This window comes from Lichenostomus cassidix, chromosome Z (genome assembly GCF_008360975.1).
Source record: "Lichenostomus cassidix isolate B80296 chromosome Z, HeHo_3.0, whole genome shotgun sequence".
Classification (NCBI taxonomy): Eukaryota; Metazoa; Chordata; class Aves; order Passeriformes; family Meliphagidae; genus Lichenostomus; species Lichenostomus cassidix.
The window spans coordinates 66,247,765-66,316,371 of NC_139511.1; the positions used below are offsets into that span (position 1 = coordinate 66,247,765).

The window sequence follows — 68,607 nt, forward strand, 5'->3', positions numbered from 1 at the left end:
TCCCCAGCTTCTCCAGCACAGGGGCAGTGCTCCAGCTGTGCCAAGGGTGGGGATTCATCCAGGTGCTCAGCACCTCGGCACTGCTGTCTGGGTAGGTTGCACAAGGAAGGGCTGGATAAGCACTAAGTACCAGCATGACTCTCCTTTTTCTGCCCTGTCCTGATGCCACCAATGCTTTAGGATTGGAGCAATGAGTGACAACATACAGGAAGCCTCCAGGAAAATATTCCCCATGCTGCCAAGTACCCTGGGGAGATGCACCTGCAGACAACCTGCTACTGCCTATGTCACATGCCTGCTGTTTGCCCCAGGCTCTGCTGCCTGACTCCACTCTGCGTTGCACAAGTGTGTGGAGAGCTGCCTCCCCCTGTCTGGGTGCTGGGTACGTGGGGACCCCCCAGAATGGGATCTCCTTGCACAAGTGATGGAGAAAGCCCCAGGAGTTCAACCCTGGCACACTGCCCCAGCCAGTCCTGGAGGAATGCTGGTCTCCTAGCCCAAGAGATGGCTGCAGGGCAGTTGCTGGTGATTCATGACTCCAGCATTGCCTTCTCCCTGCTGAAGGAGGGACAAAACTCTGGCCACCTTACACAACTCTGCTTTCTACAGCAGCTGGGACTTTGGTCTTCACCTGGGTTACTCATTGTCCTTGGTGACTACTTATGAGGATCATTATCAGGAACTGGTGGAACATCCTGGGGTTAAAACCCAGCTCTGAGCCAGTGGGACCCTCGAAGGGGTTTGACCCCTAATATCATTGGATAGACCCCATGAGAGCTGCCCATCCCACTGGGGCTCCCAGGACACAGCTGGCATGAGCGATGGGACTGGAGCTAGCCAGGGAGCTGGAGGCCAGAGTGGGTGAAGAGGGGCTGTTAGCAGTGGGTGGTGAAGATGGGGTCAGGATGGCAAGGGGGATCTCTTGCTGGGGGGCTTTGCAGGATGGCTGGAGTGATGTTGGGACATCATCTCTTCTCAGAGGGGCTCTGGAGAAGGGTGAGAGGCAGTGACACCAGATGCATCACAGGAAATTCCAATTAAATAGTGTGGGAATTGTTTTCAACTTGGGAACATTTCAAGCACTGGAACAGATTGCCCAAAGCAGTTGTGAAACCTTTATTCTTGGTCTCTTCCAGACCATGCTCTGGTGATTACCTGAAAATGTAAAGGTGTCTGATTGTCCTTTCCCCAGAGCAGGACTGGTGTCACATTAGCTGCTCAGGGCTTGGTGCAGTCACACAGCCACCTCTTTGAATGGCTTTTGTCACCATGGAAGTTTCCTGTGGGATCCTGTTCATATATCTGGGCTCACTTCTACAAAGTCCACATCTGTCCAGCTATGCCAGCTGCGCAGGGTCATTCCGTCCCACCTGTGGAACTTCACATCCTCGTCAGCACTTTCCTTCAGCTGACCAAGATCCCCACTCATCCTCAGCTCCCCCACAGTTTGCTATCAGCACCAAAGTGTGGGGGGCTGTGCTGTTTCCCCCAGCCCCACTGCAGTCTAACCCTCACACATCCCAGCCATAGAGCTGTGTTCAGATCTCTGGGGAGGTCCCTGATGCAGCTGGACACAGATGGGGGCTCAGGGACAGGGGGTGTGGGGTCACTCTCAGCCACTTCTCATCTCTTTGTGTTGGTGGTTTGGCTTGGGAGCAAATCACGAAGTGGGGGAGCAAAACGGGTTGACTCTTTGGTTTCTTGAAGAGCTTGGCCACCTTCCAGGGTCCCTGTAATGGGAATAAACACCCGACCCTCCGAGAGCAGGTAGTGGCAGGTTGTGAGACGGGGCAGGAAACTGGAGCCCACAAACTCATCTAGCTGTGATGGGAGCTATAACTCCAGCATGTCCCCCACCTGGCACCCCACGCCCTGATGGGCAGCTGGGAACAAGACAGGACGTGTCTGCAAAGGGGGGCTCGCAGCTTACAGGAATCCCCCACCCTCTACTTTTTCATCACCCAGCGCTTGGCTGGCTGATGGGCTGGCTGATGGGCTGGCTGCCAGACTGTCCGAAAACGAAAGCAAGGAATCCAGAGATAAATAGGAGCAGCCTCGGCACGAGGCAGCAGAGCGCGTCCTGCTCCCAAGCCTCATCCTGCTCCCAAGCCTTGCCCTGCTCAGCGCCTGTGGCATCACCATGGCTCTCCGCCTCTTCCTGCCGCTGCTGCTGCTGCTGGCTGCCACTCTCCTCATCACCCAGGCTCAAGGTGAGGGGTGAGGAGCCCTCCTGCCTGCTCCTGGTGGGACGGGGCAGGGGATGTGGGTGCTCAGTGGGGTCTGTGCAGGGAGCTGGGTGATGAGGGGGTGTTTGTAGAGCATTGAGGTGTGGGGTTTGCAGTTGTGTGTAGGGCTCTGTGTGTGTGGGAGAGCCTGCGGCATTGGCTTGCAGCGCTTGCTCAGCTTCGCAGTGTCTGTGTGCATGTGGCTGGTGGGGCAGCAGCACCCCAAGCTCAAAAGAAGTCAGGAGAACAAGGTTCAGTTCCTTTTCAAGGAGCTCATCTCTGCCTCAGTTTCCCCTCTTTCTAATTTTCCCCTCCACCACCCTCTGATATTCTGGCTCATATTCCTGGGGTTGAGTATGACCCGCAACTGGGCACTGGAGTTGAGAGCTTCCACCCCGATGTGCCACCCAGCATCTCCCCCAGCAGTGACACCAAGCAAGCCTTGTGCTGTCAGCTGGCATTCTGTGCTGAAGGTGTCCTGACTCACTGATGTTCCCAAATCCCACATCCCCTCCTTGCTCACAGGCATTGGAAGCTCAGCCTCGGACTGCTGCCTGAAGTACAGCCGGAAAGCCATCCCCGGTAGCGTGGCGACATCCTACCGCCTCCAGGGACCTGAGTCGGGATGTTTGCTGCGTGCTGTTGTGTGAGTACCCTGTTGCACTCAGGACCACTTGGAAATGTTTGGCTTCAAGCAAACCCTCCCCCGTCCTCCTGCTGCTCTCCCCCAGCAAATCTTTCTGCTGCTCCCCCAGGTTCACCACCAAGAGGAACAAGAAAATCTGTGCCTCTCCCAACGATCCCGCTGTCCAGAGGTTGATGCAGCGCCTGGACAAGAAGGCCAAGAATGGCAAGGACAGGCAGAGGGGACAGCCCCAGCGTCCCAAGGGCAAACCCAAGAAGCAGAGGCAGCAGCGGGTCTAAGTCAGGCCTGAAGAGGTAGGTGAGGTGGGTCAGTAGGGTGAGGGTGCTGCACCCCATTCTAGATCCTTCTGTGTGGGAAGGTGGGTGTTCAGCTCCTAGTGCAAAGCCTGGGACAGCTGCTAGAGCTGTGACTGGAGCACGGAGGCACTTAGGGAATGGCTCTCTCCCTAGTTTGTGCTTGCCTTGAAATTAAACTTGTTTCTGGAGCTGCTGGGATAAGGCAAAGCTTGGGGACGGGCAAGGCATGTCACACCAGGAAATGTCCCCTGGCTGGGGTGGGTGCTCTTGGTGAGACCCCCTCCATCTCACCCCCTCCTCCTTGCCTTTGCTAGGACGGATGCCTTCCCACAAGTGACTGACCCACGGCCCGGCAATGACAATGGAAACCCAGAAACCACACACACCCACCCGCCGACCCAGGGCGGGGATGGGGCAGGCTGGGGAGCATCCCCTCTGCCCCAGAACCTCTTTGTTGCTGCTACGCCTGTCACAGAGATCCCCCAGCACCTGTAGTGCCTGGGAGCTCTCAGCAAAGCAGGCGCCCAGGTCTTCCCTTGTCCCATGGGCAAATAGGTGGGGATCTGAGCCTGGGAGCTGAGCCATAGCCTCTCGGGGGAAGTGGACAGGCTTCCCCAGAAGGGGAATTCTTTAGCCTAGCAGGATGGCTGCTTTTCCTATGACTTTTTTTTTGCGGGGATATTATACGTTTGTATTTATATTTGAAAACTGTGCTTTCATTTAGTCTTCCTCAAAGGTTTTAGTTTTGGTCTCCTTGTGCTTCACAAAATAGCCTATATGTTGCAGGTTGGATTTTCTGGAAGATTTCTCATATTTTTCTACCAAATAAATGAAGTCTGCATTTTATTTTCCTCTCATCTCTTTGCTCCTTTTTGGCTTGCAAGGCTGTGGGGTACCAGGCAGGTCCCAGGTCCCGTGGTCCTTCTTGAGCTGCTAGCTGGGTGCTTCTTAGCAGAGCAATTAATTGCAGCTGAGATGTAGAGTTTTGGGGTAGCAGTGTAGCTCTATATTTGGGCTCTTCCCGTCTTTCAGTTTTTATGGTGCACTGTTGCACTGTAGTTTGGATAAAGATAACCACAATTTGTCCCTTTGTTTTTTTTTATGTTTTCTTTTTTAGGTACATTTCCATGAAATCAGAACTAATTGTTCAATTTAGTGGAATTACACCCTTTTAGCTCCCCTGGCTACAAAATTGCAGTGAAATCAGAACAAATAGTTCCTTTCAGTGGAATTTTACCCTTTTATTTCCGCTGGCTTTGCTTGTGTCAGAGATTTAGACACTATTAAGACAAATTCTTAGTTTTCTGGGGAAAAAAAAAAAGCCAGAAACTCTTTTCTACTTACCAAATCTGAAAAGCCCACATGATGAAAAACGCATGTGAGGCTGTGAGGGTGGGGGAATAGCAGATTTTGCAAAATTCATCACAGGACATCCTGCAGCCATTTGAGAACAGCTCTATCCCAAGCCTTTAGTGAGAGAAGTCGCTTGGTAGAGGACACCTTTAGGTGAGACTGCAAAAGGAGGTTGGACAGATCCCTGGGACAGGGCTGAAGGAGAAATGGCATTTCCCTGTGATTGCAACCCACCCTCCCAAGCATGCTGAGAAGGAGCAAATTGAACAGCTGTTCTACAGCCGCACTGCTATCTGCTTGCAGAGATTTCTAACGTGGACTTTGGTCAGTAAAGGTCTATTAAGTCATATAAACGCAATAATAGGATTTGCAGAGCTTAACAGTATCAGCATGGGCTGTGTGTTTGTTGGAGTAAAGCTTGTAGCTGAGTGTTTCTACCAAGTATGTTTATCTGGCTTGACTGCTTTATTAAGAGGGCATTTAGGTGTATTATTTTAAGGCTGTGTAAAGTAACTGTGAAGTCCAAGATACCGGCCCTGAGCATGGGACAGGCACTGAGCTGTCTCCTTGCTGCTGCCTCCTCCACAGGGAGAGCACGGCCGTCTGCCAGACCAGCTTTTGGACAGGATGTGTAGCAATAAAATGTATTCTTTATAACCAAACTCACTCGTTCCAGCTGTTTTGATGGGCTTTGGTGGGGTGGGAAGGGATGCATGGCAGGGTGCTCTCCTGCCCCACACACCATCACACCCCAGGTCCAGGCTCTTGCAGAGCTTGCTGTGCTCATGCTAGGAGCTGCTGGCACAGAGGAGCAATACAAGTCCCCTCTCTTGTAGCTGTGTTTCTCAGCAAGGTGGAGACATCCTCATTGCTCATCTGTCCCCAGTGAGGGGTTCTGAGGTGCCAGCAAACATGGGCACAACTCTGGTTTGGATACAGCATCTTTGCTCGTGGCAGAGCCTGTCCCTTCAACTCTGACTCCTCCTGGACTGCTTGTTCAAAGCAGGGGCTATGTGCTCCTTGCTGCTTTGGGATAACAGCAATAAATCAGATTAATAATGAGGCTGTGCTCTGGACTGAGCTTTGCTGGGAGCCTGAGAACTGACACCTGCACACAAGGAGTCAGCTGTGGGTGCTGTGGAAGGGCTGGAGGCAGCCCTGTGTTAGCTGGGAACACACTGCATGCAGGCCTTAAGGTTGGCCCTGCCTCTGGTGAACTCCTTGCACTCATTGGGGTGTCAGGGTATTATGAAATGGTTGCAAAAATTCTCTAGAAATGAGGTCCAGCTGAATAAGTCTGCAACCACAAACAGCTAAGCATGAAAAGATGTCAGGAATGAGCCAGAGTGTGAAATGTGCCCTGGTGTCTCTGGGGCTGTGGAAGTGAACACCACGAAGGAGGTTTTTTCCCTTCAAATACTAGGTGGGCATTATGCTAAAAGGTTAAAAAGACACGCCTGTGGTGGTGTTCTAATTTACCCTGAAGTTTACCCTAAAAACAGGATCTGGAAGCGTACTGGAATCTGTCCCATGCTCAGGAAGGTGCACATGATCATGGACACATATGCACAAATGTAACCCCATGTGCACCTGTGTCTGCACACGCACAGGTGTTGGCACTCCCCTCCCAGCTTTACTGCAGACTGCTGCTTTCTGAGAAAACAAGGTGGTAGGGTTACTGGGAGCCTCTTGAGGCAGGTGTGAAGCAGGTGGCCACAGTGCTGCTACAGCGAGATGGCACCAGGGAAACACCTCCAGGAAATTCCCTGTGAGGGGCGATGAGCTGGGATCTGTAGCACTTAGCGGGCACCAAAATTCTTTCTTCACGAAGGAGCTGAATCCACAGATCCCAGCAGGGACAAGAGATGTGAAGAAGGTGGTCCAAGGCGGTGCTGCAGTGAAGCAGCAGAAAGGGATTCACACAGCTGCACCCCATGTGCAAAAATAAGGCAGTGTTGATGTGCTGGGGTAGAGGGTGGGCAAAGGCTGAAAAAGCCCACCTAGACGTCAAATCAGTCTGCAGGGAACAAAGTTGAAACAATGTCAAGCAGAACAAAAAGTTGGGAAAACTCATCCACCCTGGAGCAGAAGGGCTTCAGTGACAGCAGAGAGCAGCCAGGCGAGACAGAAACAGAGTGCAGCCAAGAAAGTCTTGAGCCCAAGCCAAATGATTAGCTCAAGTCATTAGCTGGTGTAGATGATGCTCCAGGGCTGTGCCAGCAGCGGAGTGCTCTGAGCTGCGATGCCAGGCTGAGCTCCAGCAAGGCTCACCTGGCCATGGGCACACCAGCTCTGTCCCTCTATCCCATATCCTTGCCCAGCAGCAGGAGCAGGCTGTGCTGCAGCAGCCTCACGGGGGCCAAGAGCTGCTTTTGGGGCTGCACCAGTGTTAGAGAGACTTTGGTTTCCAAGCAACGCTTCAAGGTGTTTTTTGGTGTTCTCTCCACCAACACTGCTCTCCTGAGGTCTGCCATGGTCTTGAGAGCAGAGAGGGTGTGTGAAAGTGGCTGGTGGGCAACAGGGGCTCTCACCCTTCCTGCCCCAAGGTATTTCCCAGTCCTGGCCATCCCCTGGGAGTCACACTGCCCTAGAGGGCACAGCCCAGAGCTTCCTCTCAACCCTTTCATGGCCTGTGTGTAACTCCCAAGTGCCCTCCTTCCCTGACCTTTGCTTTTGCTGTCAGAAGACCCTTGACTTTGAGGTGTTTCATGTTGCTACTCTTCCTTCCCATTCCCCAGAACCCAAAGTCCCTCTGCTTGCCTCCCATCCTGCTGTGCATTGCAGATCTGCTCCTGGGCTGTGGAAAAAATCTGCTGTCCTCTGAGGGTGTCCTGTGATGGGGCCAACTTGAGCCATGCCCCAGAGCAGCAACAAACCAAGAACTCCACAGTCTCCCCAGCCCATTGTTGAAGAGTCAACAGAGCAGTGGGAGCAGCCTCCAAGGGTTTGTTCTGTCCCATATGCTTGTAGGTCTGTCCACAGGTGAAATTGGTGTGCAGTCTCACTGGGCACCCTTACCTGCCAAGCTACACAGAAGATGTCAAGGAAATTGCTGATGGGCTGCTTTTTGTACAGGTCTTTGAGCTGTTCCCAGCCATTCCCTCTGAAATCCCTGGGGGGCTTGCAGAGGCGACAAGCAGAATGAAGGCAGGGAGTTAGGTCTGGGAGCATCCCACCTGGCCACTGCCATCTCGGTGCTATTTGTGGGAAGCATCTGGCTGGGAAGCTGCAGTCCAAAGGTGATGCTGAGGGACCCATGCCTTGCAGGGATGCTGGGAGATGCTTGCTTGCCTAGGAGCATAGAGCGAGTCACAGATGAAGGTTCTTGGATCTCTCATCACTCATGGTGACCTCAACATCAGTGACACTGAAGCCAGTGAGTATTAGGGACAGAGCAGGAATTGGCACCTTTTTAATCCTTCTGAGCCAGATCCTCAGATTCATCTTTGCTGCCTCTGGGCAAAGCTATGACTTGCTCTTTTTACCCCTTAAAAGGGCCTTTTTAATCTCCATTAAAATCAGATTGACTGTGTTCACTTAGCTAGAGAAATTCCAGTGGGGCCCTGAGTCCCATAGGTTGCTGTGACCTCAGTCCTTGTGCTACACCAGGACTGGGAATGTGATGAGAGCTGTGTGAAGCTGCCACAAGCTGGGTGTTGCAAGGGGAATTCAAGCAGCTGCCGTGCTTGCCCAGTATTTCCCAATGAAATGAATGCAGCCAGGCCAGATCCCACCCCAGGGACTGGCTGTAGCTGAAATTTGCTGAAATTCCCCCTTTGCCCTTTCCAGCTCCATAGCTCCGAGGTGGAAGGCAGATCATCACCAGACAGCCTGGGGAGCATCTGTCCTGGGGGCTCCTGTGGCTGTCAAATCTTCAGCAAAGTAGCAGCATGGTCAGTGCTCCCTGAGGAGAGCCCAGGGGTGAAGGTGATACTCACATGGTCTGTTTACATTTTGATGGGTTGGATTTCCCACAGGCATCATTTGTCCCTTCTGATTTCCACTTGAATTAACAACTGCATTATCGAGGTTTCTGCAGGGGTGAGTGCTCTCGGATGCTTCATACTGCATCCTGTGGTGTCCTCAGGGCTCAAGCTCCAGAGCTCCCTAATTGCTCAGGAAGAGGCTTAAATGAGTCAGTGCACACGATGCTCTTTCTCATCCCCACCAAATCCCCTGCCTGCTCGTGCCTCTGGGGACCCTTGAGCATCCCTGTCTTTCCCATCTGCACCACCTAGTCCCTGAGGCTCAGCCCTGCAAGGGAGATAGCTGATCTTCCTGCATGCCACAGGGATGCACTTCAGAGATGACTACACTTTTCTTAGAAATCCTACTGACCCCAGAAGAGGGGGGAAACCCGCCACGTTGCCCTTTCATAATACTAGTGGAAAACCCCTTTCCTCACTCTCTGGTGTGTTTCCTGGGGAGCAGAGGCGTGTGAAGCAGATGTGCTTTCACCCACTTGGCTCCCAGACAGCTCTCATGAGGAGGAATGACAGTTCCCTTTCCTGCCCATGCTGCTTTCAGGGGCTGTGGGCAGCTCAGAGAGTGGGTGTCCCCTGCAGCCAGGGGTGGCTAAGAGGTTTACTCCCAGAAGGATATATTCCCTACTCAGCATGTTTTTGGTGTAGAGCCAGTTGGGGGCCAGCAGCAGGCAGGAGACCCTTGTGTCAGGGAAGTGGCTGGGGATTGCCACATTCCCCAAAGCGCCATGGGGTGCAGGACCCAGCAGTGCCTGGAAGAGGGAACCACAGGCATGGGACTCCCCCCACTCCTTGCCAGCCTTTGGTTGTGTTCCAAAATCTGTCAAATGCCTTGAACATGCAAGGAGGTGAGGGTTTGCTGCTGGGCAGCACCTCCAGCAGCCCTTGCCAGTGGGTCAGGGCTCTGCTCTTGGGACCCACTCTTTGCAGAGGGTCAGACCAGCCCCCAGTGAGGAGCTGGCTCTGGGTTAGGAGCAGCTCTGGCCACCAGCAACCAGGAGCTGTCAGCCTCCCTGCTGTGACATCTCTTTGGCAGCGTCCTGAGGAGATTAAGTAAAGACCAGGTTGCAGAGTCAGCCCACATCCCAAACCTGCAGGGAGCCCGGGGTTTATGATGGATGCTAATCCTCCACCACCTAAACTCGCCTTCTGCTGGTTTGTGAGTGTCAGCAGGTGCTGACTGAATTTAAGCCGGCACATCCTGTTTGTGCTACTCCTCCTGCCCACCAGCTCCTGCCTGATCCCTTTGCCACAGCGCTGGTTTCCTGGGATGCCGGAGCAGCCAGAGGCAATGCTTTCCTGATGGAGGAGATCACCCCACACATGAGGCTGGGGCTGGTGCTGGTGCTGGTGCTGGTGCTGGTGCTGGTGCTGGTGCTGGTGCTGGTGCAGCGTTGCAGCACCATGTCTGGTGGCATGGCTGGAGTCTACTCTTGCTTCTTGCCATGGAGTGGGGAAGGGGCAGAGCCAGATATCTCCTGTTGTTGAGAGGAGCAGAGGGACTCATGGGGGTCCCTGGTCCCAGCTTTGTGTCTTGTACCAGTGTAAATATTTGTCCACATGGAAGGGGTCTGTACAGTGCTCTCCACTGAGGTGCAAGGAGTGTCCAAAGCTTGAGCATGGGAAAAGGTGCAGGCACAGAGACTGTTCCAGGATTTGTTCACTCATTGCAAAATGTTTTTTCTATTGCCAGGGGGAATTTATTTGATGCCTTTATGTTTTTCCTGCCCCATGGCTCCTCAAAGAAGACCCTGACTCTGCCATCTCCAGCCCCCTACAAGGCAGCTGCTGACAGCAGTGAGCCTTCCATCGTTCCTTTCCTGGGCTGCACAGACCCAGTGCTCTCTGCCTCCCACAAGGGACTGAAGCAGCCTGGATTAAGGGACATCCCTGCAGGTGACACTGACACTGGCACGGTGGTGAGTCACCATCCCAAGGAGAAACAACCCCCGTCCCTGTGCTCCTGTGAGGATTAAAAGCTCTGGTCCTTGCTCTCGGCAGTGCCCACGCAGTGGATAAGCTGCTGGCACCCTGTGCTGTGCACACAGCCTCTGTGGGGGATTTCTGCTCTTGCATGGAGAAAACTTGTTTACAGGAGGCTCTGTAGCAGCCTTTGGCCAAGAATCCATTTGGTGGGATACCTGGAAATCAGGTTGTCTTTTGGCCCGTGAGATCTTGGAGTGGAGCATGCTGACTGGGCTGTCCTCCCTCTGCCAGCTTCGGATGTGCCTCCACACAGGCACTGGGGAGGGCAGGGGGAGGCAGCCAGGATTCAGCAACCAGATGAGGAGACTCTGGGGGGAGACAGCCATCACCACAGTACCAACATATACCCCCAAAATGGGGTTGAGGCAAGTTCTATCCCCCCCCCCCCAGCATCAGATGGTTGAGCCTATGTGAAATTTAATGTGAATGTTCCAGAGATATCTCAGAGAAGAGACTGGGCAAGGTGTGGGGTGAAATCCCCCATGTGCCATCCCAGCACCCTGGGGTGTTTTGATAAGGTAAAGGGACCCTGGAGCTGCCTGGTCCTGACCAACATGGCCTGAGTGCTGGCAGAGAGGGTGAGAGAGTGTTTGGTTACAGGACCACAGAACAGCTGGCTGCAGGGAAAGCAGCTGCTGGGATCTTCGGGAAATGCTCAAAGATTAAAATCCAGCCTGTAGTAAGACTTGTTACAGCCTTCTCTTCAGCTGGGCTGTTCAAAGAAACTGAAAGCCATGGGCTGGAAGGATATATAAGCAGTGGGGAGCAGCAGCAGCAGCAGAGCGCAGGGAAGCTGTGCAGAGCTCACCTCTCCTGCCTGGAACTCCATTGCCTCCAGCCCATCCTCTGCCAGACTCAGCAGCAAAATGCAGCGGCTGCATCTTCTCTGCCTCAGTCTCCTGATGCTGGGATGTATCCTGGATGGTAAGAGGGGACCTCTCAGGCTGCCTTTTCTGCAGAAGGGAGAGAATTCAGTTCCTTCTCTCTTTTGCATTTCCAGAAGACTTTTAGAGGGACACATGGCTGGGGCTCTATTGCAGCCCTCCTGCACCTTCTGCTTGTAACCTTTCCCAGAGGGACTTTGTCCTGCCCAAAGTTCAGAAAGGAACCTGCAGGACTCTGGGGATGGGAAGGTGTGTTTGGGAACGGCCATGGAGCAATCCTGCCTCCCAGTGCCCTAGCCCAGCTTGCACACACTGGGCTGGGATTGCCTTGGTCCCACTTTCTGCAGTACACCAAGGGAGCATTTGTCACCCTGTGGCGTGGGGCAGCCTGGGGGCAAGTGTCAGGGCTGGGAGCCGGAGGGAAGGTGTTTGTGAGGGTGGGGCCCAGGTCTGAGGGGCTCTTGGTGTTGGACATGGGGTTTGCACAAGTCACAGCTGTCGGGGTGGGTGACATCAGACCCTCTACTCCGTGATGGGGAGCTGGGGGGTCCAGATGCCTTGTGGTGTTGGGCCACACCTTGCTGTTGGGGGCTACAGATGTCTGTGGGTGCTGCCAGCCTTGTCAGGTGTCAGCAGTGAATGCAGCATTTGCTGGGAGGGCGACTGCGAATCTCCTTCCCTGCAGGGAAGTGCAGACAGCTCTGTCCTTCAGCTGTCACAGGAATGATCTGTGTGGGGTGGGCTGGTGATGGGGTAGCTGCCAAACCTGTGATTGCTTCTGTAAGTAAAGCTGAAGTCACTCCCAGCCCCTCGGAAATGCATGTCTGTGTTGCAGCACCCTGAATTGGGGTGAATAAAGACCCCCATGCCCTGCCTTGCCAGCTGGGGTGCAGGAGGGGCACAGGCATGCAGAACAGTTGCCTTCTGCCTGTTTGGTGTTCCTCATCTCCTTTGCTTTCCGCCAGAAGGAAGCAAAGGGCTCCCGGCACCAGGGTGTGAACGCAATAAAGCTGGTGCCTGTGTGCCCCGCCGGGGCAGCGTGTGACAGCATTCCTGGCAGGCACCATCCTGTCAGAGCCCCTGCGCCCTCCAGGGAAGCTGGGAGAGGTGCAGCTGACCTCAGCCTGCATGGTGTGTTCCTCCTCCAGTGCACGGCGGGAACAACGTCCTCGACTGCTGCCTGCGGACAAGCGAGACGCCCATCCCGTGGCGGATTGTGCAGGATTACCAGATCCAGCTGGTGCAGGATGGCTGTGACATCCCTGCTGCCATGTAAGAGCCCAAGTGGTGATGGCTGAGGGACAAGGCTCCGTGATGGCCAAGGGATGGACCTTGCAGGGAGGCAGAGTTGGAGGTAGAGCAGGATGGAGGAGGGATGCTGAGCTGTATTTGAGGGTGAAGGAATAGGGAGATTTGTGGAAGAGATCCTGGAGATCTTCCTGAAGAGGCTCAGCCAGAGGGGAGCAGCTGAGAGGGGAGAGCATGGGACAAAAGCCAGAGAAGGAAGTAATCTAAAGGTAGAGATGGAAGAGGGCAGTGAGGTAGGCAGTGGGGGAGCTTGAGCTGTTCTTGAGCAGCCGTGGGGTGTCCTGCTCATTAGATCTTGTTTTTTTCCTTCATGGGCCTGGCAGATTCATTACCACAAAGGGCAAGCGCCTCTGTGCACCCCTCCATTCCCCGTGGGTGATTCGTCTCCAAGGGAGGCTGGATGCCAGCTCTGGCAGGAGGGTAAGGACTATGGCTGTTCTCAGCCAGACAGGCGGTCAGCTGGGCAGTGGGTTAATCCACGGACAAACAGAGTCTTCCCAGTATGACTGGGCTGCTGGGAGGAGCAGGGACATGCTCTACTTAGGCATGGAGAATTTGTCTTTGGTCTCTATCCCTCCCCCCTCCAACTGGAACCAGTCTGTCTCCTTGGCAGTCCCTCTTCCCCCCCAAATAAATGCAGCCCTGGGACTTTTGTCCACCCAGTGTCACTCTTGTCTGAGGCTGACGTGTGCCATGGCAAATGGCACTGGAAGCAAACCCCTCCCCACTTGTGCCCTGCAAGCTTGGAGTCTGCTGCTTGTGCATCTTCATGGGGAGGGCTTGTGATGAGTTTGGTGGGTGCTTTGCAGGCCTTGACAGGTTCATCACTGCCATGGCTTGTCCAGCAGAGGCAGGGACTCTGGGGAGGCTCCTGCCCCAAGGAGCACACTAATACCAGTTGGGTTTTTCACTTCCCCAGGCCAAACCCCAGGGCAAGTAGGTCCTGAAGAAAGCCATGGCTGGTCCCAATACCTGGAGTGGGACCAGCTCCCAGCTGTGAATCTGATGCTAATGGAGCCGACCTGCTTCCACCTCCAGCCTCAGGGCTGACCCTCCTTGAGGCTCGTGTCAGTGCATGGGGATGGGCAGAGCCCTGTCTGCTCTCTCTTTTCCCTCTGTCTTCAGTGTGACTCAGCAACCTGCGTCAGTCTGAGCCAGGGGCTGCTGGGCTCCATCATCTTTGCAGCCTGGAAGCTGTTTGATGGACTGATCTGCAAGATGGGGACTCTCAGACTTCCCTTCAGCCCAGCAGCTGTGATCTCCAGCTCTAGTCTGATCCCTTTGGTTTCCATTCCCAGACCCAACCTAAAGTCCTTCTGCATCCCTGGGAAGGGCTGCCAGCACAGCACAGTGTGGAGGTGGAGGGCAGTGATGATGTTCCACAATGGCCATACATTGTGCTGATCCTTGATGAGCACAACCCAGATGCCCTCAGACAATGTGTGGCCGAGGTGGTTCCTCTCTCACTCCTGAATCCTCTGCACCGTTTCCCTCCTGCCCTTCCTTGCAAGGGTAGAAACACAGCCAGTAATGTGGCAGCTTCAGAGCTGTAGCCCCTGCTCTCCTCAGGGACAATGCCCTCCTTCTCAGTCCCCCAGCCTGACACCACCTTCCAGCCCTGCCTTGTGCCTGTGCCTGGAGGTCATGCTGCTCTCACATTATTTGCTGCTAGATCTGTTCATTGCAAAAATTCCATGTGTATGCTGCTTATTTACTTTTTTTTTTAAATGTTGTGCTGTGATTTTGTTAAATAAAAAGAAAAGCCAGCAGATAATTTTTGTGCCTCGTGTTTGAGCCCAAAAGCCAGCGTGGAGTGTATAATGAGCAGTCAACACTGCCTGCCATGCTGCAGTGGCAAGGGGGGGCTGTGCTGGAGTGTGGGAGAAGGAAAGACATTCATGGGGTGAAAGATGCAGCAGCTGGGCTGCAGGTCTCTCCTGGGAGTCTCTCAGCACTGTGACAAAGCAGGAACTCTGCTCTGCGTTGCTCAGCCAGGCGACAGGAGCAGGTCCCTAGGGGAAGGTGGGCAGGGATGGGGTAGGAGGGAGCATGCCAGTATCTCACCATCCAGCCCAAAACACTTCAGTCCTGCCAGTGCAGATGCTGGGTTGGGGCTGCCCAGCTCTCAGCTTCTATGGGAGCATGGATCATGGAAGAAGTGCTGCAGGAACAGGAGCTTTGTCCTTGCAGTCAGGGGAAACTGAGACACAGTGCTGTTGATTGCCCTGGTGGGTCAGTTCTTGCTGGCAGCTGGGGTTCAGGTGAGCAGAAAGATGAGCTTTTGGGGCAATGGAGGCTGCTGAAGACACCTATTTCTGGGCACATCCATGGATAAGGCACAGATGGCAGCCGCCACTCATCAGCTGTAGCCTGAGAGTCTGTGGCCATTTTGCTCCTGAGCCTTGGGTCTGCTGTGCACTCTGACTAAGGCCTTTCTGTCTCAAAGTGTCCTTATATCCCCTTTTTCCAGGCCATGTGATGTTTGAACAAAGCTGTTCTGTCCAGCTGAAGTACAGGCTGAACATGCACAGGCAGGATTTATGCAGCCAATAGCCAGGCACCATCTTCTCATCCCAAGCACCACAGTGTCAAATGTGACTGTCCACATCATAAAGTTAGTCGGGTTTGGTGCTAGCCAGCATGCCTTGGTACAGGTTAGGAGTGAAATGGACTCTTCCTGAAGGCAAGGGGGACATGGCCACCAGGCCTCAGGGGATGGCATCCATGGTGGTGCAGTGGCTGGACTGCTCAAGGCTGGGATTGTCCAGGTACCTGATGGCTTTTTGCTGACACCTCCTGCATGCAAGCTTAATTTTGTCCCCTCTCCTCCCCTGGCTGCCTGGCTCCCTTTGTTGGTGGCTTGTTTCTCTTTCAGGTGCTCTCCCCTCTGGGATTTTCCACCCTGGTGTCTGCACATGCAATGGCCCAGGCTTGGATGTGTCTGAGTGTGACTCTCCCAGAGCACCAGCTCTGTCCCAGATCATTAACTACAGTGACAGCCCCGGCAATTCAATCCTGGGCAGAAGCAGGAAGAGAGGGAAGGCTGGTATGGGAAGAGAGGCCAAGACAAACAGTGTGAGTGGGAAATGAGGACAACTGGCAGTGGCTTGGACAGAAGCCTTCCTGCTGCTCACTCAGTGACCTGTGAGGGGGCCGTGGCTGGGGTAGGGGAGGATGCTTGGCATGGATCTGCTCCGAGGCTGAGCTGCTGCAGCTGGAGCAGGTCCCTGTGAAGGGTTCAGACTGCCAGAGGGGCTTAGCCTGGGGTGGATCAGATTCATCCTTGGCTGTAGGCTACCATGGCAAGGAGAGCAGTGTCCTGGACCAGGGAAAATGAGGGAGAAGGGGCTTGCACTGATCTCTTGGATGTTGGAAGCAGGTTAATCTATTTCCATCAGGGTTTAAGGGATGTGCTGGCCAACCAGCCTGTAAGAGCATGGCTGCAAATCCCAGCGTTCCCATCTCTCCTGGGAGCAGGAAATGTGTTCTCCTCAGAGCAGTGCAGCTGCACACCACAGATCCCTGCTAGGTCCTTGTTTGCCTTGGTTCTCGAGTGGATGGTGATCCAGATCCCAGCTCTGGCAGCAGGCTGCTCCTATCCCCCAGGGAGGACAAAAGGAGATGCTGTCCTGGACCAGTCCTGACTGCTGTCCCTCCTCCAGCCCTGCAGCAGCCTGTCCCCCCACTCCAGAGCCCAACTCCTCTTGGAAATCTGTCAAAAGCCAGCCTGGTTCAGTGCCGAGTAAAATAGGGAGTGAGTTTGTCTGATACAAAATGTCAACGATCTCTTTAGAGGGAAGAAGCCGCTTTCCTTAGAGAAAGCAGCTAGTCACTGCCATGTCAAAAACGTCGGTTCCCAGCCAAAAGCTAGTTTCAGTAAAAAAGTCCTCCTGTTTCTCTCTCCCCAGACATGTTTTTCCTGCTTTTTTCCTACCCTCACTGCATCCTCATGGCATGGTGCAGGACCAGAATCCATTGCAGTGCAATGCAGACATACACTCAGTAGCTCTGGAGTTACATGCAGAGATCACTTTGGCTCTGGAGCATTGGCTGAATCACCTGTAGCCCTTTATCCAAATCTGGGACCTGCATTTCACATGTTGTGGAGTAACAAGATGCTATAATTGCAAAGCTTTCACAGGGAGGTGACAAAGCAGCAGCTCTCTTGGTGACTGTGCACAAGGAAGGAGAGAAAGGACAAGGCTGCATCTATGTGAGTAAACTGAGCAGGCTTTGGGTCACTCCCTGGCTGCCAGAACTTGCAGCTGGGATCATGAGAGCACTTGTGTGTCTGCCTGGTATGGTGAAAACAGTCTTGGATGCTGCCCAGGCTGAGTTCAAGGGGCACCAGACACAGCAGGCACAATCAGATGTGGTGTCAAAGTCTGATCTGGCACAGGCAGACCCGTCTGGGGGGTAGGACTGAAGGTTCCATGGCAAAAACACCTGTTTGCTTCTCAGCAGCAAGAGTAAGGCACCAGAGGGAAATGCTGTGCTGGTCACCTTGGTGCCACAATACCATTTGCAGGCACTTTACTGGAATTGGTTTTGTCCCTTGCCTCCAAAGAGATGGTGCAGGGGCTTCTTCTGTCACCAGCATCCCCCATGTGTTGCACATGCTGCTCCTGGAGTGGCTGTGGAGGAACCAACTGCATCCTTCCCACATGGACCTGCAGGCAAGGTGAGCAGCACCACGCAGGCTAAAAGCTGTTCTGTCTCACAACCTTCACACAGCTTCTTCACATGACTCCCTGGTGCACAAGAGTCAACAGAGGTTGTGAACATGCCCTGGGCACATTTGCCAGTGCAGGGGCCAGTTGTTCCCCATTCTGGTGGTCTGCTCTCCTTGGTGCCACAGCAAGGCACTGCTGTCCCTTAGCACAAGTGCCAGATCCAGCTGGCAGGATCTCAGGGATTTGTCTTGGTTTATGTGAGGAGATGGGATATGTGGATGTTTAGGAAGGTTGGGAAGCCAGATGAGGAAAAGCCCCTTTAGTCTTTTTCCATTGTACAGTTTGCTCTTGCCTAAACAATATGTGTGGATGATGGAGAGGGTCAGACATGGCATCTCTCATCCTCAGGCCCCTGCTTGCTCTCCCCTCATTTCCAGCATATCATCACCACTCACTGCTGCTTGTCTGGACACCTTCTGTGGAGATTTGTCCTGTGGGAAGATGCCAGCACTCTCAGCCAGGCTGTGTGGTTCCAAGAAGGAACTGGTGGTATTCCTGCCATGCTCTGGTGCAGCTGAGCTCTCCCTGGTGCCATTGCCCAGCCTGTACCTCCATGGCCTGATTGCCAGGACTGGAGTGTGGCAACAGGGTGTTTGTCCAGGCTCAAGCTCCTGGAGTCAAACTGAGCCCAGAGGTTGTCTTATATGGAGACCCTTGTACCTAGACAGGACTCAGCTTTGTGTTTTCAGAAGTAGCAGGAACTACAGCTCATTGCAGTGTGGGAGATCAGCTGCAGGCTAAGCATAGCTTTGCCCACATCCCAGGGCTCAGCACAGCCTTTGGAAAGGGAGAGGGGGGGACCCATCCTCTCTGCCCTCAGAGGCACCTGTCTTCTCTCTACACACACTAGCTGTAAAAACTGGAGATAAAGACAAAACCAGGAGGACAATCAAATAGAAGACTTAACCTGCTGACAGAAGGCTCTGGAAAATACCCATTACCCATCCCTCTCAAAGGTGCAGTAGGCAGTGACAGGAGGCTTAGTGTCATTTCTGTGGCTTTCCCCACCTCTCCCTTCTGTCTTCCTGCTTAGCTGTGCCTCCAGGTCAGGTTTTTTCTGCTACCCACAATGTGTCCCCTGGACGGAAGGCTGGGGGGAAGCTATCCCCCTTTTCTCAATTGCTCTGCAACCACAGCAAAATGGCAGGGATACAGGGCAAAACAGAGCTGGATCTGTCAGAATCTGAGATGAAGGGTCACCACCAGCTTGGTCTGCAGGGATGGGGCTTGTAGTGGGCTAGTAAAGATCTGGTTAGCTCTGCTTGGGATAAGGGGGACAGCCATGGGGCTAGAACCGGGCAAGCAAAGAAGACTTTGGAGCTTCTCATGTGTTTGTGAAATTGTTGTGCAGCATGAGGCTGGCTGGGATGCCTTATATCCATGAGAAATCGTTCCTTGTCCACGATGAAAAGGGAAAGCCAGAAGATTGCTGAAAGCAAGGCAGACTTAGTGGCTCTTCCTGCGATCTTTGTTAAGATCTAACAAGTGCAAACCTCTAATCCTGGTGTCTCACTCTGTCTGCTTGACCCTGTGCTGCCCAGTTGCTGCTCAATTTCCTTGGATCCTTCTGCCTTAGATAGATTTTACTGGCATGGTGACTATTCTGTGCCTGTTCAGAGGATTTTGCAGCTGGGCTGTGTCAATGCAGATCAGCAAGGTGTGGTGTTTCACAAACTTCCTGGCTTGGGAGGTTCACCTGCTGCAGCCTTTGGTCTGTCCTTTTTCCAAACACATCTCATTCTTCCCCACTTCCCACAAAAAGCCATATTTTCTTTCTTGCAGATGTTAGGGCTGGGAAAGCCCCTCGTCTGCTGGGATGTGCACTGGCTGTCCCCACTCTGCAAACCCACAACTGTGTTTACATGGACATTCCTTAATCCTGTTTAAATTATCAAGCTGTGACTTTCAGCTCTCTGACAGATGGGCAACACTCCAGAAATGTGAGCTGCTGAGGTGGTCTTTGGTGAATAAATCAAGTGCTTTCCTTGCAAGTACCTGCAACCTATAGTTTCCCACCTTTTTATTTAGCTGACACAGCTTTTGGAAAGGCACCAGTCAGTGTTTACAGTGATGGATGACAGCCACTGTACTGCAAAGAGCAAAAGCAGAAGTGTCCCGGAAACGTTACAGCTACAGATTCAGCCTCTTCTCACAGTGCTTGGTTTCATTTCCCAGCCACTGCAATGTCCTCTGACCCTGTCAAGGGCAGCTACCCCAGGGAATTCCCAGTGTTAGAGCCAAGAGGGCTGTAGGTTTCATTGACTGCCTGGGGTGAAAGCAAGGCTGAAATCTGCTGTGTTGAGCCCTGCTGTTTCTGAAGGCTGTGTCTGTGCTGTGCAGTGGCTCTTTGCTGAGCCTGTGGGATTCCGTTGGCTTCAGGAGGGCAGCAGGTCCTGGAGATGCTGTCACTCAGCTCAGCACTTGTCACTTTGGGTAGGGAAGCTCTGTCCTGTTTGCACTGCTTTGCTCCCCATGCCAGTTCAGACACTTGGAGCAGCAGATACTTTGCAGCTTGACAGGGTCTGGTAGGAGGGATGCTCTTTCTACCTTGGTCTAGTTTCCAGCTAAATTGCTCACTAGTCCTGCCGCCAGCAAATCCAACACAGGTGGTTTGTTGCAAAAAATAGCATCTCCTGGCATGCCTGTGTGCTGTAGAGGTGGTGTTTGAAATTGTGTTACTGCAGACTGAAGCAAAAAATCACCACAAAGAGCCATTTGTGAGTCAGCCTCATACCAAGAGGTGCTCAGGTCTCCAGCCCAACTTGGCAGCTGGTGCAGTGCTAATGGAGAAATGAGGGTTGTGTTGCAGTTCTTGGGGATGAGGAAAAAGGGGTACGTGTCCTGCAACTTGCTGTCACTGAATCCAGGTGCTGTCCCCTTCCCTTTCAGCAGGGACAGCTGCTTAATTCATCTCTGAGATTTCTTTAGTCACGATTTTGAACATCACTCATGAGTGGTCCCATAGTGGATGAATTATAAAAATCAGTCTCTTTGGGAGAGGTGGTCCCAGATGGCACAGCTGAACTCTGGAAAGGTGTTTACCAAATTGGGAGGGTTGTGGAGGACAGCAGTGAGTTTTGTCAGAGGCCTAGACTGGCCTCAAATAACAGGCCGAAGGAACTTGAGTTAATCTTGCTTCCAGGAATGAATGACATGGGTCTCCCAGTAAACAGAGGGATATAGCGAAGAGAAAGTGAAAAGAAGTACTGAGTTTACTTCTGATAAGTCAAGAAACCACAGGGGTCAAACTTTGAGGGAAATTCCATTTACCAGCAAAAGGCAGATGAAGAAATGCTGCATGTCCACTGCTGAAAACTTTTACAGTGGGACCAGAGCTCATCAAAAAGCTGGAAGTAGTGCTGGCCCTGGCTCAGCATAGATGTGTTAGATTACCCCAGGTAGTCCTTTCTAAACCTTCTTACCCCCCTCTTACACTGTCCTACCAGGTTCCTAGTTGGTGAGGTGGACTTCTCTGCCTTATGGTGTACTTCTGAGTGCTACATGAAACCCTTCACTTCCCATGACCTTGGAAACCTCTCTAGTAGGTAGAGAAAGGAGGATGGAGTTACACTCTGAAGCCCTCACTTATTTGTTGGGTGCTTGATGTGAGGCTGCCTGTGGTCAAAAGAAATCCTTATTTCTGGATGCAAATTCAGCATATGACCTGGTGCCCATGTGATTAAGGTGCCTTGGGAGCATGGGGAGAGCTTGCCAAGCCAGACTGAAAGAAACAGATCTTGTGTGTCTTCCATAACAAGTACCTTTGAAGTGGAGCAAGCTGTGCAGTACTAATAGTAGAGTGTGAACCATCAGCAGGGAAAACCAGCATTCTTGTCACCATCTGGGCCACATGCTAGGGTGCTCCTGACAAGGGCCTTGGCAGGCTTGGCTCTGTTTCACCAGCATAATTTGAGTTTGGGCCTGAGAAAAAAAAAGAAAGCAAACCAAAGAGATAACAGAAGAGAGCTCTTCAGGGCGAACGTGAAGCCAAGGAGTTTAGCATCAAATGCCTTTTGAAAGCAGCTGTGCAGCCTTGCTCAGAGATAAATAAAGGCTGGTTTGAAGCTGGAGAGCTAGCTGGCAGAACATGCTGTTTCCTTCTTGCCAAACACTTCCCAGACCACCTGTCCTCGCAGGGCTGGGTTCCCTGCAGAGCTCTCATGCTGCTGCATGCTCTGGTGGAGTGGATGGGGGTATTGCCATCATCCTGATGCTCAGCGCAGGCTTGGAGCAAGGGCACAGCTCAGGCTGTCATCTTGAGGGGGATGCCCTTGCAGGGTCCTTTCTCTCTGTGGAGAACTCAGAGAGATGGAGACCATTCCACTTCATGGTATATGCTCATCCTTGTGAGGTTTTGAAGATTTGGAGTGGGAGGCAGCTGTGAGTTTGGCTGGCAGGAGATGTGCACTGCCTGGCCCCCAGGGCAGTGCCAAGCAGAGGCCATGGTTTTGGGTTGGTACAAGGTCTGAAGCATTTGAGTCAAAGCAGGCACTCAACTGTCTGTGCTCAGTGCTGTAACAGAATAAGGAAGGACTCAAGCAAAAAAACATCTGGAACAAGATCAGAAGCCAGACGCTCTCCTAAACAAAAGAGAGGCATGGCCTTGGAGGAGAAAACAGACATGTAAATAGAGATGGAGGGGGCCTACAGAAGGTTGGGTTTCTCTGGATCTCATTTGTCTTCCTTGTGCTGCAGCTGTCTAAAGTAAGTGCTGGGGGGCTGTGGTGTGCTGGAACACGCTGGGGCCATTCATCATGGGCTGTGCTGGCAGCTGGGACAAATCCATGATGAGCAGAACCTTCCAGCTTTCCAGAGGGCTCTGCCTCACTTGTTTTGATGCTCACCAGTTTTGAGGCTGCAGTTTTCCTTGTCATGCATCTAGGCAAAGGTAGGGAGAGAATTACTTCTTTCAACAGGGCATTCACCCCTGTGAATGTGACCCTGAGGTGCTTTTTAACAAGTTGGGCTTCAGGAGGGTCATTGCCCTCTCTGTTTCCAGAATCTCTTCAGTGCACTCTGGTAAGGAATTCCTCCTGGTCCAATTCTTGCCCCTTGTTGACTATGTCTACTTGTACGTACACAAAAGCCTTCTGGATCAGTACTTTCCAGTCTGAACAGCCCCAATCTGCTCAGCATTTCTCCTTCTCTTCCCTCTCTCTTGCTCTGGACAGTGTGTGTGCAGGTGGAGGGCAGGTAGTTCTGCAGGGATTTGATGTGGAGCTGCTAAAATGGGCTTTCTTTGACAGTCAGGAGATCCAGTTTTGGTACAGCTCCAGTGTGAAGAGAGTCTGCAGCTCCATGCCATGCTTGCATGGGCCATCAGGGACAGCTCAGGCAAAGAGCCAAACATCAAAATTCACAAGTGAGACTTTCTCTCAGCTGCTTGCAAAGGGTGCAGGAAGAGGCCACAATGGCTGGGTTTTTGAGGGCTTCACTGTGAAGCAGAGGGGCTGTACTGCCTCAGAACAACATCATCCTTCCCACTTTTCCTGTGGGATATCCCTGTCCAAGGATTTCCAGGCAGAGGCCGATCACGAACAGGAAAAAGCCATCAAAGAAAATCAAGACAAAGTCTTCTGGGACAGAACCACCAAGAGTGCACAGGGGAAGCTGAGGAAGTCTCTGAAGCATGTAAGATATACCAGGGTGGTATTCCTAGCAGGGCACAGGAGCAAGGAATGGAAAGTCCCTGGCTGGCTCTTCTGTGGCTGATAAGGCAGACTGGCTCCATGCCCTGATAAGGAAGGACTTGCTTGTGCATCCTTTCTTACTGGAAACAGAGGGGAGACTCATCAAGATAACAGTCAGAAGTATGGGAAAAGAAAAGGCATCCCACTCCAAGCACAGCCATTGTGTTAGCTAGACTCCTAAACTGTTGGAAAGGAGCTATCAGAGACTAGGCAGCATTGAAAGCTAGTAAGCCCCTGAGCTCCTCTCCCTCCTTGTAACACTACCCCTGTAGCATTAGGAGTGCACTGATCCCCTGGAATTCCTGAAGCTCTTCTAAATCTTCTTCTTCAGGAAGGCTGACCCAGGACCCCTGGTCAAATTTGGTAAGAAACATCCTCCTCACAGCCCACAGTGGCATTGCTGGGGTCAACCCAGAGGCTCCAGTTCCATGTCCATAACTGAAATGCTCAGGTTGAAGTTTAAAAACAACCCTCTGTTGATAACCCATTGAACTCTTGGCACAGGGTGTTAGTGGGGCACAGCCAGGAGCTGGACAAACCCACCACAGGTGGGTGCACGTGGTTCCCACACAAGCCCCACCAGGGAAAGCTGCATTGGTGACTCCTGGGTGCTGGGAAGGGATGGCAGGGAAGGATTACTCTGGATTCCTCTGTGTCGGCTGATTTCTCACCATTCTCTGGTAGTGGTCTCAGCTGGAGAGAGACAGAGTGACAGAGCCTCTGTTCTGATCCAGCACTGCTGCTCTAGGGCTGTTTCCTTCAACATTTGCACTGTGAAATTTCACGACACCCTTTTATTCTTGCAAGAGGTATATATTGCTGCTCCTCTGAATATCAGAGAGGCTCATTAACCTATTCTCTCCTTCCTTGTTGGTGTCCTCTGATGAGCCCCACAGTGTTCTGGGGTGGCTGCTCTTTCCCAGCATCCTGCTTGCTGAGCCATCCCTCACCCTGCAGGGGGCTGGGATGAGGGGTACCAGCAGAGGTTCTTCCCTGTCCTTCATCCTCAGGAGGTCTTTACCTACCCAGCATTTCTCACTTCCTGAGGAAGTGGCTGCAGACAGAGGGGCTGTGAGTGCTGTCCGGGAGGGAGCGTGCCGGTCCTTTGACCTCCTGTGCTACAAGAACAAGAGCTCTCCTGGCTCTCTGCCCTGCTCTAGCAATGCTTAACCCAATGTCCCTGACTCTGTGAAAAATCCCAGCCAGCAGAAAAAGGCAGCCACCCACTGGGAAGAAGGAAGGCACCACCAGGTCTCTTCTTGTCTTTGTTCAGGCAGGCAAAGTCCAAGGCTAGCTGTCACAGGGAGTCATTCCAGGCTGTGGGTGTGTGGCAGCACATCCTGGAGACCCACAGAAACTGGCAGCAGACATAAAAAAAGCAGGAGAGAACTTTGCCTGAGGGTATCCAGGGGGATGCAGGGCTCAGGACATGATGTGTAAGTTTGGGCTGTTTTTTTGTGAGCTCACCTCAATGAGCATCTCCAGTTCCTTGCAGTGGGGAAACAGCACCCTGGACCACATCTGTGCTATTGACTGAAAAATTATGATGGGACACTACAACACATTTCAAGTGTTTTGTGGTTTGGTTGCTGTTTGTGGGTTTCAGTTGGTTTGTTTGTTGGTTGTTTTGGTTCCTTTTATTTAAAAAGACAGTGATTTCTTTGTACAGGGGTGCTTGGGGTGAACATGACAGGAATTAGAGATGGGCACAAAGTAAGAGGCTGCTCTGACAAATGCCTGCCCTCCTTTTAAATTTCTTGCAGCTGCTGTTTCTGTGTCCCAAACACCATTTCAAAGGGAAAAGAGGATTCATGGTCTTGCTGTGGGAAGATGCTCCTGGTCACCAGCATGCCCCAGGGTGGAGAAGCAACCTCAGCAGAAGAAATTTCTCCTTGCCTGCGTCAGAGAGTTTATCAGACAGATGTAGCTGCTGAGCCCAGGAGCACCTGGGCTGTGGGAGATTGACAGCTGAGCTCTGCTCCACAGTGACAACAGGCTCATCCTTTTCCTGTGGCCCTGCCATGGTCTCTGTGTGTCACTCACTGTCCTCCTCCTTCCCTGTGTACAGGAGGGACACATAACTCTTAAATTCATTGTATGCCTGGCCTGTTTAGGTGAGACTGGGGGTGCTTTAGGGTCTAGTGTAGGTCTGAGTCTCTGGACACACCACGTGCAAGAGCATCAGTTCCTGTGTGGCTTGGAGAGGCACACATGGCTGGCACATCCTGCATCTGAGTGCTGATGCACCTTTTGGTGTGCAGGAACTGAAGCCACTGTGCTGAGTGCTGCCAGGGGCCATGGGAAATGCTTAAGCATTCTCTTTCCATCCCTACTGTCCCAAAATCACAAGAAACCACTGTTAAAATCCTTCAGGCCAGGGGACCCCTGATTTGGTCATGTAATGCTTGTCTTTGCTGGAGACACCATCTCAAAGGGTCTGGGATGTGCTGGGACGGGTTCACAAGCCTTGCCCCCCACAGCTCCCTTCTCACACAAACACAGAGCAAGCAGAAGGCATCTGCCAAACCCACACCAGCACCAGCAGTGGCTGCAGGCAGGCAACGGGAGCTGAGCACAGGTCACTGCCACATATGCCCATGGTTTATGGTGAAAGAGCTTGCACAGGACACAGTGAGCACAGGAGGAAGCCAAAATATCCATCCTGGTGTGTCTCTGTTATTCTCTTTCAAGGTTCCCATGCTGGTACATGTAAGCCGGTGTTGATTCAGAGCTGACATCACATCAGTGCCCTAGACACATTCTGTACTGCCACTTGCTGGGTTTCTCCCTCCTGACACCCTCCTAGTGTGCTTGGAAGGTGTTACAAGGCTGTGCATGGCCCCCTGTTCCTGTGTGAGGACACTGAAAGACACCTGGTTGCTTTCCTGGTTGCTTACCAGGGATGGGGTAAGGCTACCCTGCTTTGCCTGCCCCAGGTGCATGCCAGTGAATACTTCCCAGCTAATCAAGGATGTTTTCCAGTGAGCTCCAAGCCATGAACAGCTAATGTCTCACACCAGTGTCATTTACCTCTGCAGAGAAATAGGCTGCTGATTACGCAGCAGTAGATTAAAGGGCTTTCAATATCTTTATTGGGTACAAGATACAAAAATGTAGCCTGGTAATTGTCTTCAAAGAAAAGAAGAGTGAAGGTAAATCTAAATGATAAATGGAGAACTTGGCATCTTGCCCTCATTTTTACAGTCTGCTCAGGTTTACAGATCATACAGCCCTGTACACATTTGAGTAAATACTCACAGTCGTACAATGCAGGTTCATTTCCTTGCAGAGACACTTGCAAGCCCCACATCTTGATCTTGTCCTCTCTCTTCCTGCACTGCAAGTGCTAATTTGTCCTTTGCTGATGATGGATTGTGTGGCTTTGTCACTCCTGGCACCAGCCACAAGCAGAGGGGCAATGGGGAGTGGTGCTGTCTCCTTGCTGTTCTTGGCAAAGATGAAGAGCACAGGAAGAGATATGAGACATCAAAAGCCTAGATCCCAGAGATACCAAGAGGCTGGGCTTCCCTTGGTGTGACAGGAGCAAGACCCAACAGGTGGGTGGGCAGCACCCCCTTCTCACACCTCAAGGGGTTTCAGCTGCTGCCCATCACCCCGACAACAAGTCTCCTGGTCTTTTTTTGGCTTTTCTTACTTTCAGAATCAAAGCTATGCTTTGAGGAAGGGTATCAGCATTATTGTACCAGGGGAATCACAGTGCTGGTTGCCATTGGCTGTGCTGGAGCCTGTGCAGAAGGAACTTGTACTTCCTTTTGCAGCTGATGTTCCAGTGAATGTGGCAGATCCTTATCTCTGAAGTGACTGCCTTCCTGAAGAAATGAAAGCACGACCTTTCAGGCATCAGTACACTTCCTCTGGGCTCCAGATCTCAGTTCTAACATTTTTATAGGTTTCCGGCCCTGCAGAGCAAGCAGCACTGTAGAGGTGAAGTAGGTCTGTAGAACACCTGTCAGGTTTTCACTAGGGATCCTCAGGCCACAGCTTAGGAACTGCTGCTTTTAAAGGATTGTGATGCAAAAAAGGTAGAGAAAGAGGTTATTTTATGAAGAACTGGGCCCTGGAGCACAGGCAAATTCCTATGCTTATGCAGTAAGAATAAGCAAACAGCAAAAATCCCGCAGGAAGGAGAGGCCACTAACCCACTGCAGGATCTGAGCCACCAACAGTGCCAACTTCTTCCTCTTTCCTCCGAGGCTTTGGTTTCTGCTGGGTTCCCCTCCTGCCAGGCCGCAGCAGGCTGCCATCCTGGCAATGGTGGCACACAAATTGTACCATGCCTCCCTCCATTTCCCTCCCAGTGGGCCACCAAACCTGGCAGCTCTCTTTAGCCAGGCTACAGGCGGGAGCCTGACCTTCTCAACTGTCCCAGTGCCCCTGAAGACCTAGTGGTGCCTGCTGCAGGGCATCAGGGCTGCACCACAGGTGACAGCAACTGAAGCAGTGTCCCCTTCTACTGGAATACTCTGAACATAATATCTGGCAGGTCTTCACCCAGGTCAGCTAGCCTGACCCCAAGGGGGGCAGCATTCCCAACTGGAAAGCAGTCCTTGGCTTTGATAGCACCTTACCACCTCCAGATCCATCATCCAGAGCTGATTTCCTAATGCAAACATAGCTGGAGCATCCCTGCACTTCTCTATGTGTGTTGGTTTCTGCACAATGCTTCCCCTGGGGCTCTCAGTGTGCCATGGTGGATTATTGCGTTTACCCTATCAGATGGGCCTAGAGCTCATCCCTCAGCTCTGCACACAACAAAAGCATTTCCCTAGCTCCTTCGGCTACCTTGTCTGCCCATGTCCCTCATCCATCATCTGCTGGAAGATCCAAACAGGCACAAAGGGGACGTCCATCCCCACAGTCCCCTGCAGCCTCTCTGACTCTGCCACCAGTGCCCCACATCATGCACATGGCCAAAACCCCAGGAAAGGCCACCAGGAGAGAGGTGCAGGCCCTTACCCAAAGTATCTCAGTGCAGCTCTATCAGGATTTCTGAAGCATTGTCAGGTTCATGCTTACAGGATACTCTCACCTGGCAGCACAAGCTGAGGGATGTGGATGGTGTCACCCTGCTGCAGACAGGAGAGGACATTGCTCCCAGTTTGCTTCAGCCCTGGTTTGGTGGTTATCTTGACACCACTCCTGACAGGGCCCAGCCTCCAGGGATCTGAGATGGAGCCTGAAGTACAGCTGGGGGAGAGGGAGGGTGGCTGCTGCCCATGGCAGCCTGTCACCATTTAGCCATGCCATGCAGAGGGCAGGAAGTGTTTGCATGGTGGAAACCACTCCCAGAACCCTGAGCCTGAGAGGGAAGGGCCAGAAGCACTCCCAGGACCTTCACTGGAAAGCTGGAATCAGGCACACATCAGGGGAAAGATATGACAGCTTCAGACATGGGGACTTGTTAATTCCTTGGTGTCTTCTGGTCAAGAGCAGGGGTCAAATGCTCCTGGATTGGTAAAACTCGACTTCAGGAGTGAAGTATCCACATCTGTGCTTAACTTCTGCTCTGCTGCCTGCAGAGGCTGTGAGTTTTACCAAGGGATAGGGAAGCCTCAAGCCACAGGGGTGCACCAGAGCCCACGCCATCCATGTTGTCACTGCTTCTGCCCTGTTGTCCCCAGGCATCTGCACACACCAACCCAAGGGCTGGCAGGGAGCCCAGCTGGAAAGGACCAGAAGGGCTTTCTACCTGCTCGACTCGTGAATCAGTGGCTGTCACGATTCGTCACTGGCTTGCTGCCCTGAGCCACAGGCTGCAGACTGGCTCCTGACAGCTCCCTCGGTTTCTATTCCCCAGTGACATTTTTCCTTTCATTTTCTAGAGTTTTCTCTGTGACTACAAATAACCTTGTGAGGGACTTGCCAGCCCATGTGGCAGAAGAGGCAATAAATTCTTCTCGAAGGAACTGGTCAGAACATCTGAAGGATCCTTCTCACCCAAGTGTAAATGATACCAAACACTGTGCCTGGGAGGAAACTGAGGCACGGGAAGGGTAGAGGAAGGTGTGAGGAGCAGAGCTCCAGAGCAGTTTTTGGAGGACATACAGCTGCTGACATGAGTTAATTAATGCTTGGCAGGGGGGCTGCCACTGGGAACCCCACTGTTGGGGATCCATGGTGCTCCTGTCTGAGCACTGCTGAGCTCTGGGGCCACAGGCTTGCCACAAAAGCAGGCAGCATGCTGTGAGTGGCCAAAAGTCCTGCTGGGGGTCTGCAAGGAGTGCTTTAAGTGGGATAATTTACTCATTTACTTATTTTCTCATTTGGCAGCATTGAAGATGGCTGCCATCCCCTCCAGCCATCCGGAGGCCTTCATTCCAGAAACAAAATCTTGTTCTGAAAAAACTGTCCTTCTCCCCCAGGTGAAAGCATCCACAGGGTGGATTGGGGGTCTTCAGGAAGATCTGCATCCACTGTCTTTACCCTCAGCTGGTGTTAGAAGCTGCTGATCCTGCAGCAGCTGGGGTTTTACCCTTCCACAGAACCTCTCTTCCGCATAGGACAGACACAGCTGAGATGACACACTTTTCTCTTGACATTGCCTAATTGGCTTGATTTGTCCATATTAAACATTTACCATCCACAGTTAGCTCCTTCATTAGCTATGACACATCATGTTTAACCACACAGTAACATTGCAGCAGTGCCAGGGCCAGCAGCAAGCACTCAGGAAACTTCTGCACGAGGATAATATAGAGACCAGGAAAAAATCTGTGTCTGAATTAAAACTTAAACAAGCCTGGAAATACTTCTGAGTTGGTAGAAGAGCTCAGACAAGTGTGAATATCCCCATGCACAGCCTTCATCCCTGCCTCCTTTATTTACACACAGCATAATGGCTTGCCTGTGGACCCGGGCACTTGCAAAGAGGAATGAACACACATTTGGTTTGCAAACCGCAGTGTAATTAATTCCCAGAAAAGCTTCTAGGCTTCACTCTGTGGCTGTGGAAGTTCAGGGTGCTACTCAGGGTTAAACAGATACCTCTCCTGCATGCCCAGGGTGCTCAGTCCCACCAGCATAGGGCAAAGGATGGGTCTTCCAGGACCGGGGAGAAGCCAGGCAGATGTGAAAGGAAAAAAAATGTAAGAAATGACAGAAAAAGCAAGATGAGGAGCATGCCGGGGTCCCTGGTACCTCCAGCCCCACTCTGAAGCAGCCTCACCCCCAGGGCTTTTCCATGATGGTTTTCTCAGCCTCCTCTCAGAGGGATGGACATAGTGTCTCCAAAGGCTGTTTTTGAAGGCAATGTTTGCCATCTAGTGGGAAAACAGAGTCTGTGTCACTGCCGGCAGAAGGATGGGGCTTGTGGTTGTTTTGGCAGTGCCTGGGGGCCACACGCCCCCTTGCCCATTGGTGGGCAGCGGCTCCCAGCTGGGAGTTGCGGAGACGAGGGAAATTGCGAGAGGCGGTGCTGGTTCAGCTCCCTGCAGGCAGCTCGCCAGGCTCTTTGCCGCCAGCCACAGATGCCTGCCTGAGTGTGGATCCCTAGCCCAAGATCTTGGAGTGGTCCCTGGCTGAGCTGCTGCCCAGCCTAAGTGGGGAGCTGAAAGAAGTGCTCTGTAGTAGGGGAAAAAGCACCATGTTCTGCATAAATGGTGCCTTTCAGGTCAGCAAACTCCTGGGGATTGGTGCCTTCCAGATTGGCATCCTCCCAGGCATCTCTCTTCCAGGTTAGCATCCTCCTGAGGATCAGTGCCCTCCAGGTTGGCATCTCCAGCACTCCACTGGCAATCAGCACCTTCCAAGTCAGCATCCTCTCTGGCATCAGTGCCTTCCAGGTCAGCATATTTCTGTGATCAGTACTTTCCAGGTTAGTGTTCCCCCAGGAATCAGTGCCTTTAAGACCTGCAGATCATCCTGGGGATATGTCATCGTCCCAGGAGGGGATCCCAGACAAATCTGACACTTTTGACACCTTACCACCTCCAGATCCATCAGCACAGAGTGACTGTGCTTGTGCCAGTGGCCAGCATTAATTTGGAGCTCAGCTGCTCCCACATCTGGTGGATGTTCCAGTGCAGAACAAAGGCTGGGAGTTGCTTGAATGTGTTGTGACCCTGCAAAGCCACATGAGACTCCCAGAGGCACATTTAACTCGGGTCCATCATATTTAGGATGCAGAAAAAGGCCCAGCTGTATGGATTTCTGTCTGCCCAGTGCCTGCTCCATGCAATCCTGGAAACATGGGGAGCACTGAAGTGCCCCAGCTGGTTCAGAGTTCCTGCATAGGCCTGGGCCATGCTGCCCATAACCTCTATTTTGTTATTCTGCCCATGCAGACAAAGCAGCTGATGTGGCAGTGGATGATGAGGACCACAAGGTGCAGCTGGTGGGAGGAGAGCAGGTAGAGAGGTTGCCCAGAGAAACTCCCAAAGCATGTCCTGCTCTGTTTTCATCCCTGCTGTTCTGAAGGCAGCTGGAAGAGAAGATGGAATTTCTGTCATGGGGGAAGGAGGAGGTGATCTCCTCTGAGCAAGTGACATGGCAGCACCAAGGAGGTATAGTCCTTTTTGCACAGCAGAAATATGGGCACAGGGAACACACAGCATGTGTCCCCTAGTGCCACCACACTGCAGGGCAGGAACACAAAACACTGGGAACCCTTGCTTGGGACACAGGATTGTTTCCAGTGGCAAAAAAAAAAAAAAAAAAGGGAAAAAGCTAGCAGAAAAATCGTGGACTGCTGCTGGGAGCAGGGAGCATTTCCCAAGAGCATCAAAAGCAGCAGTGCTGGGCAGAACTGCACAGCTGATTGTTGCCTCCCAGCATCTCTGTGGCCACGTGCTTGGCATTTCCCATCTGTGGAAGACCAAAAGCATCCTAGAGGCAGGGAAGGGTCCAGTCTCGGCAAGCAAATAAAGAAATAACACATTTCTGGAGGGAGAAGCTGACAATGCAGCAGCAAGAGATGTCTCAGGTCTCTCCCTTCTCCACATCTGTTTGGGCTTCAGCACATCTGGCCTGGCAGATGATGTCTCCCCTTCTCTGTTTCAGGGAAGATGGGCAAGGAGTTTTCAGGCTGTAGCAGCTAGAAAGGGACGCAGATGAAGAAGAGGGAGTATGGGGGATCTTGGGTCTCTAGTGGGTTGAGTGCTTGGACTCTCTAGCAAGTTCCCTGGCAGAGGTATCCTCATGCAGGTGAGATGAAAGCCATGGTCAGGGTGAATGCTCAGTACTGCATTTTGAAAGCATTTGTTTGGATTCACTGTGTCCACTGTTCCTACCCTCTCAGAGTATGGGCAGTGTGAGATGGAAGCAACTTCTGAGGGAGATGCAATTCCTCTGGAGATGCCCCATATTCTCCCCAATACCCTCAGAACTTGCACTTGTGACAGTTCAGGCTCTGTCTCCTCATGTCAGGACTGTATTTGGGAACAAGTCGTGGGTGTGACCCATGCACACAGTCCTCATGTAAGTGGTATCACAGTCCTTGCTCTGCCCATGGGCATCTCACCCTTCTTCAGAAGTCAGCTCCTCCACAGTGAGCATCTTTAATACTTAGGATGGTAATTGGGTGTCCAAACTACCTATCCATACATTCATCTATAAATCCATCTATCCCTTCTTCCCTCTGACAACCAGTCCATGCATCCATCTATATATATGCACATCTCCTCCCCTCACTGCTGGACCCCTGTGTAGATACCCTTTGCTCTCTATGTCATCTCATGACACATATAGATATATGTTGCATGGCCTATGTTTCCCACATTATGCTGAAGCTGCTTTTACTTCTGTCCTTGGCTTAGAATTTGGTGGGAAAGGAAGCAGAAGCAGCTATGAGAGGTAAGTTGAGCTTCACAGTCCTGTGCAACTCGCCTCCTCCCCTGCAAAATGCGGGCTGATCCTGGCAGCGAGGCAGGGAAAGGAGGAGGCTAGTCCTGAGGGCTAGCTCACAAATTTGGCAGGGTTGGTGGCAGTCAAACAGCCCAGGCAGTGCTGCACAACCGCCCACAACCAGTGCCCTGGCTTTTGCCAAGGCTATAGATTTCCCAAACAAGCCCCTGCCTGAGACGTGATCTGGCCGCCTTGCGCTGGATGGAGACAATGGACATGGATCTCTCTGCATCTCGGTGCTGGGGATCTTCCCTGGTGTGTAGCATTGCCTGACAGGGTTTTTTTACACCAAGTATGCCCCAAGCCATGTTCTCCTGCACTTTCCTCCCGCTGGGCTTGGGCTGGTCCCTGTTCCATGCCAGGCAGCTGGACCCATCCCTGCTTCTTGTGGATGCAGTCCATGGGCTGCTTTGACTTGGCACATCCTCAGCATCTCCAGGCCTGGCTTGTACCAGCTCCCCTGGTGATCTTGGCATAGCATCCACCCTGGGGAGAGTGGGATATGGCAGCAAAGGCAAGTTTGGATGTGCCTCTGCCTACTTGGGGCAGGGTGCGTCCAGGCAGGGCTCCAGCCTGCAGCAGGAAGCCTCCTGCTCACTCAGCGGCTGCTGAGCCACCAGAGAGCCCAAGCCTTGGAGGAAGTGCCCTGGCCCCACAGTGGGACAGGGAGGTGCCGGCACTGGGACTGGTCTCATGGTCCCTTCCTGTTTTTCTTCTCTGCAGCTTGAAGGCGAAGTTGATTTTGGCATCTGGATCCCTCTCCTTTATTCCAGATTGCTGCTCACCCCAGCCCTCCCCTTGCATCTTCTCTGGTCCACTGGAAAGCCTGTTTGCCCACATCCAGCACCAGTGCATCCTCCTCTTGGGCAACTGGAAGTGCAGCACCCAGCACCAGGCATCTTTATTCCCTAAAGCCCAGAATTTGCTGCTTCCTTTGAGTCCCCAAGGCCCATGTGTCACATTTACAGGAGGCTGGGGCAGGGAGCTGAGCCTTGGGGCATCCCAGCAGGCAGTCACAGTGCAGGCAGGCAGGATTTTGTGGTGGCATGCCAACCCCTTGCCTGCTCTTGGTATCTCCTGCTCCAAATGGATGGGCAAACCTGACTCCTTACATCAGAGAGGTAAGGGGACACAGGGCTTGGCATGTGGGGACAACAGATCTATGGGTCTCCCACCCAGTAGCAACACACTTCTATTTGGAGCATGCCTGGACTTTCTGGAGTTCATAAGCAGGCAGAATTCAGGGGCCAGAGCTGCTGTCTCACATGCTCTCCCATTTTCTGGCTGCTGTGCTGCTACAACTCAATCAGACATCAACCTCTAAACCAGCACCAGATGTTAGGAAATTACTGAGTTGTTTGCAAACACTGGAGCCACAGCTATGGGATGTACATCACCTGTGCTCCACAGCATCTCTGGACAACTACTTCCTTAATCCCCTCCACAGGGGCAGAAGAGTGGGATCTGGTGGTGGTAAGAGGAGTTTTCCAAGTGATAAAGGCTGCCCATGCCATTCTGGGGACTGAAAAGAGACATGTGTGACCATGACAACGGTGACTCTGTGACACATCAGAATGTGCATTGGTTGGGTTGGATGCTGGGGACCAGAGTGCAGCAGGTGATGGCAGTGTGATACAGATGGAGCTGTCAGGCTCTGGGATGAACCTGGGAGAGGGGATGTGGCTGCTGAACCTAGAAGTCCAGGCAGGATCTGGCTCCTTACATCTCCCCAGCTTGGTGATCTACCTTACCTGCCCTGTGGGACAGCCCTGCTCTGGCCCTAGGATAGTGCCACACCAGCATCACACTGTAGATAGAGGGCTGACCCACATCTCTCTCACTCAGGGTGACTCTCATGATGGACAGTGAGGGGCTGGAAGCCCAGAAAGCCAAGCACAGACAGCTCTCATGACCCCACAACCAGTGGGGACAGCAAGGAGTCTGTGGGCACACAACACATTGCAAAGGGCACAGCCTGTCCCAGTCCCCTCCAACCCAGTCCCCACCAGGACACTGCAGGTTCCCCAGTCCAGGCACCCTCTGCACCATGGGTTCACGGGCAGCCCCAGGATCCAGGTGCATCCCCACCCTGCCCTGGCTCTGCTCCCCATGCTCCATGCGTCGCTGCTGTCTGAATTTCCACCCAGCTCCATCTGGATCTCGTTGGGCTGCTGGCACTTAGCATTGGGGTCGGGAGGTGCCAACACATGGAAGCCATTAGAGGGACTGGATTGAGGTGCAGCAAGGGGGCCACGTGCAGAGTGAGGGGGGCTGTGCAGAGGGTCCTGTCCCTGCTGCAGAATGAGGGCAGGGGAGATGTCCCATGCAGCTGCAAGCATCCTCTTCTGGCACTTAGCCTGAGCACAGGTCTCTCTCAGCCCCTCCAGGCACCTGGGGAGAGCGCTGAACAGTTTGGAGGGCAGCCCTGCTGCCTGTGCACCTCCTGCAAGGCCCATTCCCGAGCTGGCACTCACCCCCCCCTTGGCCCAGCATCATCTGCAAATGGGTTTTGCCTGGACAGTGCCAATGATAGCATTGGCATATCCCCTTTATTGGCATCGCTGCTCCGTCCAGCCACAGCACGGGGGATTGGGGCAGAGGGAAGGGTCAGGGGGTGTTCTCTTCTGCCTGCTGGCGGCTGGTGGGGGGTGACAGGCAGGGATCAGCACCCTTGGTCTGGCACTGATGCCTGGCACCCCCGGGAGCCTACACCCATGGTCCCCTCAACACTGAAGTGAAGTGGGGCTGGCTCAGTGTCTTATCCCCATTTGTTTAGCAGCGCTCCAAGGTGGAGCTGGCCTGTCACCCTGAGCCTGAAGTGACTCCAGCTGGCTCCTGGTGGGCTCAGGCAGTCCAACGGTCCTGGGAGCAGAGCCTCTCTCCTTAGGATCCATCCTGCAACCCCAGGGTGTTGGGGGCTCCGGCAATGTCCACAGCTGTGGGGTGACCCAGGAGGCGTGGGGTCCTTGGGGGCCAGCAGTGGCATCAAGTCCCACGCGTGGGCAAGCGGGTGCAGGGAGCAGGGATTGGCCAGGGCTCACTACAGGATCTGAGCTTCTGCCAAGAGAGAGGACAGGGAGTCAAGGGAGATACTGGGGACACTGCTCTGCCCCACACTCTGCATGCTCTGCCCCATATTGCCCCCCCCTTCCTGACCCTGCACCCTGACTCACTTGGTAGTGCCTTCAAGTGGGTTGCAGCAACTAAAAAGTTGGGTTTGGTCTTGTCCTCGCCATGTTTCCTCACCCGGAGCCTGGTGATGAGAGCAATGGTGGCTGAAGATCCGGACCACCACCCCCAAACACTGGGATTGCCCACATTCCCAGTGATCCTGCTCTGCATTTCCATCCAGCTGTGCCCAGCTGTGCTCAGCTCAGCTTAACCTCTCCAGTTTGTCAGCTACAGGGCTACAGCAGGAACTGGTCACAAGAAAGAGTAGGATTGGGATGGGAACAGGGACTGACAGCAGAGCCAGAGCATTGCATGAAGACTCCACAATGGCAGGATGAGACGGGACCCAGGGACAGGACTACCAGGAGGCAAAGACATATGGAGGAGAGTCTGTGCTGACTCTGGACTGCGAGAATACCCAGCAAGCCAAGAGCCTTTGAGGGGATATTAGTAGCAGCAGCATCTTGAGGGGATTCAGAGAAAGGTCCCTTGGATTTGGGCTCATAAGAAAGACCCCAGGCAGGCTGCACAGTACTGGGTGTGCTGGGAACAGGCACTGGTGTGGCACAGGGACAAGGGGAGCATAAACCCCTGGGCATCAAGGACATAAAATCTGTTTTGGTAGGGTCCCCAGAACAGGGCTGGGGGATCACAGGGCACTCCATGCTGAGGGTTCAGGATGGGGTGTGGACAGCAATCATACAGCTTCTTCTCAAAACCCAGCCTACCAGATGAGGATGGTGATGACGAGAACAGCAGCCAGGACGAAGAAGGCAAAGATCCCAAGGGACACCAGGACAGCCATCTTCTCCAAGGGGTCACTGCGATCTGGGACAGAGACACTGTCACAGCCGAGGGATGCCACAGTCCCCAGCACCTGAGGGACCCCATGGCAAGCTCCTGGACACTCCAGCAGCCCAGCCACACACAGGCATGGGGCAAGAGAGCCTTCCCATTGCTCTCAGCCACACACATGGCACTCTTGCCCACCACCCCCAGCTCTACTCACTGATGGGCTCAGGGTTCGGAGCCTGGGAGGGCTCCTCAGCCAGGCTCTCCAGTCTGGCATCTGTAGTGGTTTCTTCACTTGCTGTGGAGGCCAGGTCTGGAAGGACAGGAGGGATGGAAATACTCACCAAAGCATGTGCAGCACCTCAGGGACCCACAGAGAGGACCAAGGAAGGGAATCCTTGTGCCCCAGAGAGCGCAAGGGTGCCACCAAAGTGCTAATTATGCTCTGGAAGCCCCGCTCTGCCCCAAGCCTGTGGGTGGCAATGCCCAAATAGCATCAGCACAGCAGTAGACTGACATGGGCTGGGAGATATTTTGTCCTCCTACAGCTCTGCCTCCCAGCTTCCAGTGGCCCAGCAGCTGAGACTCGCTCTGGTTGACATTTAGGGGAATGGCTGCAATGGGGAAGGGACTGAAGAGGGGCAGTTCAGGGTGCTGGAGAGACTTTGGGGAGGGATGACACAACGTGGTAAGCTGCTGGGGGCTGCAGCCTGTTCTCTCACCTCTAACCGGTGTTGCCCGTGCCTCGGCACTCCACTCGCTCCAATTCCCCGCATCCAGGAAATCCTTGGCACTGACCCGGACCACATGCTCCAGCCCGGCGAAGGCATCCGTGATAACCTCAGACAGATTCACCGTCTCCACCTGTGCCAGGCAGAGGGGAGCTGTGGGGTAGGGGGGAGCATCCCTCACTACCCTCCCTGGCCCCACGCACACCTTGTTCCTATGCTGGCCCTGCCTTTCCTTGCACACTTACCACAGACCAGGAACGGTGGATGATGGGTCGGTACTGGAGCCGAAACCTTAGCTGGAAGTGGGGTTCCTTGGGCCAGGAGGAAGGGTACTTCCAGCTCACGTGGAGCCGCCGTGGGGCTAGGGGGACAGGCTCCACCACCAAGCCCTCTGGAGGGTCTGGCTTAACTGTGTGGGAGAGGACAGGAAGCCCTTGTCACCCTGCACTGCCATGCACAGTGGTGTTGGGCTCCCTGCTGTCTCCCAGAGGTAACTGCCCAGGGATGGACAAACAGTGTGACAGACAGATGGGGGGATGGGGACTCACTGATAGCCTGCATGGTGACATCGAGGAGGCGGTAGTTGAAGCCCAGGGGGTTCACCTCAGTGATGTTGAGGCGGTAGGAGCTCCAGAACTCTGACCTGTGGACGGTGCAGGTGCCGCGGTGGGACGGATCCTGCAGGCACAGCCCCACGTGCCCATTCTTGTTCCTGCAGACAGGGAGGCAGGGTGGTGACATGTCCAGCATGCACAGTCACCAAATGCTGCCAAGGAGGTGCCATGGGAGACCCCCATGCCAAGACCCTGGTGGAAGAGGCAGCCCCTCTGGCTCAGCTGCATTCACCTTTCAGAGTTTGGCATGTCCCTCCAAGCATGACAGAAGGGACCCTCATCCCAGCCCCACACTCCCACTGGGAAGGTCCCTCCCGGAGGCAAACCCTTTTCCCAGACTCCCAGGCTTAGGTAGCTGCCTCCCTGATGGGGACCCCCAGCTCTTGCTTTGGGGTCCCCACTGAAGACAGCACCAGAGCCTTTGGGATGGGGGCCAGTCCCTAGGGAGTTGGACCAGGATGGGAGTCAGTCCTACCTCCGCTTTTCTTCGCCTGTCAGCGATTTCTTCCTGCCAGGGAGACAGATGGGAAAACAGATTGTAAGAATGAGGGGCAGCACCAAGTGAACCCCACCATGACCCAGAGGAGGGACAGGGGTCCACACTGCAAAGCAGCCCCACACTCCCATGTTGTCATACACACGTGACAGACAGTATGGGGGACAGAGCTAAAACCATGTCCAGCTCTTCTAGTGAACAGCCTGGCACTGCGGGTCCCAGGGAAAAGAAATGGGAGTCCCCAGGGAAAAGAAACCCTTCCCTACCTGGGGTTTCATCACACAGCAGCAAAGACACAAAGACACTGATAAAAGCAGTTCCCCAGGGCCTGGCTTCACCCTCCCCCTACAGCCCCCCAAATCCCTTGCTTCCACTCCCCCTTGCTTTGGAGCCCCTGATGCTCCACTCAGCCCCCTTCCCACCAAGCCCTTGGCTCCTGCAGCTTTCAGCAGGGCTGTGCTTTATGAGCTCCGTTAGACTTCAAAGCCACCCGCTAATTTGGCTTGCAGGGATAATTAGAAGCAGCGATGCTGTCAGGGCTCCTTTCATCCCAAAAGCATGCTGGAGCGCGAGGCTTGCAGGTGATCTGCTTCTCTTTTATTGCCCCTCTGGTGCTGGCAGACATGTCAGCAGGGAGGGAGCCTGCCTGTGCCAGCCCCCCAGTGCTGCTGAAGCCCCCACTTAGAGCAAGAAAATGCTTGGTGCTCTGCTCATGCCAAAACAGGACCTGCTCTGGGGTGCAGCATGGTCCTTGGGGCAGGAGGTGAACCCAGAGCCTTTGTGGGATGGCCAGCTGGATTTGGTGGTTATCCTTGGCTGTGACTCAGAGCTCACACCGTAACAACACCCCCAATCTGTGTCTTGTGGGGACATCTCACCTGTATGTGGTGATGTATCTGGTGGGGAGGAAGGTCTCCACACTGGAGGTCCAGGAGCAAGAGAAATTCTCATAGTCAGATGCTCTGCAGGACACAAAGGGGACTCCAGGCAGGTCTGGGGTCCGGGGGAAGCAACAGTCACCGAGGGATCCCCCATCCCGTAGCCCATCCAGCACACAGGGATGCCTGTGTGAACACAAAGCCCCCTTTTGGCAAACCCCTGGCAGGGGTGCAAGCACCACACTCCTCCTATAAATAGCCCAGCTCACAGACATGCTACTCACGCCCCAGACGCAGGGACACAGTGTGCAGGAGGCCACCATCCTCGCCATGGCAGCTGTATGTTCCCATGCAGGCCAAACTGGCACTTGGCAGCACCAGGGATCCCTGCTGGATGGCTGAGCCCTCTGGCAGTGATGTGGCACCTGCTCGTCTCCATTGCACTGGTGAGCTAAGGATGAGAGACCAGGCAGGCTGCATTAGAGGACATGGATGGCAGGTCACTCCAGGGCCACCCTGTTAACCATCCCACTGGATAAATACTTTGGTGTGCACAGAAAAGACTTACCCAGCATGGGCACCAGGGCATGACAGGGTCACGTCTGTCCCCAGCTGTCCATACTGCACACCTGGAGAGACACACGTCCCCACATGGGTGTTAGCACTCTCTGTCACCCCATGCCAGGGCAGAGGGTGCAGGTGGGCAGCCCCTAGGGCTGTGCCCCACAGTGGGCACTGGCCAGAGGCTGGCCATCACTGTAGGGCCATCACTGTTTAATGTAGCTCTGGTAGATGTGCTCCTGTCTGGTGGGAATGGGGTGCCCTCAGGGTCCTCATGCCTGGGACAAGGTGGGGCTGTATGGGGGCTTGGCGGGGGGCTCACCTTCCTCTCCCCAGTCTTCAGGAATGGCAAGGGAGGCTGATGCCAGGGCTGCTGCAAGGAACACCATCACCCTGCCCAGGCCTGGGATGGAACTGCGCATCTGGAGGAGGCAGAGAAGGGGAAGAGAGGGTGTTATTCCCTGTAATGGGGCAGCTGGCACAGTCCATGGCCCACGGAATTCCTGCAGGGCCATGGATCCTGTATCACCCTCTCATCCCATCCTGCTGTGGACAGCACAGGGACCAAATCCTGGGACCTCGGCTGGGATATCTGGCAGTGTCTGTGCCACAGTCACAGCTGGTTCCTGGCTGCTGAGCATTCCCCCTGCCTGGAGCAGAGATGCAGAGGGCAAACACTGACCAGGAGCTCGGGGCTGTGTGGGTTGGCAGGATTAAGGATTCTTTGCCATTGCAATCCACTGCTAGGAGCTTTGGCTGGCTCCCAGCCCCAGGGTGGTCCAGAGACCTGTGCATGTGCAGCTGGGGTGGGAAAGGACAGAGGAGAAATTCTGGCCTGTATTTACATGGTAGGTGACAGCAATGAGATCTAAACAGGCTCACATAGCCAGGGAGAACAGGGCTGTGATATCTCAGGTTCTACGAAGTCTCACATCACGGCCCATGCCTGCATCCAGTGTGAGGCTGGTCCATGAAGGTCTCCATTTGTGGGAAAATGGCCCTGAAATCCCTTCCTCCCACTCAGAGATCACTAGCAGGCCTGGGGTGAGAGGGGCAGGGCATGCAGAGTCAGGGATGAGCACCCAGCTCTTCATAGGTCAACCCCTGCCACAGACTGGAGTCTCCCTGCCAGCATCACCTTTTCCATCCCAACCTACCCTCCTGTGCACACATCAGACAGTGTTACCCTGGTGAACACAGCCAGCGTTGCCCTGTCCTGCCCTGCCACTGTCACCCTGTCCAGCACAGTCAGCAGTGCTCTGTGGTATTCAGCCCAACCAGCACCCTGTCTGTGCCAGCCAGCACTGCCCTAAAGCATCTGGTCCTGCCTGCATAGTCCTGCATCAGCAGGACGTATCACCCAGTGTCATCCTGTCTATCTCAGCCACATCACCCTGTCTGTGCCAGCCAGCATCACCACAGGGCATCCATCCTGGGCAGCATCACACCATCCCTATCAGCAGTGCCACACTGCCTCTATCAATCAGAAGTGAAGCATTTCTCCCTAGAAGACCCCCCTGCCCACCCCTCACAAATGGACAAGCCTTTTTATTTACATCCACACTGTTGGGCTCTGCTCCCAGCTCCAGGCAGGGGCTGAGGGCACGTAAGGCAGTGAGCTCCCTGCCAGCCTCAAGAGCAGGCATAAATCTGTAGGCATAAATCTGTGTCCCCCTGGGTTCAACAGCTGAGAGACTGGAGGGAGGGATGCTCCAGCCCAGCAAAGGCACCCCAGAGCAGCAGCTCGTTCCCCTCCTGTGGCTGACTGCCCATGGCCACAGACCAAACCGCCTGGCGAAGGAAAGAAGAGCTACAAGGCGATCTGCTGCAGGGGGGAAGGCGTGCGGCACCCCACATCAACCCTGTTCTGAACATGCCAGAGAGCCTCAAACACAAGCTCCAAACGTAAATAATTTCATGAGACTGTCATAAGCTTTTCCTACCAAACCACCCCAGTAATGTTCCCAAGAAATATCAGTTAAAAGGTCTCTGCCAAAACTATGCTGGTAAGTAACAGGGAACATTTGGCCTGAAAGTAAAATATTTTGGTGATGGAAAAAAAAAAGAAGACAAAAATGAGTGTATTTTGTCTTAAAAGCAGCAACCAAAAATAACTCCAAAGACCATGTGGGCCAGAGTGAAGGAATACTTGTGGGGGGAGCAGGGAGGAGGGGAGGAGTGGGTGTATGTGTGTGTGTCAGGAAGAAGGCAGAGCATGTTAATACACAGAGAGAAAAATAGCTTTAAAATAAAATAACTTCTTCTCCTGACCACCCTGGTTTTTCATTCAAACACTGCAGAGGGTATCCAAGATGTCTCCATTGTGACCCTGGTAGTTAAGGCTAGTTAGGGACCACTAACCTAGACCCTAACCCTACTAGTACCTAACTCTAGCCCTAAGCTTAACCCTAACACTGCTCATCCTGAGAGCCTGTCCAAATCCTCCACCCCTTATCACCCTTTGTCCCAGGGTCCTCCCAGAGCTCCCCATTGTCATCACAGCACCCCATGAGCTTCCCTGCCTCAGAGGGGCACCCCTGCCAGCACAGTGTGGGAAGGCAGCACTGAGCCCTGCCAGACCAGCACTGGCTCAGTAAATGACCCACATGAGCACTGCCAAAACCTATCCCTGACAGAGCATTACTGCAGAAACAGCAGGGCAAGCCCTTCCTCGCCTGCCCAAAGGCCACAAATACCAGGGGAAAGAGCCACAGAGCCAGGGAAGACCCAGAGCCCTTGTTTGGCCCAGGTGCAGCAGCAGGGCAGGGGGCCAGGTGCTGCAAGACAGCCCGCCCATTTAGGATCCCCTCATTTTCTGCCACCAAACTCCCTGGCCAAGGGAAAAACAGGCGTGTAAATGAACACATGCATGTGAGTGGCCAGGCCACTTTCCTTGGTGGCTCCACACCCCTACAGATGGGCACACAGGCAGAGAAAACATCCCTTGATGCTTGCACCAGCAGTGACACATTCTGGGGACACAGAGTCCCGGCACAGTGGTCCTGGAGCCAGGCCGGGGCAGAGGGAACAATCAGAGCTTTTCTTCCTCCCTGCATGCTAATCCTGGCTGGAGAGATGCCTGCCGCCAGCCTAGGGCTGGGTGACATCCCGAAGCCACGGCCAGGGTAGAGGGACCCAGCTCAGCCTAGGGGCCTGGCTTGGTCCTGGCAGGAAGGGCAGCAGTGCTGTACCCTGCTCCCTCAGCATAGGATGCTCTTGTCACCGGCATGGCCAGGGTGACCAGGCAGCCTGTGGCAGCCTTGAGTGTTAGCCAGAAATGCAAGGTGGCACTCTCCATCCCTCCCTGATCTTGCTGTTCTGCTGGGCACCATCTGAGCTCATGCAAATGTTCTTGGGCAGTAGTGGGGAGAAATCCTGATATAAGCCCCTTCCTGCATGCCAACTGAAGTGCTGTAAGCCAAAACGTCCCTAAAAATCATGGCCATGTGCACTGGCACCAGTGTCCAAGTCGGGTGAGACAGTTCTCTTGGCACAGCTGCTCTCTGCCATGCCCTGCCGTGGCCTGGCATAGCCCAGCACAGATTCCTGGAGGAAGCCAACTTTCCATTGTGCTTGGTGCTTTGAAAGACAGTGGGTTTTGTTTTCTTAGTGTTTTTTTGTTTTGCTTCATTTGAAGTTGCTCTTCAAAGCAAATGGGCCGCACACAGAGTGGGATGGTGGGGACAGGGACAGAAGCAGATGACAGTGTGCCTCAGGGCTGCAGATGGTAGCATGGAGATGTGGGATGCTCCCCATAGAGCACTGAAAGCTGGCATGTCTCCTAACCCCTTCCCAGGGTGGTCAGGGGCAGCACTGCCGCAAAAGAGATATGGCAAATAACCCAAGAGCACTTGTTAGCTCTGCCTGCCCTGTGCCAGGCCCTGACAGGGTCACCCACCTGCAAAAAGCAATGGCCAAACACCCAAAGCCAGTTCTAACACCCCAGAGATGGCATCACTCAGTACTCCTGCTCTCGAGCTAGGGGAGCATCACTGGCCGTGTGCTGCAAACCCTCTCTGCCAGTGACTGCTCATAGCGGCAGGAATTTCCCTCTCCTCGTTTCCCTGTGGGGTTGGGAGCACTGCCTTGCTAGCCCCTCTGATCCTGGCAGGCCTGCAGAAGCACCATGCCCCACTCTGAGGAGCCATGGCATGGTCTGAGTACATCTCTGTGGCCATTCATCTCCCTGGGGAGCTGGAATCACCCCATCTCTGCAGCACTGGTGGCTTTCACTATCGCTGCATGAACGTGTGCCTGTGAGGTGGAGGAGCATCAACTCCACTGCTGGATGGTTGGCCCCCTGCAACAGCCACCCCTGTCCCCTAAATGCTGCTGGCACCCTCCCTGGGTGCCCAGAGAAAGCCCAGCAGTAGGTCCTAGAGAGAAGCATGTCCCCCACCACCTCCAGGGCCACCAGGGCCATGCACAATCCCCTGGACTACCAGCAGCACCTGCAGCAATACTATGCCCACCTTGGGCACTGCAGGGGTGATGCTCTGTGCACTATCTCCAGCTCCCCCCCAGTGCTTTGGGGACCTCAAAAAGGGATGTTTTCCTCTGTACCACTTGGTGGGGCGCATGGGCCCCCATGCCTGCTGTGGGGGCTACCATGCCATGCTGGGCTGTGCCAGAACACACACACATGCACAGCTGCAGCCAGTGCAACCCCAGCACGCTGGAATTACCCCAGTTAAACCAGTAAAACCAGTTGGAGTCTTTCCCTGTGAGGCTAGTGCAGCCCAATAAGCCTTCTGCACAGTCTGAACATAGGACTAAACACAGTATAGTCCTGATGCAGGGCTTAACTCAGGGCAACACAAATATGGGATTATATATGGGATTATACTGCACACAGCCCAGAAGGAGAATCAAATCCCACTAAGCCCAGGAGGAGAATTAAATCCAGTGCAGTCGTAATGTGTCGTTAAACTCAGCCCAGCCCAGGAGTGAGGTTAAACCCAGCTCAGCCAAAATGCTAGTCTGGACCTAGCACAGGTCAAGCATGTGGTTATGTCACCCCCATGTGGGGTTAAACTCGGCACAGGTTAGGAGTGGGGTTAACCCACAGCACAGTTCAAACACAGGGCTAACCTCAGCATAGCTCAATCACAGTGTTACACAGTTCAGATGTGAGGCTGAAATAAATGCAATCCAGGAGTGGGGTTAACCCCAGCTCAGCCCAAACACAAAGATAAACCCAGCATCGTCCAGGGAACCAGTTATCTCCACAGCCAGATACAATGTTCATCTCCATCCAGCCTAGACCAATGCCCTCCAGCATCCACCAGTGATACCCCGTGGCTGACCACAGCCCCACCAGTGTCCAAAGCCAAGCCCAAACCCCTCCATAACCCAAGGGTCACCTCTCTCCTCTGTGTAGCCAGCAGCTTCCAGGGGGGCCCCTACACACCTCAGCATGCCAGCAGCACCATGGAGGTCAGGCTCTGCTCTTACCCTAGCCGGGAAACTCCCACCCCAACGCCCTGATTTCCGCTCTCCTCTGCTCCATCCTGCGGGAAGAAGTCTCTGGCTCCCGGTTGTAACTGGAGGCATCGGCAAGGGCCAAAACAGCGAGGGCTCTGTTAGCAGCCAGCAGCCCTGACACGGTGCCAGCTGGCAGCATTGCATTCCGAGCGGGGAGAGAAGGGGCGCCCCCCTCTCCATCCCCATCCCCACACTCCCCTCTCCGAAGCCACGTGCCAGAGACATTCCTAAAAATAATCTCCCGGCTGTAAAGAAACCTACCAGCGCTGTATCTGTAGTGCTGGTAGGCTTCTTTGCAGCTTGGAGATTATTTTTAGGGTGGAGGCATGGAAGTTGGTGGGAGGGGGTGCTGCATCCCCACTGTCCTTGGCACATGGTTACAGGACAGGGATGGGCACAGTGCTGGATCTGGGGACACGGGTGGGACCTGCCAGCAGAGAGCTGGGCCACCCTGTGATTACAGCAGGGTGGGAAAGGCTTTTCCTGTCCCAGGAACATTTTGGGATTTAGGACATTTTTCTGCTCCTGGGCTCAGCCCAGCCTGGCAGAGAATTCAGTGAACATGCAGCTCCCAGCACAATGGAGCAGCTGGGTACCAGCCTGCAGGCTGCCCCTCAGGACCATCTGCATCTCCCAGGACAAAGTTCCCCCATCAGCCCTGGAGCTGTACAGGAGGGCATGCATCCATAAATCAGGGGACAGACATACATGTACATACCTGTGAATGGCCCAGGCACAGTCAGCTCCTTCTGATGCTCCTGACGAACTCCAGCCTGGGGCTGGGAACTCTGATCAGGAGAGGGGCCCCACAGCATGCCCCATACGAGATGCTCCCCCTTCCCTCCCCCTGCTATAAAGCTGGCCAGAGCCCAGGAGCCATCAGGCTCAGCTCCATCCCTGAGGCACGAAGGCGCACAGGTCAGCCAAAATGCAGCAGGGCCAAAATAAACAGCTCACCTTACACAAATGCTCCCCCAGCTAGCAATTTGCTGTCACTCCTTTTGCAAAACAAAATCCCTTTTGGGCAAGAGAGGGATTTCAGGAGTCATTAAGGACCACCTGGGCAGCCAAATAAAGCCGTCACCAAGGGGTGGCCCAAATAAAGCCACCACCAAAGGGTGGCCCATTAACCTTGTGTACACCACCAGCAGTGTCCCTGAGGGAGTGGGGAGGAGGCGGGTAGGGATGGAAGTTGCAGACCCCTGACAATGTGTGATGTGGGGATGCTCATGCCAGTTTCTAACACCCAGCGGGATAACCAGCACGTGTCTTCTCCAAGCTTGGAGTCAACCCTACCTGTTTTCACAGAATCATTGAATAATTAAGGTTGGAACAGATCTCCAAGATCATCGAGTTTGCTAAGCAGAGGCAGCTCAGGAGAGGCAGCAGGGTGCAAGGCACGTGGCAGAGATACAGGCTGGAAAAACACCTCACTGGGGCAGCATCCATGCCCCCACACCACACTTCCTGCCAAGCCAATCAGATGGCAGTCCCCAAGCCAATAAGAGAGATGGAAAAGTGGCAAAAATTGGAAAGATGGGGAAAACCTGGGGTCTGCAGTACAGGCCAAGGGATGGGGGCTGAGCCCTGCCTAAGTTGAGAAGGTTGGAAAAACACCGTCCAGCTCGTTTTCTGCTAGGGGAAAAAAATCTCAGCCAAGTTCTGAAAGATTAAGTGCGATCGTATCCAAGAGGGGGAAAGCAGGGCCATGCAGTGAGTGTGCTGACACATCTCCTTCTCCAGTGCTGGAGAGAAGCCCCAGCCGCACTTGGGGCCAGCTCTGTTTACAGGCTCCTATTGTCTCTTTTTTCATTTGGATTCCCCCCCTCCAATGTTATAGTTCAGAGTAAACAAAAGCAAGCAGCCTCTCACTCCAAACATTTCAGCCATCCCAAACTTTCTCTGGAGGGGGGCTGCCCGTGGAATTTTCCTCATCCAAAAGAATTTCGAAATGTTCCCGTTGCAGCCTGCTCTGACTGGAGGCCAAGACCGCTCCAAAATTCTTCACGGAACGCTTGAGCTGCCCTGTGCATTGCCACAGCTCCGGCTGTGCCCCAAAGCCCCACCATGCACAGGGAGATCCTCTGGCTTGGCCCACTAGCCAAAGGGGGTCAGAGGCACATCCCAGCCTGCATAATTCCCCACAGCTCATCCCATTCACCAAAAGTGAGACAGCAGACCTTGGTGAGGCTGGACCCTACCTTTCTGTTTTAAGCTGCTGCTTCAGTTTTTACTGCTCCAAGTCGGCAGTGCGTGTGGCAATGCACCCCAAGAAAACACAGTATTTCCCTTTGCAAGCAGCATCTCCATAGCACCAGCCAGAAGGTAGAGAGTGAAGAGGGTGCCAGAGCTCCTGCTGGGAGTGGTCAGTGGCACCAGGAGCGCAGACTGCAGTGGTGATGCCTCCTTGGTGCTGCCAGGTCACCACTCGGGTAGGTGGACAAGGAAGAGATGGTGTGCTGTGTACATCTGCAAGGATGGAGTGGGGGCACAGCACTGTGCCCTGCACACCCCTGGGAGTGGAAGGGAGGACCAAATGTACTCCAGGATGAGCCTGGAGAAGGTGCACCTAAGCATGCTGCTGCTCCCTGGCACACATCATGCTGTCAGGGCATGTGCTCTGGTCCCAGAAGAGGCAGGACCACAATGTGGTCAGGCAGAGACTCCCAGCAGCTCTCTGGGCTCTGGCTAAGTACAGATATGAGGTGAAACCCATGAGTCCCTGGCAGAAGGGTGCCAGCACTGCTCAGCCTGCTGGTAATGGGGGCATCGGAGGCAGACCCTGAAACAAATGGAAGGGGAAGAGTCCAGCCAAAAAGCCCCACAAAAAAAGCCAACAGTTGCAGGAAGAAGCACCCAAAGCTCAGTCCAGCATGGATTTGGATGTCAGTGCAAGACACTGGAGTGGCCTGGCATGCTGATGTCCCTTGCCTGCTTCCCAGAACAGTTCCTGAGTGGGTTTCACTAGGTAGGTGGTCCTGCAGCCCATAACACACCTTGGCATGCTGGGGAGCCCCCACACCCCCCCTCTCCAGGCACACGCAGATTTTGGGGACTGCAACCCCTTGATGAACATGCTGTCACCGCAAAACCACAAAACATTGCTGGTACCTGCTGCATCTCCCACCCACACCATCCCACCCTGGTGTGCCACCACAGCAGCACTGGCAGGGGGGAGATACCTCAGCTCCACGCCGGGCTGGAATCTTGCTGTGGGACGGGGCTCTGCCGGGTGCCCCTGCTGCCTCTGCACCATCTCCCTGCGCCGCCTCGCTGGGTTCTCCTCCTTCACGGAGGCTGCTCAGTGGTTTGGCTTGGGAGCGGTCCTACCCCCCCACCCCCAGCAGCCCCCTCCCCTATAAAGGGGCCAGGCAGCGGCTGTGTGGGGAGCAGAGCCCCCGACACAGCAGATGGGGTCTGTAAAGTGAGGCTCCCCCAGGTGTGTTTGCCTTGGCTGGGGCTCAAGCCTGTCCAATTAGAGCTATAGAAAACATATCTTACAAAAAAACGAGGGGGGAAAATAATCCTCTCCCCTGCGCTGGGGCCCAGGGTTTGGCCAGGGTTTCTCGGCAGGCCAAGCGCAGGCGATACAGGCTCTGCTGGCAGCAGCCCGGGGAGGGCGGGATGTTTGTGGATATTAAAATGCACTCGTAAAGTAGAATAAAAGGGCAGCCTTGTTTCAGAACGAGTCTCCGAGGCTTTCCCCTCTCCCGTCATGCTCGGCACCTGGCCGGCAGCACGAGCAGCTCCCCCTTCCCACAGCCCCCCTGCCACCCCCAGCTTGCCCAAGGGCTGAGCTGCTGTCAGCAAGACCCCAGCCCTCATGGGGTGAGATTCATTGTCTCCAGGAGGGAGCAGATTCGGGAGGGCCCCCCTCTACAGCTACCCATATTGGGTCAACATTACAGCTGTGCTTCCATAAAACCCACCCTTGCACATCCCTTCCTCGATGCCCCCGCAGATCCCTGCTTTCCCTTGTCCACTGCCCTGCCTGCATGGAGCCAAGGCTGCCTGGCCCCAGCTGCCTGGCAGCAGCCACATGGCAGCACCACCAGTAGGTACTCCACTGATTGGCCTCACCATGCCTCCCTGCTGGAAGTAAAATAAGCTAGATGGCCTTCTGGTCAAGGTTCAAAATTATTCACAGGCACCCAACACCCTGCGCCCACACAGAATAAGGGGGACATGGAAGGGTCCCATGGGGCTCACCCCATACCCAGGGACCCCACAAACCTCTGGAGAAGCCCTCTCCTTGCGACATCTCCCCAAATCCATCCCTGAAGCACGATGCTGCCTCTCCACAGCATCACCTCTGCCTCCATGCTGCCACGTCCAGCTCTGGAAAGTCACATCAGGAGGCTGGGAAGCAGTTGCAGGCATCAGCCCACAAAAGGTGGCCCCATCCTGGCCCACCTGCTCAGCTGGAGATGCCCAGCACACATCTGGCTTCACCACTGCCTTCTGCCCCCCTTCCCAGCTTAGCAAGGAGGGGACTGTGGGCTGCAAGCCCAGAAGCTCCCCCATCCATCCCTTCCCCCATGCCTCTCCCTCTTCCCTTACAGCATCCCAAAGGCACAGGCTCTCCAAGCCCCTGTCCCCCTGCCCCACGGGGACCAGAGGCACATCCCATCCCCAGCCACGGCCCAAATGACTAACGCCCCGGCAAGCGGACCGGGTGCCGTCGGGGCGAGCAGGGCCTGTCCCTTGGCCGCGCTCCCTCCCCGCAGTGGTGAAATCACGTCTGGAGAAAGCCCGGGAATGAGGCGCCGGGGGCCCCCCCGCTGCTTCCCAGCGAGGATGCTCACTCCCCGCCTGCTGGCCGGCCGCCCCCGCTCTGCAAACCCCGCATCCCAACAAAGGGGTGCTCCAAGCACGCAGCCTGCAGCAGAACCTCATACCTCATCTCCTCCTCCTCGCTCCGGCTCCCATAGCAGCATCCCAGCTGTGGAAGTGGCTGTGAGATGCGGAAACGCAGCAGCGAGCCCCAGATGCTCGTAAAAGTGCTCCCGGGGAGTGGGCAGGAACCTCTAATCTCCCTCTAACTTCTGTAAACCGGCCAGAAGCTGGGGGGGAAAATGGGGGTGGAGTGGGTACCCCTCCTGCTGACACCTCCCCTCTGGCAGAGCAGGCTGGCTCATGGAAGGAGCTGGCGGCTCGTGCTGCCTGGACCCAGGCCTGGGCAGCACCAGAGGGGACAGTGAGGGTCACAGGCCACCAGCACTTGGCCTCGACCTGGCACGCGGCACGTGGCGGCTACGAGGGGGGGTGACTAATGCTGCTCTTTAAATGCCTCTGCCGGCACGGGAGCGTGGCTCCGGGTTAGGCTTTAATTATCTGCCTTCCTCCGCAGCCCATGCTCTCCTCTCCCCGAACCGCCACAGGGACCCCGGGAATGTTGTCCATCCCCCCCTGGCCGGGGCTGCTGGCATGGAGCGAGCAGGGCTGCGGCGGGGAGCTGGCTGGGAGCACGCCGAGGCTGCAGCTGGGGGCTATAAAAAGCACGGCTGTGGTATGCAGCGAGGCACTGAGAGGGGAATAAAATAAAATCAGGTGGTGAATGAGTCGGGTGCTTGCTTCTGCACCAGATCTGGCGACGGTGCTGGTCCCCATCATCCCTTCCCTGCTCCCTGACAGCCTGGTGAGGCTGGGGCAGAGTGGAGAGCTGGGATTTGGCAAAGGGTGCAGGATGTAGGGCTGGGCTGGCAGGGAGCGGAGGGGGTCAAGGCTGGGGAAACAATCGCTGGCTTTGGTACATGAGCTCCTGCCTAGGATGGAAGCATCGCAGCCACCTCTTGCCCAGCCCAGAATGACAGATCCGGGCTCTGAGTCTTCTGGCAGCTTGTACTGGAGCATTAACCGTGCACTGATTTATGGCCAGAGCTGCCTTTGCCAGGAAGAAGCCCCACCATCCCCCAGCACCCTGATCCTGGTGGGAACCTCATGCAGAGGGGACAGTAATGCCACAAGCTGGGGACAGAGAAGGCTCCCTTCAGGCTGGCAGGAGCTCCTCGCTCAGGGACGTGCCTTGTTTGCACAAGTCTGAGCAGGGGAAGGTCAGATTAATTTTAAACCTGAATAAACAAGGAGAGAAGGCAATGCCAGAGCTCGCCCTTCCCAGTAGAGATGCCCAGCAGCAGAGCACAGCACCCGCAGCACTGCTCTGCCCTGCCCAGGGGTTCACATACCCCTAAGAGAGCTGGAACAGACCCACACCCGAGGGCCTCCCTTTTCCACAAGGAGCTCCCAGCTGAGTCAGTGTTGGCAGTGGGGAGAGCAGCTCCTGCTTGATTTTGCAAGATTCCTCTGGTATCCACTGGGAAGCACCCACCCTGGGACCCCCATCCCACTGGCAACAGCACCAGGGCTTGCCTGCTCCCTGGCCACAATGCACAATGCGGTCTTGGGAATGAACAAGGAGGAGAAAAGAAAATAGTAAAATTGTTTGTAGGTCAAGAGGAAAATGGAAAAAAATAAAGTTTGTGTTTTTCATGCCAAAAGGAAAATGAAAACCAAAACATTTTGTTCTAAATGATAGGCCTTGTTTAGTTTTCAGTGGTTTTACTTTTTTAAAAAGGTTTGAGTTAAATCGAGCTAAATTTGTCTTCCAAACATTACCTTGGGGCAGGGAATAAAATAAATTGAAAGAAAAAAAAAAAAAAGAATAAATCAAAACATCTCATTTGGAAAATGTCAAGAGCAAAACGCCACGGCTTTTCCAGCCTGGGAGAACCGCAGCCGGGCGCTGAACCCAGCTTCAGTTCACAACTTGTGACGGCCTCCCTGAAGCAACTTTTTTTCCCGGAAAATAAAGCAACTACCGTGCCAATTGATGGCTGGCAGGGCTTATGCCCTGGTGCCTGGCTCCCATCAGGGATGTTCCCTCTGCCCATGCTGGTCCCCAGGACCTGCTGAAGCATGGAGAGACCCTGCTACAACCAGCAGCCATGCGCATGAGCTGAATCCGAGCTGAGCTGCTCTCCAAAACTCCTCTTTAAATGTCTTTTCTATTAGGTCAGCATTCCTGCGTCGCCCAGGGAAGGTGGTTACGGCCGGCAGCCCGGCACACAGGCTCCTCGGTGCTGGCTGCTGGCTCTCCGACAGCAAGCAGCCTGCCCACGCTATTAAATTACTGAGAAAAATGGATCGTTTCACCAAAAATTAGGTGCAGGAACCTCTCACACAGTGGCAAGGCGAGCTGGTAATTGGAAATTCATAGAGCTGGCCGCAAATGCTGCCTCTGGCTCTGCTCCACCCTCCTCTGGTTGTGGCAAGGGATGGTAGAGAGGCATTTGCTGAAATGCTGCTGCTGATGGAGATGCAGTGGCCACGTCGCCGGCAGCACTGTGCGGTGCCCCACACACCCCAGGAGGGTTAAATGCTGCTGCATGGTCCCTCTGCCCTTGATAGATGGGGAAAGCAAGTGAAAAAAAGCTCTCAGAGACCTTTCTAGGCACTGGAGGAAGAAAGTTCTCCATGCATAGTTCATCATTAAGCACCCTACTGGGGACACATCTCAAGGGGACATAGTCTGGGGATGCAGCAGGACATGCTGCTCTAGCACCATCTCATTCTTCCAGCTGCACTCCAGGGGTGAAAACTAAGATAACTGGCCCCACACAGCTTGCCTTCCTTAAGTCCTCCATCCATCCATCCATCCATCCATCCATCCATCCATCCATCCATCCCAGGCAAAGCATGAGTGCTACTGCTGCTCTCTCTGAGCTTGGGCATCTCATTATCCTGCCAGACCACTCCGAGTCCAAGCCTCAGTGTTTTACCAAGTGGAGCCCTCTGAGGCATCGCCAGGGCAAACCACCCAGCTGCAGGAACTGCCAGAGAGCCCAATGGATATCTGCAGCCTCCAGCTGGGAAAGAGGAATGTGGATGTGCAGCAGATCAAGAGCTGTGTCAACATGATACCCTGAGAGACCAGTCCCTCACACTGACTGCTCCCTGTGCCAGCATGGGTACTGGAGGGCCTCATCTTCCTCTCCATGTACACTGTTTTTTGGATGCTGGGGTGCAAGGACCATGGGCAGAGTCCCAGCTGGAGAGGGGAAATGGAGCTGGGCACAGGATCAGGGAGGCCAGAGAAAACGGACGCCTCCCCTGGCACAGCCTTGCTTCAGCCATGAAGCTGCAAAACTCAAAGCCAGGATGGGGTGGAGCAGCCTCGAGGGAGCCATGAAACAGCCCAGCGGGAGCCTTGCAGGAGCTAAAAAAATCAAAAGCAGCCGAAGCACCGAGGAACCCCGGGGGTTGCGTGTTGGCCCTTGCAAGAAAAGGATGGAGCAATAGCTAGTTGGGTCCACCAGCTCCTCCTAAGCCTTGAGGCCTCAGGCAAAACTCATGGAAAGCAAAGACCTCCCCAGCAGCCAGGGGCTGGCCCTGCCCCTGGCCCTGCAAGGAAGTCTGGGGAGGTGCCAGCTGGCCTGGGCACCCTGCGTGACAGCAGCTTTTGCAAAACCATGCCAGGCCACTGTGGCCAGGCCATCCCTGGAGACCTTTGCAGGGCTGTTGCAGCACAGCTGTTGTGAGCTGTGTTGCAACACTGGCACAGCACTGGGAGGGACCACAAAGAAGACCCTTCATGACAGCCCCTTCTGGTTTTCCCTAACTATTTTTACAGGAAGGTAAGGGCTGAACTGCACCTTTCACGATGTTACTGAATTCAAAAGGCACTAATGCCCATGCCAAGATTCATCAAAAAGGGGCTCGTGATGTGCCTGGGGCTATTGGTCTGGCCAGGATGAAAGCTTTCTGTCCCAAAGGAAGGAGATGGTGAAAGCACAGGAAGGTGAAGGAAACAGCTGGACAGGCAGAGCCACGCCAGCCCAAGGGCTCCAGGGATGCTGTGCCAGGCCCATTGCCTCCCATGTGCTCTCATGTGAGGACATCCACACCCTTTAGGCTGCCAGCAGCATGGCAGGCAGCAGCCCTGAGCCCTGTCTGGGGCTCCCCAAGGTGGGATGAAACTTAGCTGCAGCTGAGCACAACATTCAAAGTCAATGAGTCAGAAAACCCTCCCCAGACTGCTGCAGAGATGATGGCCCACCAAAATCAGAGGCTTCTCCCATCCTTCCCCTCCCTCAGTGTGTCGTTAGCACTGGCGTCTCAACAAGGGTTGGCATCCCTTGTTTTCACTTTGGGAGGTGAAATAAACCACAAGATGCCCAAACGGTCTCCTTTCCACCATCAGGATTTCATTAGATGAAGGAGTCCTGAACTTTTCCACCTCTCCCTATACGGCAATCTCTGCGGGTCCATAACAATTTTCATTAGGCAGTTTCTATTTCGGCTGTCTGCATACTGAGAGGAATGGACCAGAGCTGAGCAGTCTCTGGGGAACCCCAGGCTGATTTCCAAAGTGCTTTCAGCATCCTCCCTTCTCCTGGTTGATGCAGAGTCTTGCCTGCATTGCAGGCCATTGCCATTGTGGGCCAGCCCCACGTCTGACCATATCAGGTCTCCTGAGGTCCCTTCAGCCTGGCTGTCCTCTCTAAAAGCATCTTTAGGAAACATGTATAAGCAGGTGGATGTCATCTTCCCCTGGCCAGACCCTTCCAAAATTCCTCATAAGCTTTTCCAGAAATGATCAATGCCTGTTGGAGCAAGCCCAAGCTGAGCTGATCATATGTGAGCAATGTAACCACAGTGCACAGTCCTGGTAAGATGGAGGTGAATCAGCTCTTGACAGATTTCTTGTCCCTCTTCTCCTGGACCCCCACTAACGCAAACACCAGAGCAGGAGGAGGTATTTGTCAGCTTTTTTTCCCAAGTCCCAGACTCGTACCACTAGAGAGAAGAATTGCACCTTCCAGCCCAGCCATTCACCTGTACTGGAGAGTTTGGCAGATTCTGCCAGATTCCCCCAGGGACTGTGGGTGCTGTGACCTTACAATAGAGCCCAAAGCTCACCCCGTCCCACTCCCATGCCAGGGTGACTCAGAAGCCTGGGATGCAGCCAAACTTGAGAGATAATTCCTATTAACATGCTGATCCCTGACACTGCAAACCTGTTTCCAATCCCCTGAGGAATTTTCCTTTTTCGATGGAAAAGGTCCATGGGAATCTGGCTATTGGAGAAGACTCAACCACAACTGTGAGGCATCTGTGCCCTTCCCCACCCTCACAACCTGGATGAGAGAAGAAAACCACCACTGGGAGGTGCAGAGAGATTTGATGGTAGGAACTTGGGCCATAAGGTCATAACATCCCCAGCCAGAGAGATTTGGTGATTTTCACACATGCGATGCTGTTGTAACCACAGGAACACTTAGAAAAACCAAAAACTCTCTAAACATCCCACCAAGCCACCTCAGACATCCTAGGGCTAATCCCTGATTTTGGCATTGTATCAGCATCCCAAATGCTGCTGAAGCCCCAGCGAGTTGCCTATAGGGAAGAGCTCCCATACCACCCAAACTCTATCCTCGACTATATCCTGGGTAGGGGCAGTCACCCTCTTTTGTGCCTACACAAGAGGAGGGGAAAGAAGCTGTGAGAGATGCTAAAATTTTCCTAAGGGGAAAAAGCAGAGACACAAGCCAGCACCTGCCCCCTCCTGCGGGAAGCATCTTGCAAGGGGTTTTCCTCCAGAGCCAAATCTGCGGGAAAAGAGGAGGCAAGAATCCTTTGGCTTTCTTAACCTAACGAGGAAGCTATAAATATAGCAGGGTAAACACTGGGAGGGAGAAGAGGTCTTGAACTAAAAGCACAATGTTGGCACAAACCCACAAGGGAATAAGCTCTCCAGGAACGCATTCGGCAGGAAGCCGGAGGGAGGTTGAGGCCTGTGTGAGCAGGAAGAGCCTGGAGTTGCCTTTGAACAAGAGCAGAGTTGAAAGAAAGGGTTTGAACCGAGTGCTCAGCTAGTTCATGGCAGGTGAGGATTCCATGCACTGTCACCATCCATGAGGGTTTCCCCCACTCAGGATGGTCCAGGTGAGCCATGTGAGAAGGGCAGGGGAGGCAGGACACCTTCATGTGAGGGCTGCAGCTGTGGGCTGCCTGGGTGCCCACCCAGCACGACAGCTTCTGATAAACCCAGCAGCTGCAAAGGGGAACTGCTGCTGCTGCTGCCACGATGAAAACGGCGGGGAGACTCGCTGTGCCGTGAGTCATTCATTCATCCTTCGCAAACAGGGCCTGCACTTGGCCAAGCATCCTCCTCCCCCCGCCGCTGGGACAGCTTGCTGGGACAGGGAAAAAGTGGCTTATTAGATATAATCAAGTCAAGTTTTCCCCTCCCTGTGAGGTTCCTCTTCCTGGAATAGGAAGCGCAAGACCAGAGTTGCTTTTCTTCCACCTTCCTGCAGGCTCTGCCTTTAGCTGCACCCTGAGAGAGCCCTCCCCACCATCCTACTGAACCCCACATTCCCTGTTCACCTGACATCCAGCCCTGAGCACAACCCTGCTGTCACGAGTTAGACCCTGTTCCCCATCTCCAGTCCCACTTTGGCTGCCGAGGTCAGTTCACAGCTCTCTGGCGAGCACATATTGCCCCTTTCATTTCCCCCCAAAAAGTGCCAGGTTGGTGGGGCAGAGGGTGCGTGGGTGACGACGGGCCATTGTAGCCATATCTCATTCTTGTCCCTGCCACGGGAGCACCTCCACCAGCTCACAGCTCCGTGTGAAGCTCCTCTCCCAGTGCCAGGCTGGGATGCCATGTGCCCCATGTCACCACACACGTAACCCCACTGCAACCTGCCTTCCTATAAACAGGTAGAGTGCAAACAAGCCACCTCCTCCTGCAAACATGACAGCAAGGCATGGGACAGTCACCTTCTGGCACACAAGGCACTTGGTGAGCTCAGGACATCACAGCTTTGGCTATGCCACCAGTGCCAGTCAGTCCAACACTATTTTGTGCGTGGCAACACACAAAAAATTGTGAGCTGCTGCAGCTCTGTGTTTCTTGCCACCCAGGGGGATCAGGTACAAGGCACCCTCAGGCCCCATCACAGTGGGGTCTAAGTTTGCTGACAGTAATGTCCGAGCCAAGCTCAGCCCCATGGCCCCCTCTGATTGCCTTCACCAGCCCGGAGACAGAGCTTGAAGGGGACCTGGTGGGTGACACAGCCAGCCTGTGAGGATGGCGGTGGGCACAGCCCAGGCTGGGCACTCATGGGGGCTGGCACAGGACAGAGAAGCTGGGATTGAGACAGCATCCCGGGGCAAGGAGAGACAAGGCAGGCAGAGCCCTGCCAGCGCCCGCGCTTGGGAAAGCGCCTCTCTCAGCGCCTCTCCTAATTGGGAGCAGCTTTGCCCTGGACCCCCCAGGAGAAGAGGGGGCCCTGCCAGGGGGGCGCTTTGCCTGGTATTCCAGTCTTTCTCCAGAAAATTCCCTTCAGAGACAGCGGGGGTATCCAAATTGGGAATGGGGGTGGTGGTCTGTGGAGGCTGGGGAAGGGGCTCAAACATCCCATCACAGGAACATCAACCCCCCGAGCATCTCTGGGCAAGGCGGAGGCGCGGAGGGCGGAGAAGGGGGAGCAGCATTAGGTACCCACAGGCAGCCGGGAGGGAGCGGGAGGGCAAGTCCCTGGCAGCTGCTTTGCGAGGGGACACAGACACACAGACATCCACACACACCCGCACAACTTTCTCCGCCCGGGCAGCAAACAGCTCCGGGAGCCGCCTGACCGCAGCCGCGCGTCCCTCACCGCGAAGTCGGGGCGGCAGCGACTCGTTCCCCTCGCGGGCTGGGGACCGGGGCACTGTTCCCTACCTTCCTGCGTGGCGCCGCGGCTATGTGTCCATGGCGCTAGCGGAGCGGGAGCCGGGCCGGGAGCGGGAGCGGGAGCGGGGCCGGGAGCGGGACGCCCGCACCGGGCTGGCTGGGGCCGGTAGCGCAGGCGGTGCGAAGCCGCCGGGGCTGCCGCCGCCGCTCCATTGGAGCAGGGCTCTGCCAATCTGCCGCCGCCAGCCCGGGACGCTTCCTGCCTGTGAGCCGCCCCCCGGGACCGCGAGGGATCCGAACCCGCTGCCCGCCGCCTGCCCGGGGTTCGCGGTGCCCGCCGGGGCTCCCCGTCCCACTCCGGCCGGAGCGCTGCGATGGGGATCGCACCGTCGCGCACTGATGTGCTGTGATCTCCCGAGCGCGGGTGACTCCCCCGAGGCTCAGGAACCCCCCGAGAGTGCACAACCCTCCCGGCTGCTCTTGGGAGTCAGCACCTTCTGCATTCACCAACCGTGCCTGTCCCCATCCCTGCATCCTGGAGGAGTGGAGGCAGGCAGGTCCTGCCTGTGACTCAGTTTCCCTTGCCCCTGGGCGGGGCATTTCTTTGGGATTTATTGTTGTGGTGGTTTATTTGATGGGGAACATGCAGGGTGAAATCTGGCCGCGGGGTTTGTGTCCCTGAATTGAAGAAAAGGTCCGTTCCTCGTCACAGCTTGTGGTGTTTGCTTGCATCCCTCTTTTGCAGGGCTTATCCACCACCCAACCTGCTTTGCCTTGGAAATGGGTTTGGTGTGCCATTTTATCGCAATGAAAATTTTCAAGAGGGAAAAAATGTGTTGAAAGTCTGCTACAGGAAACCAACTGCTGAAGATCCACTGGGAACTTTCCTCTCTGCTGGCACCTGAGGTTTGGGGTTTCCCCACGTGATGCCACCGAGGCAGGTACTGCTGGAGCCCTGGGATGGACCCGGTGTTTCCCTTCCCACTGGCAAGCTGCCTGTGTAGAGATAATGGCCACATGTTCCAGGTGTGTGCAGCACCCATGAAGCAACACTGCCCCTGCAAAAACAGAAGCCTCTGTAGGCTGGCAGAAATGAAAAGGGTCACAGCCTCCCTCTGCAACCCTACAGCGACAAATTGATCCTTGCCCATCCGGGCACATGTCTGAACTCCACAGTAACAAAAGCTTACCTGCTGCTGTCATATCCTGTCTCTTCAACACCACAAAAACACACCCATGAGCTATCCCACCTCCTGTGCATCCCTATGATAATAAACTGGTGTTTTCCGTCGTCCCAGCCCTCCCATGCAGCCCCACTACATCAGACTTTGGGGGAGGTGGAGGCCGTGTGTGAGGTGAGAAGTGCCTGTACCAGCTCCTGGCTGCACTGTGAGTGTTGTGCTCAGTCATGATTGAAGCTTGGTGCCCATATCACTCAAGGGATAGCCCAGTGTGGTGCATCTGCTCGTTGCTGGGGCTACTGCCTCACCACCCACATGTGGCCAGATCCATTCTGCCTGCACTGCAAGAGCTGGGGCTGTGCCAAGGCTGGGGATGTCCCTCCTTGAGTCAGCCCACGTGGAGTCTCAGGAGCTTTGCAGGAGGATCTGGTTCCACCAGCCTGCTCACATCTGCCCTCAGCTAATGGCTCATGTGGATTTTGGGAGCCTGGGGATGTAGGAGGGGCTGGTCCTGAAAAGTGAGAGCTTCTCACTCCATCCAGCTTCTCACTTTCCCCTTCCCGCCTCCTGATACTGCTCTTCTCCCTGCAGCCCACGTGCACTGAGGGACACTGAGCACCTTCCAGGATTGGCCAGCTCCTCTGGAAGGAGCGGCGTTGGACGGGCTGCAGCACGCATTTGGCCCTGGGTCCTCCCCCGGGAGCAGACCCTGCGCTTTCCTCCATGCCTCGTGGTGCTCGCAGTGCACCGGGAGCTGGGCTGCTTGGCGCCAGCGCTGGCCGGGAGCCACGCGCTGCTTTCTCCACCGCTGCAGTGCTGGAGAGCTGAGCCAAGCCGAGGATCTGGGGAATCCCCCAGCTCTGCAGGGCTGGGGCCACCCTTGGGGGTGGGAATCTGAGAGCAGAACTTGATTTGGAGGGGTCTCTGTGCAGGGGATTGGAGCTGGCCCCATCAGCGGTGTGCCGGGAGGAGGGATGGAGTGGGGATCTGGAGTATGTTGGGCCACCAGCTCTGAGCAAAGCTAGGGAGCTGCAATCTTGGGTGAAGAAGGAGGATGTTTGACAGTGGTGTGGAGTCTGCTGGATGAGCAGGGTGCTTGATGGGGCTGTGTGCACCCAGGGATTCTTGGGGCAGGACCTCCCTGGCACAGGGCAGCTCTGACATTGCAACTCTTCCCCTGCTCCATCCTCAGGCTCAGACAAGGATTATGAGCTCCAAACACCTCCCAGCTCCTCCTTTCTTCCATGGCAAAAATACATGAAAAGACATGTTCAAGCTGTCTGCAGCATCCTGTCCAGCATCTGGTCTCTCTCTCAGCAGCCGGAAAGGACTGAATTTAGGGACCATGGGGTCTCTCTTCCCTTTCCCTCTCCTCTGAGCAGAGAGGAATCTGACAGCTTCTGTCCAGGCAGATCAGGACTTGGACATGTGAACAGTTGTCTGGGGGTTATATTACACTGCCAGAAACCCACGCAGGACAAGCTGAACTGGGCCATAAGAGCTGTGTGCTTCCCTCCCTCCCTGTCCACAGCTTTGCCTGACTCGCTGCTGCTGTGTGCCCAAAGGCGTCCTGAGCTCTTTTGCCAGGAGGAAGCTGTCACATCCATGATCTGGGCTCCCATGTGCTGGGCCAGGAGAAGAGATCAGGAAGGCTCTTGAGCTTGAGAGCTGGAACTGGGCCAGACCTGAAGTGAGATGTGTCATGCTGATGTGCAGGTGCCCTCTCATGATGATGTGCTGAGGGATGGGGATGCTGGTCCTCAGCTGTGCTGGATGAGTTTGCTGGATTTCTGCCTGGATGATGTGAGAGGAGCAGATGGACAGATGGAATAGGACAGTGGGGACTGGAGATGGACACATCTGAAATCTGTGGTGTCCTCTCATGGTTTCTGTGCAGAGGGGACTGCCACAGGAGGTGTTTCTTCATGTGCAGGCCTGGCTGATGGTGTGAAGCCTCTCCTACCTCAGTGCCCATTTCAGTGCTGCCTGTCTGGTGACGCTCTACAACCCTGCAGCCTGGGCAAAGATGAGGCACATACATGCCCTGGAAACCAACCCCAGTGACTGTCCCTGACATCCCAGAGACATGGGTGACCACTCCAGAGGTGCAGGTGCCTGCTGGATGCAGGGCATCTTGGGGTGATGGGGCTGTGCCCTTCAGCACCAGCCTATTTGCCTTGTGTGGGACTTGCCCTGTGAAGCCTCGTGCTCAGTGGCTTTGCTCTGGCTGGCTCGGCATGTGTCCAGGCTCTGTCTGACGTGCTGTGGGCATGGCCCCGTCTGAAGTGCAGGCTTGTTGTGTGTTTACCCTGGCCAGCCTGAGGTGTACAGGAAACCAGAGAGCTCTGCTCACTGGCTGTCACTTTATTTATTATGGTCACAGCTTGGGCTGCCCACACTGTGAAATGAAGGTAGCAAAAACCCCAAGTGCTGCAGTGCAGTTCCTGCCCTGCTAGCCCTGCTCTGCTCTGATTGACACTGCTATCCTGGAGCTGGGAGCAATCCTGCCCTGGAGCTAGCTGTCAGGATGCTTGGTGCTGTGTAAAGATCATCCCTGTCCGAAAGCATGATGGCTTTTCCCAGATGTGTCCAGACACACTGTGCCAGGAGAAATTGCTGAGGGATGCCCAGACCAATGTCACATCACAGTAATTAGCTGCACTAACACCTGGATGTCCCAAGCTGGTTACATCTTCCCTGGCTTTTCACTTCTGCTCTGCAAAACAGCACTGAGCATTGCCCTAGGTCTCCACAGCTGCTGCTCCAGGGATTTTCATCCACCTCTGTCACCCCAAAAGGAGGTGTGGGGAACACTGCCCAGCTGCCACTGCAATGTGCAGAGCCTGGGACCCCAGTTTTTTATTGCCCCAGACTCCTTGGACCCCAGTTTTTTGTTGCCCATGGCCAGCAGTTTCACACAGCCTGTTCCATCCCTGCCGCCACAGCAAGCTCTCATCCTAGAGAGGACACCACAGTGGTGACTCTGGTTGCTTTAATGGTGGAGTTTAAGGTTTGGAGGCTGCTGAGGATTGGGAATCCCTCTGTGTGGGGCTGGGGGCAGTTGCCTGTGTGGGGGCTTGAGCCATCCCAGCTGCTCCCACCACGGTGCACTGCAAGCACCCGGGAGGCAGCATGCAAAGCACTGCGTGTTGAGAGACACAGGCAAACTCGCAGCTGAAGAGCAAAGAAGAGAGAGGCAACTTATACACATGGCTATTTATAGGAACTGCCCTCCTGCCAGGACCTGACTGGCAGCAGCAAGGGCTGGGCTGGCGTTTAGGGAGCTCAGTCCAAAACCACCAGCCAGCAACCTGGGGACATGAAACAAAACCTCCCGGTGCTCAGAGGGCTCCAGGTCCCCACAGGGTCACATGCTTGTTGGATTGCATTGCTATTAAAGGGAGAAAGTGCTAGTGAGCTGATAAACAGGGGAAGGTGAGCCAGCTCCTGAAACCATGGGCAACTTGGCAGCCCTTCTCCCGGAACAGACAGCCTAGTGCTGGAGCCTACTAAGCAGGACTAAACACTTGGTCTGAAGTGTTGATGCAGTGTTTTGAGTCACAGAGAGTTAAATCTATGAAGGGCAGAGACAGATGTGCCTTTTAAGGAGGATTATAAGAGCTAAATATTGGTTTTGTTGTGTTTAGGCATCTTAAGTTTCTATGTTTTTCACCAAAATAAAGCGCAGGCAGAGATTCATTGAATAGTCACTGAATATTCAGGCAATATTTGAGTCTGACTTTCTGAAGGCATTAAATTTATTGGATGGGATAGCAAGCAAAAACCAAGTAACCAACCAAAACCAACCCAGAGGGGTGGAACATGAGAATTTATTTACAAAGGAAAAATGGGAATGTTCTAGAGGGTGGATTTCTCTCGTGGCTCAGGCAGCATCTCCCTGGTGCCAGCCCTCAGTACCTGGATGCTGCCTATGGAGCCACCCCCTGGGCATTGTGCAAGAAGACCCTGCCTGGGCGAGGCTCAGCTGATTCCCGAAGTTCTTAGTGACTGTCTGCAGGCTCTTTTCATTGTTCAGACCCAGGGATTTACCAGTCACGTTCCTGCTCCTCAGTCTCATGGCAGAATAACTCTTCATCCCTCCAGCAAATCTCAGCAGAACTGAGTTGCTGCTGTTCGCGGGACACCCGATTTCTCTGCCTGGAGATATTTCTCTGTGCCTACTGGACCAGCTCCACTGATTACCCCAGCCCTGCTTCTGGCTGTTGGCAGAAGCTGTTGACTTCCTGTAAGCCGGTGTAAAATAAGATAGAAGCCATCCCTGGTAGGTGCTGATATCTGTGAACCAGGGCAGGATGGGGTCTCTTCTTAAGCACCTCTCTTTGTATGTGGCTCACGTGGAATAGGAAAAGTCTTTATTGCTGATACAAAAAGTCCCATTGCTCTTGACCTCACAAGCCCATATCCATGCCTTTGGGATCTGGGTGATGCTGCAGCATGGACCAGAGCTGGGAATTAGGCATAAGATGGTGAGACTGAGAGCCCAGAGCTAAAACCCCTCTACCCTGTTGGATCCCTGTCTCCATCACAGAGTGGTTTTGATGAAGGAGGAGGTTTACCTCGGGGACATGGGGCTGTGTGCACATTCCAGCAGGATCAGCACCCCCAGGCTGGACCACGGCGTGCTCTGGGAGGGCTGGAAGGCTGCGGGGGCAGAGGGAGCAGTCCCCGGCGGGGCCCGGGATGCAGGCAGCCTTCCCGGCCACGCTGCTCGGGCTGCGGCTGCCCTCTCCCGGCTGCCGACCAGGGCTGAGCTTTGCTTCCCCAGCCGCATCCACCTCCTCTGGCTTTCTGCGCTGCTGCAGACCTGCGGCTCTTAAGCTTCTGTCTCATTTTCCTGCTCCACAGGACCATTAGTACCCAGCAACTCCGACCCGTCAAACTGGAGCTTCCCTGGGAGTTGTGAGACCCCTATTTACTGCTGAGAAAGTCATGGCAGGGGCGAGGACAGCATCAGGCTTCAAATACCTGAATTTTCTCTTTCCCCTTGATGACAAAGTGTGCTGGGATACCCAATGTCAGGGATGTCATAGAATCACAGAATGGTTTGGGATGAAAGGGGCTTTAAAGATGACCTCATTGCCACCTCCCCTGCCCCAGGCAAGGTCACCTTCCACCAGACCAGGGAGTCAAAACTCATCCAACCTGGCCTTGAATACTTGCAGGGGCAGGACATCTTCAACTTCTCTGGGCAGTGTGTGCCAGTGCATGGCACACCCTCTGTGCTGGTTTTGCACAGCCTGGTTTTGGGTAGCGTGGGGACCACAGAGGTGGCTTCTGTGAGAAGCTGCTAGAAGCTTCCACCATGTCCAGCAGAGCCAATCCCTGATGGCTCTGAAGATGGACATGCCACTGGCCAAGGCTGGGCCAATTAAAGAGGTTGGTTATGCCTCTGTGATGACATATTTAAGAAGGAAAGCAAAACAAAGTGGGACGTTTTTTTCTAGCCAGAGAAGAGGAGGAGGTGAGAACATGTGAGGGAAACAACATGGAGACACAAAGTCTCAGTGGAGAAGGTGGAGGAGGAGGTGGTCCAGGTGCTGGAGGTGAATTTCTTCTGCTTGCTGTGGTGAGTGCCATGGAGAGGCAGCTGTGCCCCTGCAGCCCATGGGGTCCACGGGGGATGCAGAGATCCACCCACAGCCCATGGGGGAGCTGCCCACAGCAGAGCAGGTGGATGCCTGGAGGAGGCTGTGATCCAGCAGGAGTCCCAGTAGAGAGAAAGGCCATGCTCCCAAGATGGAACAGCCTGGCCTCAGAGGTCTGTACCCTGTGGATGAGTGACCCACACCACAGCAGTTTTGGGAAACTGCTGCTCATGAGATGGACCCACACTGGCGTGGGAAAGGACCCCATGGTGCAGCAGGGGAAGGACTCCTCTCCCTGAGTGGCAGAAGAAAATCTCAGGTGATGAACAGACCAAATCCCCCATGTCCTGTCTCCCTGCACTGTTGGTGGGAAGGAAGGAGGGGTTGGGGAAAAAAAGGTGTCTTTAAGGGCTTATTTTACTTCTCATTCTCCTCCTCTGACTCTGTTAATAATAAATTTACTCTGTACATCTAAGTTGAACCTGGTTTGCCCTTGGAGGGTTTTCTTCTGGTCTGTAACTCATGAACCCTTTGTTTAATTTATTTTGTTTTCTCTCCTCTTCCCAGCTGTGGCAGGGAAGAGTGAGTGAGTGGCTGTTGTGGGTGCCTAGCTTTTGGCCAGTGTCAAACCACAACACCCTCACAGCAAAAAAATTTCTTTTTAAAATCAAATATAAATCTCTGCTCTTTTAGTTTAAAATCATTCCCCCTTGTCCCATCATGATCTGCCTTTGTGAAAAGGCCCTCTTTTTAAAAGCCAAGCTCCCTTTAAGCACTGATATTGTGGTGGCTTGCTCTTCAGGTGACAGGTACGTTTCTCTTCCCTGCTCCAGACCTCCTGGTTGCCTGGTGCTCAGGAGCCCAATAGTGCTCAGAGGTGCCATGGAACCCTGAGACAGTCAGAGCTTTGGTGATATCTGTTAGATTTTATTCTCAGTAAAAAAAAACCCTAAAAACTCTGAAAAGCCATAGTTTTGAAAGTAAAAATCAGGAGAACTATGGTGGAAAGGGCAGTGGCACTGTGTTGACTTTGTCAGGTGTAATTCTTATCCCAGGCAGAACAGAAACACGCTTGGGTTCAAGGGCAGACAAGCAGCACAGAAGATGTCTGTGAGACAGAGATTTCCTGAAAGGAGCCAAAGCATACCCCATCCCCATTCAAAACTCCACCAGTGTTTTGAATTTTGCCAGTATATTCTCCATGGATGATCTTTCAGGCAACAGCTTTCCAATCTTGAAAAAGGCAAGAGCATCCAGTTTGACCATTTTCTTTCAAGCTGCTGTTGCTGCTTCGTGTGGCTCCCAGCAGAGTGGGACACCTGGGAGAGAAGTAGCATAACAATCCAGGACATCTGCATCTATGGCACAGGGTCATGAGGAGATGGACCTTGAGGTTAGAGGCACCAGGAAAAAAGGGAACTTTAATATTTAACAGCAAGCCTCCCTTGAGCAAGGACAGGTCTAGATGGAGAACAGACCACCCATATAGCCACCCCTGCACCAGGGGGAGATGCTGTGGGCTGGAGATTTATGTGAAAGACCAGGAAAATCTGATGTTTCCTTGTGTATCACTGGATTCATACCTGCTCCCTGTGAGAAATGACACCTGTGGAGCAGTGGGTGGCATTTGCAGTGGCAGGAGAAGCATGGCAAGGGTGTACACAGGGAGGAGGGAAGCAGTAGGGCAGATGTAGAAGTCTGTGACCAGAAAAGAGGGATTTATGCAATATTTCACAAACCCACTATCTCAAGTGAGTCCCTGGAATATAGCTCATGGTCTGAGCCTCTTTCTCGGAATCAGGATGAGAGGGTGATGTGGGAGAGGGGTACACATCCCTCCTGAGGGGATGTGTCTGTCCCTCATTGAGGGGCTGTTTGATCCACCCCAGGGCAGAGTGCCTGCCGCAGCTCCCAGGGAGTGTCACTGAGGTGGGTTCCCTACGGACATCTCACAGCAGGATGGCATTGTTAGTAAATCCATGGCTGTTCGGAGTGTCCAACAGGCTTGGTGGCAGCCGAGCAGCACAGCCTGGCCCTGCGGGTGCATTTGGTCGATTTGGAGGATGCTTGCAGCACACCCAGAGCAGCCGTGCGAGGGCAGCACAGACCACCGAGAGCAGCAGCAGCAGCAGCAGCAGCAGCAGCAGCAGACCAGAGCCTGCTCACCTGCTTGCCAACAATTCTCTGCACAGGTCCTTTAGGCTCTTGCCCAGTGCTCCCTCAACTCAGAAGGTCAGTGCTTGCTTGGACTGAGTGGAGCTGCTGCAATTCCTGCTGCTGGCTCAAGAAACACTTTATCTCCTTTCCCCGTGGTGGATGAGATGCAGTGACCATCCTGCTTGTGCACACATCGCTCCTGATGTGTGTCATCTGCCTCGGGCTGTGTGATTCCTGCTTATTCATGGGGGAAATCAGGTTGAAAATTTGAAAATCAGGAAAAGACATGAGAAAAGAAAGCCAGCTTTTTGATATGAGGGGAGCCCTGATCACCCAGAATTTGCCCTGTGTACCAACAGGCCACATCTCTGCATGACACTGGGGACTGGGACTGGGAGTTTTTGCCAGTTCCACGCTGGCAAAAACCTTGTGGGTGCTGGGAGGGGGGATCAGTGCCCCCTCAGAACTTTGTGGAGCAGAGAAGAGGTTGCCCAGGATGACAGAAGCCTCTCCAGTGTGACAGGAGACCAGCTTTGCTCCTATGGGGGATGGGGAAAGAGGCTGGGGCTGGGGAAAGTGACAGGGCAGAAGATGTGTGGGCTGTGAGCTGCAGAGGGAGCAGCAGACTTTTGGGATCAGCAGGCAGTCAGGAGGTTGAAAAGGCAGAGGTTGTGCAGGATCCTGCTGCTAATCTGGCAGGTATTCCTCATTGGAAACACTGTTCATTAATGGAGACAGGAAAATACAGCAAGGTTTGCAATGTTTCCCAGCTCCAGCCGGTGTCTGGAGGATTTTCCTCCCAGGAAAAGAGCCCTGGTGGACAATGGGACTTGACTAATTGTATTTCTGGGAGGAGAGCCAGGACTGTGTGAGGATACCTCTCAGGGCATAACCCTGCTCAGCTCAGATTGATCAACTCCCAACAGGTTGTGATGGGACTGACTCTGCTCTCTACCTTTGCCAAAGAACACCAAGCAGACACAAAGGCGCTAAATTTGGGCATTGGATGACTTAATCTCTGACAAAATTACCTGGAAACATTTGAGAAAGACACATTCTCCCCACTATAACAGCAGGCAACAGCACCAGAGGGTTGTCCTAGAGCCTAGAGCAGTTGTGGATCCTCCATTCCTGAAAATGTTCAATGCCAGGTTGGACAGAGCTTTGAGTAACCTGCTCCAGTGGAAGATGTCCCTGCCTATGATAGTGGGATTGAAACAAGGTGATCTTTAAGGTCCCTTCCAACCCAAACCATTCTATGATTCCATGATCCTATGCCAAGCACAGAG

The 68,607-nt window shown here is 54.2% G+C and overlaps 3 protein-coding genes across 6 annotated transcripts; 2 read left to right on the plus strand and 1 right to left on the minus strand.

Annotated features, from left to right (window-relative positions):
- The first annotated feature begins 2,051 nt into the window (after positions 1-2,051).
- LOC146425150 (C-C motif chemokine 21a-like) lies at positions 2,052-5,182 on the plus strand. The gene is made up of 4 exons (XM_085042357.1): positions 2,052-2,210; positions 2,751-2,871; positions 2,981-3,164; positions 3,482-5,182. The coding sequence occupies exons 1-3, from the start codon at positions 2,141-2,143 to the stop codon at positions 3,147-3,149; spliced, it is 360 nt and encodes a 119-aa protein (XP_084898483.1). The 5' UTR covers positions 2,052-2,140; the 3' UTR covers positions 3,150-3,164; positions 3,482-5,182.
- Positions 5,183-10,660: 5,478 nt separating this feature from the next.
- LOC146425151 (C-C motif chemokine 19-like) lies at positions 10,661-14,455 on the plus strand. The gene is made up of 4 exons (XM_085042736.1): positions 10,661-11,413; positions 12,522-12,645; positions 13,005-13,101; positions 13,601-14,455. The coding sequence occupies exons 1-4, from the start codon at positions 11,356-11,358 to the stop codon at positions 13,619-13,621; spliced, it is 300 nt and encodes a 99-aa protein (XP_084898862.1). The 5' UTR covers positions 10,661-11,355; the 3' UTR covers positions 13,622-14,455.
- Positions 14,456-35,472: 21,017 nt separating this feature from the next.
- On the minus strand, positions 35,473-58,628 carry IL11RA (interleukin 11 receptor subunit alpha). 4 transcript variants are annotated; one of them, XM_085041971.1, is made up of 13 exons: positions 58,423-58,628; positions 40,531-40,630; positions 40,216-40,276; positions 39,932-40,098; positions 39,648-39,762; positions 38,749-38,781; positions 38,208-38,371; positions 37,905-38,068; positions 37,651-37,792; positions 37,146-37,241; positions 36,865-36,964; positions 36,139-36,218; positions 35,473-36,022 (listed from the first exon to the last, which is right to left on the minus strand). In XM_085041971.1, the coding sequence occupies exons 2-13, from the start codon at positions 40,628-40,630 to the stop codon at positions 36,006-36,008; spliced, it is 1,239 nt and encodes a 412-aa protein (XP_084898097.1). In that variant the 5' UTR covers positions 58,423-58,628; the 3' UTR covers positions 35,473-36,005. The 4 variants fall into 4 exon arrangements, with proteins under 4 accessions (XP_084898097.1, XP_084898096.1, XP_084898099.1 ...); XM_085041970.1 differs by lacking the exon at positions 58,423-58,628 and adding an exon at positions 50,591-50,798; XM_085041973.1 differs by lacking the exon at positions 58,423-58,628 and adding an exon at positions 48,875-48,895.
- Positions 58,629-68,607: the final 9,979 nt, after the last annotated feature.

What these genes read in the sequence shown, in the direction of transcription:
- LOC146425150 (XM_085042357.1), top strand. Translation starts at nt 2,141, where the DNA reads ATGGCTCTCCGCCTCTTCCTGCCGCTGCTGCTGCTGCTGGCTGCCACT. An exon ending in CCTCATCACCCAGGCTCAAG is followed by an intron (nt 2,211 to 2,750) that starts GTGAGGGGTGAG and finishes CCTTGCTCACAG; the next exon opens with GCATTGGAAGCTCAGCCTCG. An exon ending in TGTTTGCTGCGTGCTGTTGT is followed by an intron (nt 2,872 to 2,980) that starts GTGAGTACCCTG and finishes CTGCTCCCCCAG; the next exon opens with GTTCACCACCAAGAGGAACA.
- LOC146425151 (XM_085042736.1), top strand. Translation starts at nt 11,356, where the DNA reads ATGCAGCGGCTGCATCTTCTCTGCCTCAGTCTCCTGATGCTGGGATGT. An exon ending in TGTGACATCCCTGCTGCCAT is followed by an intron (nt 12,646 to 13,004) that starts GTAAGAGCCCAA and finishes TGGGCCTGGCAG; the next exon opens with ATTCATTACCACAAAGGGCA. An exon ending in ATGCCAGCTCTGGCAGGAGG is followed by an intron (nt 13,102 to 13,600) that starts GTAAGGACTATG and finishes TCACTTCCCCAG; the next exon opens with GCCAAACCCCAGGGCAAGTA.
- IL11RA (XM_085041970.1), bottom strand. Translation starts at nt 50,629, where the DNA reads ATGCTGCTATGGGAGCCGGAGCGAGGAGGAGGAGATGAG. An exon ending in TGCCCTGGTGCCCATGCTGG is followed by an intron (nt 40,099 to 40,215) that starts GTAAGTCTTTTC and finishes TCTCATCCTTAG; the next exon opens with CTCACCAGTGCAATGGAGAC. An exon ending in TCCGAACCCTGAGCCCATCA is followed by an intron (nt 36,965 to 37,145) that starts GTGAGTAGAGCT and finishes TCTCTGTCCCAG; the next exon opens with ATCGCAGTGACCCCTTGGAG.